We start from the raw sequence: 61,073 nt of genomic DNA, 5'->3' as shown, positions 1-61,073 counted from the left end.
GTGAGTCTAAATATGAGTCTCTCTTTAACCAACAGAAACTAGCTTTCTCATCGATGAGCTCTTACGCCAGCTGGGTTTGTAAGGTTAAAGAAAAATCTCACTGACATATTATCTTGCTGTGGCATCTTAATTGCCCTCAAGACCTCTCAGCATGAGGATGGAACGGGGTCATTGCTCTTGTCCCTAAGCTTTTTCTGCTTTAGGGTTGAACATTATATAAATTATACCGTATCCAATAGTTAGCGTGAAAATTAATAGATGTTTTAAAAAAGTATATTAGTTGATGAAACAATTTAGCAGTAAGCTTACTACCCATTCTAAAACATGCATGGGTATGTTTTAGAGCAAAAAAAACCAAAAAAACTGAATGTGTGATCTTGGTGTTAGGCCTGCTTTCAGCAGATTTAAAAAGTACTTCCTGACAGTGTTTCTTGAAATGTGAACACAACACAATGCTTGTTGCTTTGTTAATAATTTTCCAAACTAAGCATGACACAAAAGGCAAACCCAGGAAAAGGAAGAGACCGATAGATTTGACTGCATAAAATTCAAGATCCTTGTACAGAAAAATATACCTTAAAAGGTATATCAAAGTAGGGAATATTTGCAACAGCTCTTACAATTCAATAAGAAAAAGATGAATACTCCAAAGGAAAATGGGGCAAAGTGTAGATTACATGATTGTCCAAATGGACAAAAAAAAAGATGTAAAAAAACTTCAGCCTGTTTAATAATCAAAGAAACACAATGAGAACTTCCCTGGTGGCGCAGTGGTTAAGAATCCGCCTGCCAATGCAGGGGACACGGGTTCGAGTACTGGTCCGGGAAGATCCCACATGCTGCGGAGCAACTAAGCCCATGCGCCACAACTACTGAGGCTGCACTCTAGAGCCCGTGAGCCATATCTACTGAAGCCCGCGTGCCTAGAGCCCATGCTCCGCAACAAGAGAAGCCACCGCAGTGAGAAGCCCACGCACCACAACAGAGTAGCCCCGGCTTGCCGCAACTAGAGAAGAGCCCACGCACAGAAACGAAGACCCAATGCAGCCAAAAATAAATAAATAAATAAATTTATGGAAAAAAAAAAAGAAAGAAACACAATGAGATACTGTTTATCACTTTGCCAAACTGGACTCAGAAGCCCAAAAAACAAAAAAGATGTTAAAAAAAAAATTCAACCTCGTTAATAAGCAAAGAAATACAACAAGATACCATTTATCACCTCCCAAATTGGCAAAGAATGAAAAAAATGATAAACCTGGTGTGCTGAGGAAGGAAGAGGGGCAGAGAAAAGATACAAATCCATACACAGCGCTGATCAGAGTATAAAGAGAAAAACAGCAGAACGAAGGCCCAAGATAAGTGCCAGGGAAAGAGAATTAAGCGTGGGGAGAGATGGACCAAAGGCTGCTCTTTTCCTGTCATCCTAATAGTAGTATTAACCTCTATATCTCTAAATAGCATATTTAAATAGCATCCCTTGAATTTGTCACTTTGAGACACTGTCTATCAAGTCATCTCTTTCATATCATCTCTCACTCTTTTCCCACCTCCTAGCTTCTCCCTCCCAAACTTCCCCCAACTCATCACTTTTAGATATTATCTACTGCTGTTTATCACACCATGGCAGCTTTCTTACACCTGCCTTTCCTGCATCCTGTTCTCATAATTGTATCCCATTTGCGAGCTAAATCTATATTCAGTATTTTCATTTTTATAATAATGTATGTTTTTTTAACTGCAGATCAAGTAATAGCCTCCGATTCCACATCCTTTCCTTTTTTAAAAATTTATTTATTTACTTATTTATTTTTGGCTGCGTTGGGTCTTCGTTGCTGTGCACAGGCTTTCTCTAGTTGCGGTGAGCGGGGGCTACTCTTCGTTGTGGTGCGCCGGCTTCTCATTGCGGTGGCTTCTCTTGTTGCGGAGCACGGGCTTAGTTGCTCATTGCTTAGTTGTTTCAGTAGTTGTGGCACGCGGGCTCAGTAGTTGTGGCTCGTAGGCTCTAGAGTGCAGGCTCTAGTTGTGGTGCATGGGCTTAGTTGCTCTGCAGCATGTGGGATCTTCCTGGACCAGGGCTCAAACCCGTGTCCCCTGCATTGGCAGGCGGGTTCTTAACCACTGCGCCACCAGGGAAGTCCTCCACGTCCTTTCTAATACAACTTTGTGTTTTTCTGTAATTTACAAATTGCTTCAGTTTTTCATTTGCTTGGTTTTCTTAAAAGTCTGACCAAGTCTTCTAACATTCTTCAATAGCTCTGTGATCTCCTTTTAATACAATCGCCCCCAGGTTCAAATCCATCAGGTATTTTACCAGTTTTATCATTTTCCCTGGGCCCTGGGGAGATCTCTCCTGGCCTCCTCTCCTCTCTAGTCTACACTGGTTGCTCCCCAGCCCTGTAGCACAGCTATCATCCTGGGGCTTCCCTTCTTCACCACCATTTTTAGAATTCCCCTGTTTGTCTCCTGTGTTGGACTCTGTTTCCCAGATCCCTTCCTCTTTCTTGACTTACTCTCTCATCTTAGTGGAGCACGATTTTCCATAGCTTTCTGAATTTTTTGAGTGTTTGTAGGTCTGCACATGTCTTTATTCCACCCTTGCACTTGACTGATAGTCTGGCTGGATGTATCAGTCAGGATGGGCTATGTTATGCTGAGGTAACAAACATCTCCAAAAATCTCAGTGTCTTAAAACAATAAAGCGTTTTTTTTTAAATAGCAGCTTTACTAAGATATAATTCACATACCATAAATTCAGTCTTTTAAACAGTACTGTTCAGGTTTTTAGTATATTCACAAGGCTGTGCAACTGTCATCACTATCTAATTCCAGAACATTTCATCACCCTGAAAAGAAACCTCATATTCATTAGCAGTCTCTTCCCATTTCCCCCTTCCCATAGCCCCTGGAAACCATGAATCCACTTTGTCTCTATAGATTTGCTATTCTGACATTTCATATGAATGGAATCATATAATATGTGGCCTTTGTGTCTGGCTTCTTTCACTTAGCATAATGTTTTCAAAGTTCATCCATTTTGTAACATGTATCAGTACAGTTGGCTGCCCCAAATCCATGGGTTCCACACCATGGACTCAACCAACTGCAGATGGAAAATATTAAAAAACAAAAATTCCATAAAGTTCCCAGAAGCAAAACTTGAATTTTCTGTGCATCAGCAACTATTTACATAACATTTACCTTGTATTAGGAATTATAAGTAATCTAGAGATGATTTAAAGTATTTGGGAAGATGTGCGTAGGTTATATGCAAATACTACACTGTTTTATATAAGGGACTTGAGCATCTGTGGATTTTGGTATCCAAGGGGGGTCCTGGAACCAATCTGGATACCAACTGACAACTGTACATCATTCCCTTTTATGGGCTGATAAATCCATTGTATGGATATACCACATTTTATTTATCCATTCATCAGTTGATGGACATTTAGGTTGTTAACATTTTTGGGTTATTATGAATAATGCTGCTGTGAACATTTGTGTACTTGTTATGTGTACATATGTTTTCAATTCTCTTGAGTATATATGTAGGAGTGGAATTGCTGGGTCATATGGTAACTCTATGCTTAACATTCTGAGGAGCTGCCAGACTGTTTTCCAAAGAGGTCGCACCATCTTACCATCCAATCAGCGATGTACAAGGGTTTCAATTTCTCCATGTACTTGCCAACACTTTTATCACATTGTTTGTTGTCACCATTGATTTTTTAGACATCCTAGTGGGTGTGAAGTGGTAAAGATTTATTTTTCTTCTTGAACCATGTTTCTTGCCTTGGTGTCCCACTGTCAGTCAGTCAACCAACTGATTGGTCATCAATCAGTCAACACAGGATCCATTCCCTATATCCTGGCTATGTTCTCTGAAGGATACAAAGAAGGTTAACATCCCCCACTTTAGGATCTACTCTCTCTTTACAAAACACAGAGGAAAGTTAACTCAAAGCAATCTATGGTCAGTATCAGAATTCTTACTGGGGCATCTGGGGCCTTTTAGGGTCTGAGTTATGTCTGCCTCTCCAACCTCGTCTCTCTCCATGTATTGACCACTGCTTCCTAGCTACACTGTTCTTGCCACATTTTTTTTTTTTAATTTTTTTTATTCTAAAGCTGTTTTCTGCCCCAGAGCCTTTGTCTTTGCTGTTCCTTCTCCTGGAGAGCTTCTCACCCAGCATCTACCATGTTACCGTATTCTCTTCCTTTGGTTTCAGCTTTAAGGTCACCTTCACAGGGACACCCACCCCATCACCCAAGCCACGGCTGGCTCGCTGTTCTATGTGCTCAGATCACCATCCACTTTTCCTTATTGCAGTAGGCATGGTGGGGAGTGGAGCTGTGAGGAAGTTCTGAAGCCAGGCTGCCTGGTTCCAGTTCTGCCTTTGATACTTACTAGCTGTGTAACCTTAGGCAAAATACTTGACTTCTATGGATATGACTATAATAGAATCTAGCATATAAAGTCACTGAGAGGATTAAATGAAGTAGGTTATTTACGTTACTTAGAACTTGATTAGCATTCTCTAAATACTAGCCCTTATTATCACAATTATAAATTAAACAGTTTTTTTTAATTGAAGTATAGTTGATTTACAATGCTGTGTTTGTTTCTGGTGTACAGCCAAGTGATTCAGTTATATACACACACACACATATATGTATATATGTTCTTTTTCATATTCTTTTCCATTATAGTTTATTGAAAGATATTGAGTACAGTTCCCTGTGCTATACAGTAGGACCTTACTGTTTACCTATTTTATATATAGCAGTTTGTATCTGCTAATCCCAAACTCCTAATTTATCCCTCTCCCCGCTTTCCCCTCTGGTAACCATGAGTTTGTTTTCTACGTCTGTAAGTCTGTTTCTTAAACAGTTATTTACATAGATTTGAAAAGAAGGCAACTATACTCCAATAAAAATTAATTAAAGAAAAGAAGTATGCCAGCCACCCGGCAAAGCAACAATGGGGGGAAGCGAGAACAGGAGCTGCAGGAGTCAGCCTCCTCCCTCGCCCTAGTTTTCCCTGCTGAAGATGCAAGAGGCCCGAACTCCGGACTCTACGCTGTCTTGCCTGCGAGACCCGCTCGGGTTCTGGGCTCTTCTCTTCCCCCGCAGCTATATCCGTTCCGGGTTTTGCGGCTCACCGCCCCTCCCTTCCCAGGCTGTAATCCACTTCCGTGTTTTGTTCGGTGCCCGGGGCGCAGGGGCGTGGAGGCGGTAATGCGCAAGCGCACAGGAATCCGGCCCGGGCGGAGCGCGCGGCCGGAAGGTTGCGGGTGAGGGAAGGGTCGGCCCCGGCGGGGGTGGCGGGCCCGGGGCGGGGGGCGGGGGGTTGAGGCCCGGGTCGGAGTGGACGGGGGTCTCGGTGAGGACTTCCGGGCTCCCAGGGCGCGCGGGGACCGGGCGGCCTGGGTCGGACGGCCGTGTGGGGCCGGGGGCGGACTCGGGCCGCCGTGACGCGGGCGCTGAGCGGGGCCGGGGCGGGCGGGAGGCGGCTCCTCCTCGTCGCGAACTCTCGGTGACCTTGGTTGGCTAAGTCACTCCATCCCCCTGAACCGGCGCCTCCGTCTGTAAAGTGCGAATCACAAGCCCTGGCTACCAGCTGGGGCGGTTTTGAAGCTCGGTGGCTGGACCCCCGGAGGGTACCTGGAGTAGAGGGCGGTTCCCCAGGGACCACCCCGGCCTCGGTGAGGGAGAGGGGTCTTCCTCGCATAGCATTGTTACAGATTTTGGGGAGGAGCTCTCACCTGTATATTTTTAAAACTCCAGAGCATTATGAAGTCGTTGCAAAACTTTTGTTTAACACAAACAAGAGACGTCAAGGGCTTCCTTGAGGCCCACGTTAAGCAACTGTTCCTGGGGTGCTCACGCTTCTGCTGGAGACGGCTCTGGGAAGCTTTCGAGAATGGTGTGCAGCCGTAGAGACCCTTAGCTTCAGAATTATTACTATTTGTAATTCCTCTTGTTTGCCAAAACCCATCCCGCCCACGTGGGAAATTGGGGCGCTGGCCAAGCAAGTTTAGTATCCGCCTTGGTGAACATTGGAGTCCCTCGGCTTTGCAATGGACCAAATTGTAGAGATTCAGGATGGAGGTAGTGCCATACCCTTTTTTGGTGGTGGAGTGGGATCTCAGGAACCCTCCCTACGTGGGCAAGGGTCTGTAGTGTGATGGATACTCAATGACGAATGCTAGAAGGGCACAAAAGTAAGAAGCCTGTTAGATGTTCTAGGTTGGAAGAAATTCCGAGCATTTGAATTGACTTAAACTGGAACTTTTCACTGCAGGTGACTAGCATGCAGATACCCGTTCTCTGACCTGCTGCCCCTCTTCTGACATGGCCCACCGCGGTGGGGAGAGGGACTTCCAGACGTCAGCGCGCCGCATGGGCACCTCGCTGCTCTTCCAGCTTTCGGTGCATGAGCGGGAGCTGGACCTGGTGTTTCTGGATCACAGCTATGCCAAGCCGTGGAGTGCCCACCCAGATGCCAGTAGTGCCCGCCCCACCCGCATGCTCTTTGTTACTCCCCGGAGGCAGCACGAAAGTACCATGTGAGTTTGGGCTCCTCTCCTAAGGGCGGCCATTGCCCTAACTGGGCAGTGATCAGATGGTTGGAGATTAGAGCGGATTTTACTGTGGGAGATTGTAAAGGGGGGTGGGGCTTGGATGTTTAATTCAGGCGTCACTGTTAAACATCGTGAGGTTATCAGGCCTATATGTGGACATCTGCATTCAAGACATCTAATGAGTTAGGAAAGCAAGATGTTCAAAGGAAAGCAAACAACCTGTTGCACTTAGATAACAGGACTTGTGTGGGAAGAGGAATTGAAGAGGATTACTTCAACTGTGAAGAAAAAGACTGAAGAGTTGACTTTTAAAAATTGCCACCTAGGATTAGACTCATTCCTTTAGTCCAGTGGTCTGGCTCCAACACTGGCAGCAATAACCTTTTTGTGGTAATTTGATTTGCTTTTCCTGGCTTCACCTGCAAAGTTGAGGAGCATATGCCCAAGACCTTGCTTTCTCTCTTAGCTTGTTACAGAACTGTCACCATGGGTTGATCTTAACCCTTCCTAGTTCTGGTTACATATTCAGCCCGTCTACATTATAGGGTAAGGACTTTTTAATAAACTTACCATGTAATATGTGATACAATTACATTTGGCCTAAATAAACTCATTTAGCAGTTCTTTTGAGCTTTAAGGTGTTCTGATTACTGGTGTTTCAAGATTTGTTGATATATTCTATTTTGATGCTTAAATCATGCCCTTAATAATTTTATAAACTTTTATTGGGAAGAGGTTTTTTTGTTTGTTTGTTTTAATCTGACCTGATGTTTAATCTTTCCTCTGGCACAGGTTTTAGGTTTGTTGGAGAATAGAGATCTTGTGTTTTGCTTTTTTAGATCCCCCAGTGAACCTTAATGAGCTAGAAGTACCATGACGTGTGTGTTCAACACGTGTAGAATAGTGGTTTTTATTTCTTTTCCCAGTGAGGGCAGCATTTTGTTGGCCTACTTTGAATGTACAGGGCATGGGATCTGTGAATTTAGGGAGTAATCCAGCATAATCCTGATGCTTCTGGCCTAGGGCATAACTGAAGAGCTCTTTTGAATAGAATTTGAAGTCTTTCTCTTAGTTATGTAATAGCTTCTTGATATTGAGAGTCCTGTGTTCATATCTCATGATATTTTCTTAAAGTGAGATTTTGTGGATTTGGTCATTTCAGTACTCAGAAAATTATTTCCTTTTATAGACTGGCTCCATATATTGGCCCTGAAAGTGGGAGTTTGGCATGTTTTAGGAACTCTTTTTAGGCCATTGGGTCCGGAATGTGGTTGCAATGGGGGTGTAAGTGGGAGCTAAGGGAGAAGTTGGCAGAGGCTACCTCATGTAGGAATTTGATTCTAAGAGTTGGTAAGAAGTCATTGAAGGATTTTAAGCTAGAGATTGGATTTTTATTTGAAAAGATCACTCTGAATTTTTGTTGAATAGATTATAGTGCAGGAGTGGAATAGAGAAGACCTGCTAGGAGACCATTGCAGTGGTTGGGGCCAGAGATCACGAGCCTGATGGGGCAGGAATAGTACAGGTGGAGAAAAACGGTTGGCCTTGAGGTGTATTTTGTAGGTCGATCCAACATGCCCTGCTATAGTGAATTGCAAAGAGTGGCCAGGGTTAAGGGGAAAGGCGAAATTAAGATGACTCTTAGATTTCTGGCTTGAGCAGCTGGGTGGTGCCATGAGTTGGGGAAGGCTTGGGGAAGATATGGTTGGAATAGTGAAATCAGGAGTTCTATTTTAGGAATACAAGTCTAAGTATCTTGTCCAGTGTCTGGTCTACAGAAGATAATCAGCTCTTTCACCCACCACCAAATCTAGCTGCACATTATTTCACTTCATTTCATAATGATGTAATTATTCCAGCCATTGGGAATGGATACAATAACATCATTGAGGTCAAAAAGTTAAAGTGATGTTAGGTGGATAGCCAGTAGACCATTTTGATTGACATCGTATTTTGGGTGACAAAGTTGGTGCAGTGAAGGACCCTCATGGCACTAAGATTTCTTTAACATTTTAAAATATGAAAGATCCTTTAGGTATCCACTTGTGTTTGTTTCTGTTGTAGGCTCCTTACAGAGTGAGTAAGCTAAGGCGTCTGCATTCCAGGTGATCTGTCTTAGACAATCATAGGCTTTTATAGCATATCATTAACTACCAGTTGACTTGCTAAGGAAAGGGCGAGTTTGTATGAATTTATTTAAAACTCTAGACCAACACCACCCAACAGAACTCTGTAGTGATAGAAATGTTCTACATCTGTTCTGTCCAACATGGTAGCCTTAGGCAGATATGTCTGTTGAGCACTTGAAATGTGGCTTGTGTGACTGAGGAACTGAATTTTTAATTCTGTTTATTTATTTATTTAGGCCACGCTGCACAGCTTGCAGGATCTTAGTTCCCCAACCAGAGACTGAACCCAGGCCCTCGGCAGTGAAAGCGCAGAGTCCTAACCACTGGACCACCAGGGAATTCCCTCTAATTTTTATTAATTTAAATAGTTCCACGTGGCTTATAGCTACTGTACTGGAAAGCACGTTTAGGCAATCAACTATATGCTTAGGGAATATATTTGTCCTTTTTAAAAAAATGGCTCTTTGTCATTTTTGCATAGGTTCATTTTAAAACGACTTTGTGTTCCCCCAGCGCATACCAGCATGTCAGAGGGCAGAGATCTAGACAAGTGTGGGAAAGATGACTTTGGATCATAATTTTCTTGTGGATATAATATGCTTATGCATACTTTAATGCTGAATAGGGACTTCCCTGGCGGTCTAGTTGTTAAGACTCCCCGCTTCCAATGCAGGAGGCACAGGTTCGATCCCTGGTCGGGGAACTAAGATCCCACATGCCGCACGGTGCAGCCAAAACAAATAAATAAAAGCTGATTATATTAAAGAGACATTTTTGGCAACCAGATGATCATTAAATACCTGTGTTGTGTGAAGTACATGTGGCTGGTCCTATTTCCTCACTTCTTTACAGCGAGTCAGACGTCCCAATAGATGTGGAGACAGTCACATCAACCCCTGTGCCGCTTTATGACAATCAGAAGGCACGCAGCGTGATGAATGAGTGTGAACGGCATGTCATCTTCGCCAGGACCGATGCGGATGCACCTCCCCCTCCAGAGGACTGGGAGGAGCATGTCAACAGGTAGGCTGCTTCTAAGAGGACTGGGCATTACAGGGTTAATAGTCACCGCACTGTAAATATTTTGTATCATTTTCATTGAAGCATATTTATTAGGAGCTTATTTCATTTGTAGCCACATGAGTCAGAATGTTCTCCTGTCTCTGCATGATAACTCTCAGCTCACTGTGCAGTGAGCTTCTTGGGAGGAGAGCTTGTGTCTCAGCCATCTTTCCATCCCTGACACCTAGGACATTGCCTGGCACATAGTAGGCATATAGTAAATGTTGATTGAATAAATAAATGAGTTAAATTTGATAGGTATGACTTGCTCTCTGGTGTATATAGTACATGTTATGTTATGTACTAACGTACGTGTATGTCTGAGTTACCCAGACTACTAGAAAAAAACCCTGTTAAATAAATGTCCATTTGTTTGACACTGTATTTACATTGTCTGTAATTAGGGTAGTGAAAATGTTCTGGAGTCGTACGAAAAGCTAACAGATGTTTGATTTGAGTGGCTTTTAAAAATAGATTTGTAGTCTGTGGTTTTGGGGGAACACTTCACCCCATTTTCATGAGTTTGCTGCCTAGTTTTATTCTCTTACAGCCTACTCACTGTGGGGACTCAACACTCCTCTTTAGGTCATTTGTTGTTTTTCATTTGGCAAACATTTGTTTATCTTTTATTTATTACATAAAACTTTATGAAGATAAAATTTACATACCATACAATTCACCTATTTAATGTGTACAATCAGTGGTTTTTAGTGTATTCATCACTACAGTCAATTTGATGAACATTTTCCTTAACCCCAAAAGAAACTCCATACCCATTCGCAGTCACTTCCCATTTCCTCCCAACCCCTCCAGCGCCTAGCAACCACCAGTCTACTTTCTGTCTCTCTAAATTTGCCTTTTCTGAACATTTTATATAGATGGAATCATACAGAATGTGGTCTTTTGTGACTGGATTCTTTCACTTAGCATAATGTTTTCAAGATTCATCCATGTTGACGCATGTGTCAATATTTCATTCCCTTTTAATGCTGAATGATATTCTATGGTATGGATGGACCACATTTTGTTTATCCATTCATCTGTTGATGGATATTTGGGGTGCTAACACTTTTTGGCTATTATGAATGTCACTATGAATATTCATATACTTGTTTTTTTAAAAATAAATTTATTTATTTTTATTTATTTACTTTTGGCTGCGTTGGGTCTTCGTTGCTGCTGCGGGCTTTCTCTAGTTGTGGCGAGCAGGGGCTACTCTTCGTTGCGGTGCGCGGGCTTCTCATTGTGGTGGCTTCTCTTGTTGTGGAGCACGGGCTCTAGGCAAACGGGCTTCAGTAGTTTTGGCATGTGGGCTCAGTAGTTGTGGCTCAAGGGCTCTAGAGCTCAGGCTCAGTAGTTGTGGTGCACCGGCTTAGTTGCTCTGCAGCATGTGGGATCTTCCTGGACCAGGGCTCGAACCCGTGTCCCCTGCATTGACAGATGGATTCTTAACCACTGGGCCACCAGGGAAGTCCCCATATACTTGTTTTTGTGTGGACATATGTTTTCATTTCTCTTGCATATATACCTAGGAGTGGAATTACTGGGTCATATGATTACTCTGTCTAACTTGTGAGGAATTTTCAGATTGTTCTCCAAAAGGGCTGCATCATTTTAAATTCCCACCAGCGGTGTATGAGAGTTCCAGTTTTTCCACATCTTTGGCAACACTTGTTTTTAGTCTGTCTTTTTCTTATTATGACCATTCTAGTGGGTATGAAGTGACATCTCGTTGTGGTTTTAATTTACATTTCCCTCATGGCTCTCTCTATATGTATTTACCTACTAAGGGAATGTTAAGATCTTTATATCAGGGGTTGGTAAGTGGTAAACTTGCCATAATGCTGGAGAGCTCTCACTTTATAATAATGGAAGAAAAAGAAGTAATTTGGTAGGAGGAAGGGTAGGAAAGTTTGAGGCTAATTGGCATGGTTTATGAGTTTGGCTGGAAGCAGGGAATGAGACTGAGCTGGTGTGCTTATGTGATCAGGATAGTAGCTGTTGAAGGAGGAGCAGCTCTGCACCTTGGCTGAAGAGCTTTTGAAGAAGTTGTTCGGGGTCTTGAATTGGAATTAACATTGTGCCCTAAGAAGGGGAAATGCTCTCTAGAGCTTCAGATAAAGAGGAAAACTGCTGTGAATGAAGATCAACTACTAGAATATTACCGGAGTCAATGAATGCAGCAAAATAGTTTATCACCATTGTTACAGTTAATAATACTAAAAATACTGACAATGGTAGTAACAAAAAAGAACTACCATTTGTTGAGTGCTTTCTAGGTGCCAGGCATTGTGCCAAGCGCTTCATATGCATTATCTCTTTTAAATCTCACAACTCTCCTAGGCATATCCCTTCTTCATCTCTGTTTTACAAATGAAGAAACCGAGCTCAGGGAGTTGAAGAAACCTTAGGAAGTAGTGGAGCAGGGATTTGTTTAAAGCGAGCAGTCTGACTCTGGAGCCCAGTGTTCTCAACTACTATACCTTCTCATTAAGGGTAGTAAAAAGACAGACCAGTTAGTTATGGCTGAACAAGGTGGCCTCACACTTACGTGTCCTTTATGGTGTTGGTTGCCTTGTCCTCAGTTTGCAGTTTCAGAAACTGCATGGGAGAATTGCATGAATTTTTCGGTCAGTTCGCCCATGGTCATGATCAAAAGGTTTTGGGGGACTCTTCATGCTTACCAAAGTCATCAGAGACTTAATAATACATATGAATACCAGTTTCTTAATTTATAAGGAGGGATACAACTGCAAGGCAGATGAGACACTGGGGTGGCCTGGCCCAGAGCATTGATTCTCAGTGGGAGAGTCTGGGAAGCTATTCTGTTCCAGCAGTGGATGGCGAGTGGACAGCCTGCACAGGAGGCGCCCTCCTTCAACAAGGTAGCTGGATGCACCCATCTTTCCTCAAAGCAAGACGGGCCCACAGAGTTAGGCCAGGGCACACCTCCACCTGCCCAGTCCTGCAGAGAAACACGGACAGATTCTAATCTTCGGCTTGTCTTTCTCCATGTGGACCTCCATCCCTGTGTTATGACATTGCCACAGATTGATATGATTAATTAGCGCTCAGTTTATCTCAGATTATTTGTCTTTTAGTGTCTGATGAGATTTTGGAGGCGTCCTTCTCCCATTAGCAACAGGCTTACAAACCATCTCTTCAGGTAGGTTACTTTTGCACACAGCTAATTTCATTATTTGATGGTACTTACTGGCTTCAATTTCAGAGGTCACCACTTTATGACCTTGTCCCCAAGTTCTGGATCTGTAGCCTGTTTGGAGGTTGCAGTTCTCTCTGCTTGATTATAATCATCTTGTTGCCATTCTTTCCCTTGATTTGATTGTTAAATTGCTGCTTCTTTTCTTCCTGTATAAAATCATGTAAAATTACAGTTTCCCACATTAAGAACTCATGGACTATATAGGACAGCTCCCTAGAAATCTGTTTTTCCTCAGAGAGATTACTGACCTCTCTTATCAGTGGATTCAGAAACTTAATTTTCTTTTTTAGTGCCCTATTTCGCCCTCTTGAATTATTTTAGTAGCAACTGCCTTCAGATAACTTTCTATGTTTAGAAAATGAAGGCCCCCCACCCAGCCCCAACTGACTCTGAGTTTCTCTAGTAATGCCTGATATTTCATGAAACAGTTTAATATCCCTCTCTTCTTGATTTAATTGTCTAGATCAGGGGTTGGCAAACTATGGCCTATGCGCCAAATCCGGCCCATTGCTTATTTTTGTATGGCCCATGAGCTAAGAATGGTTTTTACATTTTTAAGTGGTTGAAAAAAAATTTTAAAAAGACACAAGAAATTCAAATTTAAGTGTCCATAAATACAGTTTTATTGGAACACAGTCATGCCCACTCATTTAGGTATTGTCTGTAGCTGCTTTTGCACTACAGCTGCGGAGTTGCATAGCTGTGACGGAAACCATATGGCACACAAACTCTAAAATATTTACTATCCAGTCCGTTATAGAAGAAGTTTGCTGACCTCTGGTCTAGATTGCGTTCCTGTGTCTGCATGCCAAAATCGTGTGACCTGGAGAACCTTTGAAAATGTTATACATTTGCTGGTGTAGTAATGTTGTCCCCAAGAAGTTGGACCAGCTTTTTCCCTCAGATGTTTGTCAAATGCCAAGTTTAATTAGATGCACAGCTTTTCAAAGACATTTAACAAAATACTCCTGACATATGATACTTCGGGACATTGCTCTCAAATAGATTTTAAGATGTTGTCACCACTTCAGTAAAAGAATCTAGTGTCCTAAAGCAGGTTGTCTTATCTTAGAAATCAGAACTTCTGAATTCAATTGAAAAAAATTCTCCTTTTCTAAATTTGCTCTAATTATCTCTCTCAATATTATATGTATCTATTATATGTTACTCTCAGATGGATGTTTGAAATTTTGAGTTCAAGATCTTTGAGTTGTTTATTTTCCCTCCCTCTCCCTTCCTCTCTCCCTCCCTCTCTCTGTCCCTGTCATTCCTCTCTTCCTTTTTCCTGGTGTTTAAGCAAAGAATTTTATAATCTGAAAAAGTAAGTGTGACCTTTTTCTTCTCTCTGATGTTCTTTCTCTCTCTCTGCTTGCCTTCTGGTTTAAAAAAAAATCCTTTAGACATTTTAATATTGAATTAGTATCAGAGAAAGAATTACCTTTGAAAATATCAGGTTCTGGGACTGATGTGACTTTTTGGCTGCTTTGGATAAGAGGAGCCAGAAGTCAGAATGTCATTCGGGTTCAGTGGGAGCGTGGAGAACATGATTGTCTGATCTCATCTAAGCAATGGAGAGAAGGCATTTTTGCACTCATGAAAATTGAATAGGTTTAGGTGGGGGGAGCGTGTTGACTCACCACAGTTCCCATCAGCTATTTGACTGTTTAGACTTGTATTTAAAATTCTGTCTCCTGTTTTTAAATTTTGCCTTAATTATATCTTTTGCATGCTCTTAATCTTGGGTTAGATCATTTTTTTCTGCCCACTTAATTTTCCAGCTTCCCACGAAACTGGCAAAATATAGAGAACATGTTTCAGTTCTTGGAATCACTTTGTTATATATCCAGCAACAATCCTAAGAACTTTTTCTGGGGATTTTAGGCTCTCAACATTGTGGTTTTTCAGTTTAATTTCAGCTGTCATTGGTGTATGGTCGTAATTTCTAAATAGCTTGTAGTCCCCCTCCCATTTTGTTTCCTTGCTCCTGTCATTTCGGGTTTCAGAATAAATATAGAGTAAGAAAAACAAATAGAGAAAACATCCTGTTGTATAATAAAGAACAGGATAATTTTGGAAACACTGTCGGTATCTCATAAATAAAAATTATACCTCATTCTCTGTCCTTGGGATTAAGGTTTGCAACATGATCAGTAGGCTTTGAGAAAGGTCAAGAGATTGTTGAACATGAAGAAATTGTATTCATTGTTTAACCTGTTTGATGATCACTGAGCATTGTTGCTGGGGGTAAGGCTGCGGTATAATACTGCTTTCAAGATGTCGCAGGTTCTTTATACGTATTATTTTCACAGAACTGAAATTCTAAAATTTTAACACAGATCTTTCATTTCTACTTCAAGAGAGTTATCCTTCAGAGATACTTGCACAACCATGTAAAGATATAGATAGAACAGATGTGTGTTTGAGTGTATTGGGGAGAGGAGGGATGGTCACTGTGACTGTTTATAATAACAATAAAAGGGACACAACCTGAGTGCCCACCAATAGGGTAGAACCAGCCATTAAAAGCAAAGAAGTTTTTAAAATGGAAATATCCATGTATCGCCAGAGAGCTTTTTTTTTTTTTTTTAACATCTTTATTGGAGTATAATTGCTTTACAATGGTGTGTTAGTTTCTGCTTTATAACAAAGTGAATCAGTTATACATATACATATGTTCCCGTATCTCTTCCCTCTTGCGTATCCCTCCCTCCCTCCCACCCTCCCTATCCCACCCCTCTAGGTGATCACAAAGCACCGAGCTGATCTCCCTGTGCTATGCGGCTGCTTCCCACTAGCTATCTGTTTTACATTTGGTAGTGTATATATGTCCATGTCCAGAGAGCTTTTTATAACCACCTGTGGACGTCCTCTGTCTCCTCCCACCACCACCAAATCCCCAAGCCCATCCAAGAATTACTATACATATGAGAGATGCTGTTCATGTTAGTGTGTTGTACATTTAAATAATGTGAAGGAAAATGAGATTATGAACCAATGGGCTGGAATATGCTGGTTCCCACAAACCTTCCTGGTCCCAAAGTATCCTGAGTCCCAACTTTGAGTAAAAGCTTCTACTCCCCCATCTCCCAAATCCAGAATCTCTGAATATCAAGCCACAACAAAAACTGACTAGATCCTAATGAAGTAGCAGAAATTAAGCCAAGAGAGCTATGGGAAAATAAGAAAAAGGACAATTCCAAGAAACCTAAGACTGCTTCTAGTATGCCACAAGGGGTTATAAAAGGATGAGAGGCTTTGGAGGTTAAGGCAGATTTAGCTGTGGCAACAAAAGCTACTAAAGATAGAGGGTACTCCTGAAGAATTCTGTGATCGTGGACTTCAGCTACTCTCATAGAACTTTTGTTCCCATCCGTAGTCATAGCTACCTGAGCTTTTTATTGTTAGAAGGAACCGTAAAGATCATCCAGTCCATCTCTTTTACCGTCAAGGAGACTGAGGGCACACAGCCAGCTCCTGGCTCATAGCTAGTGTTCTCCTGGACTGTGTAACTGTGGTAAGTTGTCAAACTGGAGACGTGGTAGGTGGAGATTTTATTTTACAGAAGGAAAGCATAGTGGGATAACTGTGCAATGTGCATAACAAAGGGTAATTTGCCTTCCATCTGCATGTTTACTGGGCCATGTTGTTGGTGTTAGAGAGATGACCTGTAGAAAAGAGAGTGTCTGGTTGGTGGGTTATGATGGGAAGGATGCTAGTCGGTCATAAAGTAAGAGAAATGGAGATTGCTGAAGTTGTTTGCGGCAACTTCCTTGCGGTGCAGGCACCCTGCTCTAGTGAAGGTCTCCGTTCACAGTTGGCCCACATGGTGTGTCCGGGTTCCTCTGCTGCTCAGCACCCAGGCGCTTCTGTGGCAGGGAGTGAGAGGGTTTGAATTTGTACTCCACTATTTACAGGATTTAGAACGTAGTATGCATGCAGTTCATTTGTTTCTTTATTCAGCAGATGTTCAAGTCCCTACTCTGTGTCAGACACTGCTTTATGTGTTGGGGATATAGCACTTAAAATGGATAAAAATCTCTGCCATCTTGGCCTTTACATTCTAGCAGAGGAAGACAAACCAAACAAATAAATAAAATGGGTAGAATGTGAGGTGGTGGTATGGCTGGAAGGGGGGATAGGGAATCCCAGGGTGGGAGTGAGGTGTCGGCAGTTTTAAGTACAGGTGAGTCAGGGAAAGCCTCAGTAGGTGACATTTGAGCAAGGACCTGGAGATTGGAGAGGCAGCCATTGTTTCAGGTAAGGGGAATGGATGGCTAGGGCCCCGTCTGTGCTGTGGGAGCATGCAGGGTGTGCATGGGGGAAATAAGGGGAGGGGGCAGTGTGGGGAAGCACAGTAAGCTGGGGACAGTCACATGGATGAGGTTGGAGAGGCAGGGGGGTTCCAGACAGCCCATTGCAAGGACTTTGGCTTTCAGCTGATTGAAATGGGGCCATTGAAGGGTTTGAGCAGAGTGACATGATCTGATTTAGGTTTTTGCTTAATTTTTTTCCAAAATTGGTTTTCCAAAAGGTGGTACTAATTTATATTTCCATCAACAAAGTTTGGAGGGATCTATTTTCTTAAACCCTCACAACAGAGTACTACTGAACTTCTTTTTTTTTTTTTTTTTTTTGGGCTTATTAAACTCTGAGTTTTTTTTTTTTTTTTTTTTAAACATCTTTATTGAAGTATAATTGCTTTACAATGGTGTGCTAGCTTCTGCTTTACAACAAAGTGAATCAGTTACACATATACATATGTTGCCATATCTCTTCCCTCTTGCATCTCCCTCCCTCCCACCCTCCCTATCCCACCCCTCTAGGTGGTCACAAAGCACCGAGCTGATCTCCCTGTGCTATGCGGCTGCTTCCCACTAGTTATCTATTTTACATTTGGTAGTGTATATATGTCCATGACACTCTCTCACCCTGTCACATCTCACCCCTCCCCCTCCCCATATCCTCAAGTCCATTCTCTAGTAGGTCTGTGTCTTTATTCCCATCTTGCCACTAGGTTCTTCATGACCTCTTTTTTTTTTTTTTTTTTTTCCCTTAGATTCCATATATATGTGTTAGCATACTGTATTTGTTTTTCTCTTTCTGACTTACTTCACTCTGTATGACAGACTCTAACTCCATCCACCTCATTACAAACACCTCCATTTCATTTCTTTTTATGGCTGAGTAATATTCCATTGTATATATGTGCCACATCTTCTTTATCCATTCATCCGATGATGGACACCTAGGTTGCTTCCATGTCCTGGCTATTGTAAACAGAGCTGCAATGAATATTTTGGTACATGACTCTTTCTGAATTATGGTTTTCTCAGGGTATATGCCCAGTAGTGGGATTGCTGGGTCATATGGTAGTTCTATTTTTAGTTTTTTAAGGAACCTCCATACTGTTCTCCATAGTGGCTGTATCACTTTACATTCCCACCAACAGTGCAAGAGTGTTCCCTTTTCTCCACACCCTCTCCAGCATTTATTGTTTCTAGATTTTTTGATGATGGCCATTCTGACCGGTGTGAGATGATACCTCATTGTAGTTTTGATTTGCATTTCTCTAATGATTAATGATGTTGAGCATTCTTTCATGTGTCTGTTGGCAATCTGTATCTCTTCTTTGGAGAAATGTCTATTTAGGTCTTCTGCCCATTTTTGGATTGGGTTGTTTGTTTTTTTGTTATTGAGCTGCATGAGCTGCTTGTAAATCTTGGAGATTAATCCTTTGTCCGTTGCTTCATTTGCAAATATTTTCTCCCATTCTGAGGGTTGTCTTTTGGTCTTGTTTATGGTTTCCTTTGCTGTGCAAAAGCTTTTAAGTTTCATTAGGTCCCATTTGTTTATTTGTGTTTTTATTTCCATTTCTCTAGGACCTGGGTCAAAAAGGATCTTGCTGTGACTTATGTCATACAGTGTTCTGCCTATGTTTTCCTCTAAGAGTTTGATAGTGTCTGGCCTTACACTTAGGTCTTTAATCCATTTTGAGTTTATTTTTGTGTATGGTGTTAGGGAGTGTTCTAATTTCATACTTTTACATGTACCTGTCCAATTTTCCCAGCACCACTTACTGAAGAGGCTGTCTTTTCTCCACTGTATATGCTTGCCTCCTTTATCAAAGATAAGGTGACCATATGTGCGTGGGCTTATCTCTGGGCTTTCTATCCTGTTCCATTGATCTATATTTCTGTTTTTGTGCCAGTACCAAACTGTCTTGATTACTGTAGCTTTGTAATATAGTCTGAAGTCAGGGAGCCTGATTCCTCCAGCTCCATTTTTCGTTCTCAAGATTGCTTTGGCTATTCGGGGTCTTTTGTGTTTCCATACAAATTGTGAAATTTTTTGTTCTAGTTCTGTGAAAAATGCCAGTGGTAGTTTGATAGGGATTGCATTGAATCTGTAGATTGCTTTGGGTAGCAGAGTCATTTTCACAATGTTGATTCTTCCAATCCAAGAACATGGTATATCTCTCCATCTATTTGTATCATCTTTAATTTCTTTCATCAGTGTCCTATAATTTTCTGCATACAGGTCTTTTGTCTCCTTAGGTAGGTTTATTCCTAGGTATTTTATTCTTTTTGTTGCAATGGTAAACGGGAGTGTTTTCTTAATTTCACTTTCAGATTTTTCATCATTAGTATACAGGAATGCAAGAGATTTCTGTGCATTAATTTTGTATCCTGCTACTTTACCAAATTCATTGATTAGCTCTAGTAGTTTTCTGGTAGCATCTTTTGGATTCTCTATGTATAGTATCATGTCATCTGCAAACAGTGACAGCTTTACTTCTTCTTTTCTGATTTGGATTCCTTTTATTTCTTTTTCGTCTCTGATTGCTGTGGCTAACACTTCCAAAACTATGTTGAATAATAGTGGTGAGAGTGGGCAACCTTGTCTTGTTCCTGATCTTAGTGGAAATGGTTTCAGTTTTTCACCATTGAGGACAATGTTGGCTGTGGGTTTGTCATATACGGCCTTTATTATGTTGAGGAAAGTTCCCTCTATGCCTACTTTCTGCAGGACTTTTATCATAAATGGGTGTTGAATTTTGTCGAAAGCTTTCTCTGCATCTATTGAGATGATCATATGGTTTTTCTCCTTCAATTTGTTAATATGATGTATCACGTTGATTGATTTGCGTATATTGAAGAATCCTTGCATTCCTGGAATAAACCCCACTTGATCATGGTGTATGATCCTTTTAATGTGCTGTTGGATTCTGTTTGCTAGTATTTTGTTGAGGATTTTTGCATCTATGTTCATCAGTGATATTGGCCTGTAGTTTTCTTTCTTTGTGACATCTTTGCCTGGTTTTGGTATCAGGGTGATGGTGGCCTTGTAGAATGAGTTGGGGAGTGTTCCTCCCTCTGCAATATTTTGGAAGAGTTTGAGAAGGATAGGTGTTAGCTCTTCTCTAAATGTTTGATAGAATTCGCCTGTGAAGCCATCTGGTCCTGGGCTTTTGTGTGTTGGAAGATTTTTAATCACAGTTTCAATTTCAGTGCTTGTGATTGGTCTGTTCATATTTTCTATTTCTTCCTGGTTCAGTCTCGGCAGGTTGTGCATTTCTAAGAATCTGTCCATTTCTTCCAGGTTGTCCATTTTATTAGCATAGAGTTGCTTGTAGTAATCTCTTATGATCGTTTGTATTTCTGCAGTGTCAGTGGTTACTTCTCCTTTTTCATTTCTAATTCTATTAATTTGAGTCTTCTCCTTTTTTCTCTTGATGAGTCTGGCTAATGGTTTATCAATTTTGTTTATCTTCTCAAAGAACCAGCTTTTAGTTTCATTGATTTTTGCTATTGTTTCCTTCATTTCTTTTTCATTTATTTCTGATCTGATCTTTATGATTTCTTTCCTTCTGCTAGCTTTGGGGTTTTTTTGTTCTTCTTTCTCTAATTGCTTTAGGTGCAAGGTTAGGTTGTTTATTCGAGATGTTTCCTGTTTCTTGATGTAGGCTTGTATTGCTATAAACTTCCCTCTTAGAACTGCTTTTGCTGCATCCCATAGGTTTTGGATCGTCGTGTCTCCATTGTCATTTGTTTCTAGGTATTTTTTGATTTCCCCTTTGATTTCTTCAGTGATCACTTCGTTATTAAGTAGTGTATTGTGTAGCCTCCATGTGTTTGTATTTTTTACAGATCTTTTCCTGTAATTGATATCTAGTCTCATAGCGTTGTGGTCGGAAAAGATACTTGATACGATTTCAGTTTTTTTAAATTTACCAAGGCTTGATTTGTGACCCAAGATATGATCTATCCTGGAGAATGTTCCATGAGCACTTGAGAAAAATGTGTATTCTGTTGTTTTTGGGTGGAATGTCCTATAAATATCGATTAAGTCCATCTTGTTTAATGTATCATTTAAAGCTTGTGTTTCCTTATTTATTTTCATTTTGGATGATCTGTCCATTGGTGAAAGTGGGGTGTTAAAGTCCCCTACTATGATTGTGTTACTGTCGATTTCCCCTTTTATGGCTGTTAGTATTTGCCTTATGTATTGAGGTGCTCCTATGTTGGGTGCATAAATATTTACAATTGTTATACCTTCCTCTTGGATCAATCCCTTGATCATTATATAGTGTCCGTCTTTGTCTCTTGTAATTGTCTTTATTTTAAAGTCTATTTTGTCTGATATGAGAATTGCTACTCCAGCTTTCTTTTGATTTCCATTTGCATGGAATATCTTTTTCCATCCCCTCACTTTCAGTCTGTATGTGTCTCTAGGTCTGAAGTGGGTCTCTTGTAGACAGCATATATATGGGTCTTGTTTTTGTATCCATTCAGCCAGTCTGTGTCTTTTGGTGGGAGCATTTAGTCCATTTACATTTAAGGTAATTATCGATACGTATGTTCCTATTCCCATTTTCTTAAATGTTTTGGGTTTGTTATTGTAGGTGTTTTCCTTCTCTTGTGTTTCTTGCCTAGAGAAGTTCCTTTAGCATTTGTTGTAAAGCTGGTTTGGTGGTGCTGAACTCTCTCAGCTTTTGCTTGTCTGTAAAGGTTTTAATTTCTCCATCAAATCTGAATGAGATCCTTGCTGGGTAGAGTAATCTTGGTTGTAGGTTTTTCTCCTTCATCACTTTAAGTATATCCTGCCACTCCCTTCTGGCTTGCAGCGTTTCTGCTGAAAGATCAGCTGTTAACCTTATGGGGATGCCCTTGTGTGTTATCTGTTGTTTTTCCCTTGCTGCTTTTAATATGTTTTCTTTATATTTAATTTTTGATAGTTTGATTAATATGTGTCTTGGTGTGTTTCTCCTTGGATTTATCCTGTATGGGACTCTCTGTGCTTCCAGGACTTGATTAACTATTTCCTTTCCCATATTAGGGAAGTTTTCAACTATAATCTCTTCAAATATTTTCTCAGTCCCTTTCTTTTTCTCTTCTTCTTCTGGGACCCCTATAATTCGAATGTTGGTGCGTTTAATGTTGTCCCAGAGGTCTCTGAGACTGTCCTCAGTTCTTTTCATTCTTTTTTCTTTATTCTGCTCTGCAGTAGTTATTTCCACCATTTTATCTTCCAGGTCACTTATCCGTTCTTCTGCCTCAGTTATTCTGCTATTGATCCCATCTAGAGTATTTTTAATTTCATTTATTGTGCTTGTCATCGTTTCTTGGTTCCTCTTTAGTTCTTCTACGTCCTTGTTAAATGTTTCTTGCATTTTGTCTATTCTATTTCCAAGACTTTGGATCATCCTTACTATCATTATTCTGAATTCTTTTTCAGGTAGACTACCTATTTCCTCTTCATTTGTTAGGTCTGGTGTGTTTTGACCCTGCTCCTTCATCTGCTGTGTGTTTTTCTGTCTTCTCATTTTGCTTATCTTACTGTGTTTGGGGTCTCCTTTTCACAGGCTGCAGGTTCGTAGTTCCCGTTGTTTTTGGTATCTGTCCCCAGTGGCTAAGGTTGGTTCAGTGGGTTGTGTAGGTTTCCTGGTGGAGGGAACTAGTGCCTGTGTTCTGGTGGATGAGGCTGGATGTTGTCTTTCTGGTGGGTTCGTCCACGTCTGGTGGTGTGTTTTGGGGTGTCTGTGGCCTTATTATGATTTTAGGCAGCCTCTCTGTTAATGGATGGGGCTGTGTTCCTCTCTTGCTAGTTGTTTGGCATAGGGTGTCCAGCACTGTAGCTTGCTGGTCGTTGAGTGAAGCTGGGTCTTGATGTTGAGATGGAGATCTGTGAGAGATTTTCGCCGTTTGGTATTACGTGGAGCTGGGAGGTCTCTTGTGGACCAGTGTCCTGAAGTTGGCTCTCCCACCTCAGAGGCACAGCCCTGATGCCTGGCTGGAGCACCAAGAGCCTTTCATCCACACGGCTCAGAATAAAAGGGAGAAAAAATGGAAAGAAAGAAAAAAAGAGGATAAAATAAAATAAAATAAAGCAATTATAATAAAAAATAAGAAAAAAAATTATTAAGAGTAAATTTATTAAGAAAAAAAATTTTTTTTAATTTTTAAAAATAGATTTATTAATTTTTTATACTAAAAATAAGAAAAAAAATTATTTAGAAAAAATTTATTAAGAAAAAAAATTTTTTTAAATAAAAAATATGAAAAAACTTATTAAAAATTTTTTTAAAGATAGAAAATAAGGAAAAAATTATTAAGAAAACATTTATTAGGGAAAAAAAATTTTTTAAGCCAAAAAAAAAAAAAAAAAAAAAAAAAAACGGACGGACCTAACCCTAGGACTAACGGTGAGAGCAAAGCTATACAGACAAAATCTCACCCAGAAGCATACACATCTACACTCACAAAAAAAAGGAAAAGGGGAAAAGTTAATATATCCTGCTCCCAAAGTCCATCTCCTAAATTTGGGATGATTCGTTGTCTATTCAGGTATTCAACAGATGCAGGCACATCAAGTTGTTTGTGGAGCTTTAATCCGCTGCTTCTGAGGCTGCTGGGAGAGATTTCCCTTTCTCTTCTTTGTTCGTACAGCTCCCGGGGTTCAGCTTTGGATTTGGACTCGCCTCTGCATGTAGGTCCCCTGAGGGCGTCTGTTCCCCGCCCAGACAGAACGGGGTTAAAGGAGCAGCTGCTTCGGGGGCTCTGGCTCAGTCAGGCCGGGGGGAGGGAGCGGTACGGAGGAGGCGGGGCGAGCCTGCGGCGGCAGAAGCCGGCGTGACGTTGCAGCAGCCTGAGGCGCGCTGCGCTCTCCCGGGGAAGTTGTCCCCGGATTACGGGAGCCTGGCCGTGGCGGGCTGCACAGGCTCCCGGGAGGGGCGGTGTGGAGAATGACCTGTGCTCGCCCACAGGCTGTTTGGTGGCGGCAGCAGCAGCCTTAGCGTCTGATGCCCGTCTCTGGGGTCCGCACTGATAGCCGCGGCTCGCGCCCGTCTCTGGAGTTCGTTTAAGTGGCGCTCTGAATCCCCTCTCCTTGCACGCCGCGAAACAAAGAGGCAAGAAAAAGTCTCCTGCCTCTTCGGCAGCTGCAGACTTTTTCTCGTGCACCCTCCCGGCTAGTTGTGGTGCGCTAGGCCCTTCAGGCTGTGTTCACGCAGCCAACCCCAGTCCTCTCCCTGGGATCCGACCGAAGCCCGCGCCTCAGCTCCCAGCCCCCGCCCGCCCCGGCGGGTGAGCAGACAAGCCTCTCGGGCTGGTGAGTGCTGCTCGGCGCCGAGCCTCTGTGCGGGAATCTCTCCGTTTTTCCCTCTGCGTCCCTGTTGCTGTGGGATCCGCGCTGATAGCCGCGGCTCGCGCCCGTCTCTGGAGCTCGTTTAGGCGGCGCTCTGAATCCCCTCTCCTTGCGCGCCGCGAAACAAAGAGGCAAGAAAAATTCTCTTGCCTCTTTGGCAGCTGCAGTCTTTTTCCCGGACTCCCTCCCGGCTAGCACCGAAGCCCGAGCCCCAGCTCCCAGGCCCCGCCCGCCCCGGCGGCTGAGCAGACAAGCCTCTCGGGCTGGTGAGTGCTGGTCGGCACCGCTCCTCTGTGCGGGAATCTCCGCTTTGCCCTCCGCACCACTGTGGCTGCGCTCTCCTCCGTGGCTCCGAAGCTTCCCCCCTCTGCTACCCGCAGTCTCTGCCCACGAAGGGGCTTCCTAGTGTGTGGAAACCTTTCCTCCTTCACAGCTCCCTCCCACTGGTGCAGGTCCCGTCCCTATTCTTTTGTCTCTGTTATTTCTTTTTTCTTTTGCCCTACCCAAGTACGTGGGGATTTTCTTGCCTTTTGGGAGGTCTGACGTCTTCTGCCAGCGTTCAGTGGGTGTTCTGTAGGAGCAGTTCCACGTGTAGATGTATTTCTCATGTATCTCTGAACTTCTTATGACTACATTTTTTTTTAAATTAATTTATTTTATTTTTGGCTGCATTGGGTCTTCGCTGCTACACGTGGGCTTTCTCTAGTTGCGGCGAGTGGGGACAACTCTTCCTTGGGTGCCTGGGCTTCTCATTGCAGTGGCTTCTCTTTGTTGCAGAGCACGGGCTCTAGGTGTGCGGGCTTCAGTAGTTGTGGTGCATGGGCCTAGTTGCTCCGCGGCATATGGGATCTTCCCAGACCAGGGCTTGAACCCGTGTCCCCTGCATTGGCAGGCGGATTCTTAACCACTGTGCCACCAGGGAAGTCCCTACATTTATTTATTTTTAAATATTTATTTATTTATTTATTTGGCATCGGGTCTTAGTTGCAGCACCAGGTTCTTCGTTGTGGTGTGTGGGCTTCCCTCTAGTTGTGGCACACAGGCTCTAGAGCACGTGGGCTCAGTAGTTGCAACGTGCGGGTTCTGTAGTTGGTGGCGCGCAGGCTCTAGAGCACAGGCTTAGTTGCCCCATGGCATGTGGGATCTTATTTCCCCGACCAGGGATCGAACCCACATCCCCTGCATTGGAAGGTGGATTCTTAACCACTGGACCACCAGGGAAGGCCCAAGGGGGTTGACTGCCTTTTCATGAACTGCGTTTTCATGTTCTTTGCCCATTGTTTTTGTTTTGAGTGTTTTGTCTTTTTCTTAATAGTTTTCTAGAGGCTTTTTCTATTTTAATGAAACGGTAGTTATTTTTTCATTGTGTTTTGACTTCATTTATGATACTTTATTTTTTCCTTTACAGAAATTTGAAATTTTTATGTAGTTACATTTATCTTTCTTCTTTTTATGGCTTCTAGGTTTTAGGTCATACTTAGAAAGTTTTACTCATTCTAAGATATAGATTAGATAGGTAGATAGATTTTTATTTATTTATTTATTTATTTATATTTTTGGCTGTGTTGGGTCTTCGTTTCTGTGCGAGGGCTTTCTCTAGTTGCAGCAAGCGGGGGCCACTCTTCATCGCGGTGCGCGGGCCTCTCACTATCGCGGCCTCTCGTTGCGGAGCACAGGCTCCAGACGCGCAGGCTCAGTAGTTGTGGCTCACGGGCCTAGTTGCTCCGCGGCATGCGGGATCTTCTCAGACCAGGGCTCGAACCCGTGTCCCCTGCATTGGCAGGCAGATTCTCAACCACTGCGCCACCAGGGAAGCCCGATAGATTTTTTAAATTACTGTTTTTCCCTAGTACTTTGGTCATTTTATTTTTATTTAACTTTTTATTCCACTTGAAATTTATTTTGGTGTAAAGAATGATGTGTAGGAATCCAGATTTTCTTTTTCCAATTGGCTAGTGGTTGTCACAGCCCTATTTACTTTATCCCTACTGATTTGGAGTGCTACCTTGATCTCATTCCAGGTTCTCATTTGGGTCTGGCATCCACCTAAAATTTTTTAAAGGAGATTTAATCACCAGTTTATTTTTATGGCAGGGAGAGTTGGTAAACAATTGGGCATCTTCTGTTACCTTTCTCTTAGTATCTTTAGGAAGATTATTGGCCAGAGTTGGAGTATCAGAGTAATTAAGATTGCCAGGAGTGGGGTGGAGGGGGGCTTTAGTCAGCTCCACACTGCTGTGCTGTGTGTCATTAGGTGGGGACAGGAGCAGTAGGACAGGTTTCTAATTGCAGGGAGTTTACAGCTGAGCTGGAGGAGGAACCATAAAGCCTTCCATAAGCAAGGTAAAAGTGTGTCTGCCAGGGTCATACGCAGGGATGATAACAGAGTTAACTTATATGGAACAGACCATTAAAAAGTAAATTTGTTAATTGTGTGATATACAGGGAAAAAATTGGAAAAGGGAGAAAGGTTAGTGAGGGGTGAATTATTAAGGAGTGGGAGAATAGCCACTTCATTTGTTATATTTTTGTTCCTAAAGCTCATTTAAATAGGCCTCTTATCTTAGTCTGAGGTTTTAGTACATTAAAATGCTTTCTCATCCTGTCTCCCTTTTTGTGTGAAATATTAAACTTGTGAAATTCAAATATGTCCGTGCAATGGTGCCATGCTTTTGTTTACTAATGGATTATATTAGCCACTAGGTAATTAATTACCTTTGCTAGCACCAAAAAGACTCTGTTTGTGACTGGTTTTGACTTGTAGTGTGTATGTTAATACAAGTATATGTTGAGGTGATTCATTGGCAGGATTGGGACCAGAGTCTGGGTGTTGTGCTTTAGCTTCGTTCTAAGCTACTTTGAGTTATACTGCTTCATAGTGGGAACAAAAAACATGACATAATCTTCTTTGTACAGTGTACATGCATGACAAGCATCCCCAGGGTTTGACTTTAATTCCTCAGAGTTTCTCTTATAGGACTGGCTGGACAATGGCCCAGAACAAGCTATTCAACAAGATCCTCAAAGCCCTGCAGTCTGATCGGCTTGCCCGCTTGGCCAACGAAGGGGTAAGACTCTAGAAGCCTGCCCACCGTGGGCTCCCCCTAGTTCGGGCCTCACGGGCTAGCTGACCTCACCCCGCTCCCCCCCCCCACCCCATGTTGCTAACGAGGTGGCCCTCATACTTTGTCCCCCCACTTACACCTTTCAGGCTTGTAACGAGCCAGTGCTGCGCCGTGTTGCCGTGGACAAATGTGCGAGGAGAGTGCGGCAAGCTCTGGCGAGTGTGAGCTGGGACACCAAGCTGGTCCAGTGGCTGCACACCACCCTGGTGGAGACCTTGAGTCTGCCCATGCTGGCCGCCTACCTGGATGCTTTGCAGACACTGAAAGGGAAGGTGAGGCTGTGATTGGCGTCTGCCCTGTCCTGGGGTAGCCAGCCTCCGCTGTGGGTTCAAGAAGTGGGGCTGGGCGAGGTCATTGCCTGGTCAGCCTGGAGGGCATGACTGAAGCTAACGGGTTTGTTATCAAAAATAGGAGACATGGTATCATTTTGTGTTTTCACCCGGCGTAAATGTCTCTAGCCCTCCTGTCTCCAAACCAGAGAACATGTTTAGCCTCTACAGCCCTGCAGCTTGTGGTTTGAGGTGAGGTGAGAAAGGAGAAGGTGAGGGGTTTACCAGGGAGGGGTGTTGAGAGGGGGTCAGGGAGCAGACCCGTGGTGCTGAGAGTGTGGGGGTGGGCGTGGGGAGGTGTTCCGGAGCAGGGAGCGCCGTGATGTGATGCCTCGGTCTCTCCTCATCATGATGAGCCTTCGGTAGCAACACTTTCACTTTAATCACTCTTTATAAAACGTATCATTAGCTTTCCCTGCTTTCTTACCTAGACAGTACTGCACAAAGTTAAACTGTTTTTCTTCATGATTGCAGTTTATTTTGGTTGCGGTTATTGCACTGGCCTGTGTTCAGTGTCATTGGAGTACAGGTTCTGGGGGCAGACTGCCTGGCTGACCTCAGCTTGATTACTAATTAGCTGTGTAATCTTGGATTAGTGTCTCAATTTCCTTATCTCTAAAAAAATGGCTGATACTAATACCTATGTAGGATTTTTGTGAAAATTCATTAATCGAGATAGAATGCTTGGCACAAAATTTGGCACATAGGAAACCCACAGTAACTGTTAATGATTTATAAGTGGTACCATCATTTTTAGAGTGTTTTGCTCCAATACAGAATGGCTTCAGGCAACTTGGATTAATTCAGTTCTTGACTTTTTTTTTTTAAGTGGTTTTCTTCTCCTTTGCAGGAAGCTGGCCTGTTTTGTTGCTATAATTTACCTGGCCAACAGCTTTCCCCAGCCATATTCCCCCAATTTCCAGACTTATTGTTTCCTACCTGTTTGTTACTTGAAGGTTGCTGAGTTTGTTTGAAAGCAAAAGAAGACTGGTTTAGTGTGGAAATAAAACAAAACTCAGGACCAGATGCGTTAATGAAATGCATGGTAGGAAATTTGACATTAAATTATACATTCAACTATTTTGTGCCTATAATGTGCCAGGCGCTGGGATGAGCAAGACAGAAATGCTGTCTACTCTGATGGAGCTTATTTTCTAGTGGAGAAAGAGACAAGAGAAAAGATTGTCCCAGACTTCCCCCTGTGCTGCTCCTCTGCAGTGGAGACCCTGGCCCAGGAGGTGAATAGGGGGCAGGCCTGGGCACGGGGTGGGTGTGGAGCCAAGACAGGCCCCTGGCCGAGAACAGTGGCTTGTGAGTATTTCAGGCATTTTGAATGTTCTCCACAGCATTCTACCTATGGGAGGATTACAGCATTGGTGAATATCCCCTAGGGGATGAGTATTAGTAGTGCCCAGAGAAGTGTACACTTCTCTGCCTTACATTGCATGGCCAGTATGCCTTGGAGGTCATTTCCCTCGTAAAGAAGTTGGCCCTGCTCCCCCACTGAAGTGACTGTCTGGATGTTGCCAAGTGAATGAAGTGGTGTAAGTGGTGTTCAGGTTCACTGAGCATGACGGACCACTGGCGGACTCCACAGGTGTGCCCAGTGCATGCTGCCCGGCCCTGCTTCTAGGTCATGGTGTGGGCTGGCTGGAATGGCAGAGGACACACAGTCGGCAGGGTCCCAGACTGTGAGCCGCTGTCCGCTTGAGGCTCTGCTCTCCGTGGTTCCTCTCCCTTCAGGCTCTTATTTTCCCACGACTCTCAGATTCACGACAAATACTTAGGTTGTTTCCCACAACTTCTAATGTTCCTGCTGGATGAGAATGCAGGTGGATGGGATCATGCTCTTGGCCCAGCTACTTTCACCATCAGACCTATTGTAAGGGGAGCAGAGAAGGTATAGACCCTATGTCTGCTGAGAGAGATGCAGTGCTGGAGAGACCAGGGATGCTTGGTCTGCCTGGCTCCAAGCAGAGAAGTTGGTTATTGATTAATTATTTCTAAGTATTCTTATTTACAGAAAGTGAGTTTCAAGGCTTTGTCATTTGAGAGATGTACTCTTATTACTGCCAGCTAAAAGCTTTTAAAGTCTAATTCAGTCAGATCCTCTAACCTCAAGGTGTTGAGTGGCTCACAGTGACAAAGTAAGTTACAAGAAATGGCCAGTTTAGGGTGAAGATCCTTTGCAGTTGGGCCCTAGCCTTTGCTACTAGCCTTACGTCCTCCTACTTCCTTACTCGAATTCTCAACTTCAGGCCATCTGTGCCTAGAATGAGCCCTGTTCTTTCTTGCTTATATCTGGTGTCTCTGATTAGAAAGCTTTTCCCCGTCTTCTGTCAGAATTCTTCAGAGTGCATCTCACTTCACATGCATCTTCAGATGAAAATTGCCCACTCGCTTCCCTCTTCTCTGTTAGATGGTTTGAATCATAGTGTGAGGCTTATTTTTCTTTATGGCACTTACCAGCCCCATCTCTTTTGTTGATTCTGTGCTTGTCTTCATTAACCCTTGTAGATTAAATTCCTTTGCAGTAAGCACTAGGCTGGTGTCTTGTAACAGCAGTGTTGTGTAAACATTTGTTTCCTGAATTAAACTGAGAAAGTCTCATGGTTATATTCCCCTCATTTCTTTTTTTTTAAAATTAATTAATTAATTTATTTTTGGCTGCGTTGGGTCTTCGTTGCTGCGTGGGCTTTCTCTAGTTGCAGCGAGCAGGAACTACTCTTCCTTGCGGTGCGTGGGCTTCTCATTGCGGTGGCTTCTCTTGTTGTGGAGCATGGGCTCTAGGCATGCGGGCTTCAGTAGTTGTGGTGCACGGGCTTAGTTGCTCCATGGCATGTGGGATCTTCCCGGACCAGGGCTCGAACCCGAGTCCCCTGCATTGGCAGGCGGATTCTTAAGCACTGCGCCACCAGGGAAGTCCCTCCCCTCATTTCTTGTACAGAAATCTTTTTAGTCTTGCTCTTTCAAAATTAGGATCACTGTCCTTGCTTATCATTGCCGGGAACAGCTTATCTTTTTGTCCTATCTTTGCATTTTTTATTTTAATTGAAGTATAATTGACATATAGCATTATATTAGTTTCAAGTATACAGTATAATGATTTGATATTTGTATGTATTGCTATATGATCACCACAATAAGTCTAGTTAGCATATGTCACCACACATAGTTACAATCATTTTTTTTTCTTGCAATGAGAATTTTTAAGATCTACTCTCTTAGCAACTTTCAAATCTGGAATACAGTATTATTAACTGTAGTCACCATGCTGTACGTTACATTCCATGGCTTTATTTATTTTGTACTTTTTGATCCCTTTTACCCATTTCACTATCCTCCACCCCCTCCCTCTGGCAACCACCAGTCTGTTCTTTATATCTGTGAGTTTGGTTTTCTGTTTTGTTTGTTTTGTTTTTCTTTAGATTCCACATACAAGTGAGATCATATGATATTTATGTTTCCCTGTCTGACTTAACTTCACTTAGCACAGTGCCCTCAGGATCCATCCACGTTTTCGCAAATGGCAAGATTTCCTTCTTTTTTATGGCTGAATAATATTCGTGTGTGTGTGTGTGTGTGTGTGTGTGTGTGTGTGTGTAGAAAACGTGGCATATATATTTATATATGCCACATTTTCTTTATCCATTCATCCATCAGTGGACACTTAGGTTATTTCCATATCTTGCCTGTTGTACATAATGCTGCAGTGAGCATGGGGATACATATATCTTTTTGAGTTAGTGTTGTTTTCTTCAGATAAATACACGGAAGTAGGATTGCTGGATCATACGATAGTTCTATTTTTAATTTTTTGAGGAACATCCTTACTGTTTTTTGTAGTAGCTGCACCAATTTACATTCTCACCAACGAGCACAGGGGTTCCCTTTTCTCCACATCCTTGCCAAAGTTTGTTAATGCTTGTCTTTTTGATAATAGCCATTGTAACAGGTGTGAGATGATATCTTATTTTGGTTTTGACTTGTATTTCCCTTATGATTAATAATGTTGAGCATCTTTTCGTGTACCTGTTGGTCATCTGTGTATCTTTGAAAAATGTCTATTCAGATCTGCCCATTTTTTAATCAGATTGTTTATTTTGTTGATGTTGCGTTGCATGAGTTCTTCATATGTTTTGAGTATTAACCCCTTATCAGATACATGATTTGCAAATATTTTCTCCCATTCAGTAGGTTGCTTTTTCATTTTGTTGATGTTTTCCTTTGCTATGCAGAAGCTTTTTAGTTTGTAGTCCCACGTGTTTATTTTTGCTTTTGCTGCCTTTACTTTTGGTGTCAGATCCAAAAAATCATTGCCAAGACTAATGTCAAAGAGCTTACTGCCTATGTTTTCTTCTAGGAGTTTTATGGTTTCAGATCTTCATTCAAGTCTTTAATCCTTTCTGAGTTAATTTTTGTGTATGATGTCATATAGTAGTCCAGTTTCATTCTTTTGCATGTAGCTGTCCAGTTTTCCCAACACCATTTATTGAAGAGACTGTCCTTTCCCCACTGTATGTTCTTGGCTCCTTTGTTGTAAATTAATTGACCATATATGCATGGGTTTATTTCTAGGCTCTCTATTCTGGTCCATTCATCTGTGATTCTGTTTTTATGCCAATGCCGTGCTGTTTTGATTACTATAACTTTGTAGAATAGTTTGAAATCAAGAAGCATAATGCCTCCAGCCTCGTTCTTTGTTCTCAAGATTGCTTTGGCTATTCAGGGTCTTTTGTGCTTCCATACAGATTTTAGGATTGTTTGTTCTATTTCTGTGAAAAATGCCACTGGAATTTTGATAGGGATTGCATTGAATTTGTACAGTAGATTGCTTTGGGTGGTATGGACATTTTAACAATATTACTTTTTCCAGTCTGTGAGCACAGAATATCTTTCCATTTATTTGTGTCTTAGTTTCTTTCATTAATGTCTTATAGTTTTCAGTGTACAGGTCTTTCACCTCCTTGGTTAAATTTAATCCTAGGTATTTTACTCTTTTTGATGCAGTTGTAAACGAGAAAGTTTTCTTGATTTCTCTATTAGTGTATAGAAATGCAGCAGATTTTTGTATATTGATTTTGTATCCTGCAGCTTCACTGAATTCGTTTATTCTAATGGTTGTTTTTGGTGGAGTCTAGGGTTTGCTCTATATAATATGATGTCATCTGCAAATAGTGACAGTTTTACTCCTTTCTAATTCGGATGCCTTTCCTTTCTTTTTCTTGCCTAATCGTTCTAGCTTGGACTTCCAATACTATGCTGAATACACGTGGTGCGAGTGGGCATCCTTGTCTTGTTCCTGATCTTAGAGGAAAAGCTTCCAGTTTTTCACTGTTGAGTACGATGTTAGCTATGGACTGAACTTTTACAGCCTGCATCACTGTAGTAGTTTTTATTCTCCAGTTTCTCATAAAAAGTTTATTTTTCTGAAAACTACCTCTAACAGTTAAAAATCTTTCCTTTCCCCTAGGTCATTTTGACCTCTTCTGGGTAATATGGGATTCACACAGATAATTCTTCTCAGTGTAAGCACCAGCATGTCTGAAACCTATATTTACACATCTGTGAGGTCACATTTTTGGTGAATTGTAATGGTGTAATGTGGAACCACTGATATGGAGGGCCAACTGTAAAGTTATACACAGATTTTCGACTGCATGGGGGGTTGGCACCCAACCCCGTGTTGTTCAAGGGTCAAGTGTATACACAGTATAGTAGGATATATTATTTGGGGCACAATAACATATTTTTTTAACACTCCACAGTTTGAAGGCAGTATTCTAGAAGTAAGTGCAGAGTTTTGTTTTTAATTTATAAAATCAACTAGTGTTCACTGAGGAAATTTAGAAAATACAGATGTCTAAAGAAAAAAATTCGTAACTCCATAAAGTTCATTATTAACCTTTTGGCATATTTTCTTGTAGTATTTTTTCTGAGTAGAGATAATTTTTATATTTTCTGTTTACCTTTAACATTTTAGCAAATTATTTCCCTATGTTATTACAAATTGTTTTAAATATTTAAAATTAATCCATAATATCTAATTATGTAGATAGTTTCTTAACCACTTCCTTGTATATGCCTTTATGTTGTGTCCACTTTTTGACTATTATTGAGAGTGAATTTGTCTTTTGCTTACCCCCCACCCCCCTCGTGTGTGTGTGTGTGTGTGTGTGTGTGTGTGTGTATTTCTGATACAGGTTGTTAAGAAAGGGATAAGAATAAGTTTAAGTCTCTTGATGCGTGTCACCAGATTGGTTTCCAGAGGATTGTATCCACTTATCTTTAACATGATGGGAGGCATATTTTTCAGCCATGCACTTATTTGTACTTTTCTCGTGAGGAAAGTTTGAGAGGCGTAGTTGAAATCTTTCCTTGGCTCATAGTGGGGCTGTGTCCTTCCACCTGATCCTGTTGGTGGGGTCTCCGACTTCATGCTGGAAGCATCTTTGCTCTCCCTTGCTTCTAGATCCCTACCTTGATTGACCGGATGCTCGTGTCGTCCAACACGAAGACCGGGGCTGCTGGAGCTGAGGCCTTGTCCCTCCTACTGAAGAGGCCCTGGGACCCTGCTGTGGGAGTGCTCTCTCATAACAAACCAGTAAGTTGGACTTAACTGTGGCCCATGAAATTGTTTTTAGAATCCGGTCTTAGAACTTTGGCAAGAGGATAACGGCTTGTGTAACTTGCTTTCATTAATAACTGGCTGGGTGTAGTGCTGAACGTAGTTTCCTGAGCAAATTAGCATTGGTTGGGATAAGAAAGGTACTGGGGTTCCATGGAGGAGCACCTCTCACTCACTGGCTCTCTGGTGGGGTCTTTCTCCTTAGAGCAAACTCCCCGGCTCTCCTCTCATTCTCATTGCCCCCTCCGGGCCCTCCAGCTCCGTGTTCCCCACCTCGCGCCGCCACCGCTTCTGGCAGTCTCAGCTGTCCTGCTTAGGCAAGGTATGTACTGGGCAGGAGGAACTCCTCCTGGGGAGGATCGAGCAGACAGAAAGGAAGAGGGGGTCAAAACGGATGAACTTAAATGTGGAGCATCCCCCGAGTCTCTTTTTGTCTAGAATGCCTATGGTGCTTATCCCAGGTTGAAGGGATTTAGGTAGGTTAAGCAGACTCGAGAGGAGATTTGAAACTTAGCTCTGCTGTCATGGCTGCCACTCTCTTTCCGTTAGGTCATCCCTGTTGCCACCCATCTGCTGAACAGTGGCAGTGGAGTAGGAGTTCTGCAGTGTCTGGAGCACATGATTGGGGCAGTGCGAAGCAAAGTGCTGGAGGTGAGAATGTCCCTATTTCAGTTCACTGTGGCACGCCCAACATTCTGCACCGATCTGTGGCCTCCCGTCTTACTGTCTTCTTTCTCTTCCCACAAAGATTCACAGCCATTTCCCCCACAAACCCATTATCTTGATTGGCTGGAATACAGGAGCTTTGGTGGCCTGTCACGTAAGTAATCCCCATCTTATTTGGAGGTTGTCCTGAGATAGACTGCTGCTGCTACTAGTGATAGTGACTGTTGAGCGCTTTTTAATGTTCCAGAGCACTGTGCTGGGTGCTTTGCCTACAAACTTTACTTTTTAACTTTATTGTGGAAAATTTTAAGCAGAAATTGAAAGGGAGGATAGACTAGTATAATAAACCCCTTGGGCCCCTCACCCAGCTTTGCCAGTGATCAGCTCATGGCCAAGCTTTTTTCATCTTACCTCTGCCTACTTTCAGTCTCCTCCAATTATTTTGAAGAAAATCTCAAATATCATATCATTGTGTTTATATATATATATTTCAGCATGTATCTCTGAAAAAATTTTTTTCTTTCTCCCCCTAGACATAAGTACTATTCTCCCACCTAAACAAAACAAAACAAAACAATAATTGTAGCCAGCAGAAATTTTAATAGCTCTGTAATTTGATGTTGTGTTCCTGTTCTTTCCCTTTCCGAGGCATCAAAGAACCTTTTCTTTATTATTTTACATACACTTGCATGTATATTAGTTTGTATAAGTGCCTCCGACCTGTCCAAAGCCCCAGTTCTCAAGTGGATCAAGTAAGCAAAGTCTGTGCTGCTTCATGTAGTGTAAGTGACATCTAGGGGCGTGAGAGGAAGAAGGCTATCTCCCGGTACTCCCTGGTCCCAAGGATGGCAGTACCCTGTCAGCGACTGCTCTAAGAAATTTGGGGTGTCTGGGAGCTATCTATTAAGTTCAAAAGGGAGAGATTTTCTTCACTTAAGGGAAAAGAGCAACATTTGTGTTCTCCTGATTGCATTTGCTATTAGTGGAGGGAAAAGGGAGGACTCTAGCTTCGCAAATTGCCAAGATGGAAGTATTAAACTTCCCATCCTATGGTTCAGCCCTCTTCTGGGGTCCACTGAGGGCCCCAGTTCTCTAGGTGGTGGCTTCTGGTAGACCAGCACATCTTGTGTTCTTTGCTCTTACTGCTGCAACTATGGCTGGTGCACCTAGGGGTTGTGTCCTAACCTAGTTACGTACACCTAGGGGTTATGTCATGACAGCGGGGGAGGAGGTGGGACTGGCTGGTGGGTCTGGACCACCCCTGGATTCTGGATAGGATGTAGCTGCAGTGAAGTCATTTGACCTTGAGACAAACCGTGCCATTATTTCCAGGTGTCGGTGATGGAATACGTCACTGCAGTTGTCTGCCTTGGGTTTCCTCTGCTTACCGTGGATGGCCCCAGAGGGGTAAGCGCAGGGTGTGGCTGATTTTTGGGTCACTGGCAGGTGAGAGTACGGGAGTGTGTGCCTCGCCCAAGCTGCTGTTCAGTGACTGCAGTTGCCCAGCTGACTCTCTTGAGCGTACTTGCCAGGGCAGTACTCAGTGAATATGCACTGGCTGACTGTAAAACCTGGATCTGTTTTAGGATGTGGATGATCCCCTCTTGGATATGAAGACTCCAGTCCTCTTTGTCATTGGTCAGAATTCCCTGCAGTGTCACCCTGAAGCCATGGAGGACTTCCGGGAGAAGATTCGGGCTGAGAACAGCTTGGTGGTGGTTGGGGGAGCTGATGATAATCTCAGGTGGGTAGGTTCCCCCAGAGCTGCAAGAGTGCCATGTTGGAGAGATGCTTATCAGGTGGTGATGTAATTATAGCTAACCTGGTTCAGTGAAAAGAGGGCATTAAAAAACTTAAAAAAAATTTTTTTTAACTATTTCAGATTTCTAAAAAGTTGCAAAATTAGTACCAAGAAATTCCCTATACTATTTACCCAGATTTCCCAAATGTTAACATCTTACATAACCAAAGTGTAATTATCGAAGTCAGGAAATTAACATGGATATGATACTGTTATCTAATCTACAGACTCAGATTTCATCAGTTATCTCACTAATGTTCTTTTCTGGTCCAGGAACAAATCCAGATCACACATTGCTGTTGGTTGCCTGTCTTCTCAGTCTCCTTAATTTGGTACTGTTCCTTAGTCTGTCTTTGCCTTTCATGACCTCGACACTTTTGAAGACTTCTATTTTGTAGATGGTCCCTCAGTTTAGGTTTTTGACATTATCTTATGATTAGGCTGAGGGTGCACATTTTTGGCAGGAATGCTATGGAGCTGATGTGCCCTCAGTGCACCCCTCAGGGGCTACATGGTGTTGATATGTCTTATTACTGGTGATGTTAACTTTGATCAAGGAAGCATCTGCCAGGTTTCTCTACTGTAAAGTTACTATTTTTCTCTTTGTAGTTAGTAGTCATCTTGTGGGGAGAAAATACTTTGAGATGTTGTAATTATAGTCTTGGCCATTGTGCTTTCACTGGGGTAGGCATTTCTTCACATTTTGTTCCTTACTGAGGATGAATGTGAACATAGATTTTATTTGTGTTAAGCATCCTTTTATATATTTTGGAGTATAAACAGCCAAAGTTTGGAGAGGATTTTAAATTTATTTATTTTTAAATTTATTTTATTTTTGGCTGCGTTGGGTCTTCGTTGCTGCACGCGGGCTTTCTCTAGTTGTGGCAAGCAGGGGCTACTCTTCGTTGAGGTGCGCGGGCTTCTCATTCTAGTGGCTTCTCTTGTTGCAGAGCACGGGCTCTAGGCGCGCGGGCTCAGTAGTTGTGGCTCGCGGGCTCTAGAACACAGGCTCAGTAGTTGTGGCGCAGGGGCTTAGTTGCTCCGCAGCATGTGAAATCTTCCTGGACCAGGACTCAAACTCATGTCCCCTGCATTGGCAGGTGGATTCTTAACCACTGTGCCACCAGGGAAGCCCTGGAGAGGATTTCAGGAGGGCATCTTTAGTCACTGAGATGGCCATTCTCTTAGAAGTCTGGCTGCCTGTAGGGCCTTTAGTTATGTTTTTATGAAAGGTACTGAAAAAGAGGTTGTATCCTTTACTGGTCTCCTTTTTTATATGCTCAGTCTTAGATATTAACTTCATTTGTGTGCTTTAACTGGAGAGCTTAAAGCGAGTACCTATTCCCACCTCTCTTGTCAGTTTCTTACCCAGAGATGCTTTGGAGAAGTCCTCCTGGCCTTTATCATTTGATAGCTTCTTGTGGACCTAGAATCTAATCCTTTGATGCTCAAGGCAATGTTTGCTTGTAAATACATTATCTTTCTTGCTAATTCAGACATTCTTATCTATAGGAGAATAGACTGTGTGTTGAGTCGTGGTGAGGGAGCGGGAGAAATGGAAATAACCCTTAGTGAGAGTTACGTTGTGAGGCTGCTTATGAGACATATTTGCATGGTGCCAAGAGCATTGGACTGAGAACTGGGAGACCTCAATTTAGTCTTGGCTCCCTTGCTAAGAAGCTTGTGTAGAATACTTAACTTCTGGGACTCTGTCCTCATCCATAAAATGAGCATTGTTACACAAGGTCAGAGGCCTACAACCAGTGAATTGGGGTCTCAGAATTTGGAGGCTCAGAATGTTGTTCTTCATCCTGTCACTTGGTGCCCTGTTTCTCTCTCTGCTGAGACCCCCAGTCAGAAGCCAGGGGGTTTAAGGCTGGCTTTCAAAGAGGAGAATGCAGCCAGCTGTGGTCAGTTTCTGTCATCCCTTTAGAACTAACCTGTGGCCACCTTGCCTTCCCTCCTGCTAATCGCATTTCAGTAGCACCCAGTAATCTCAGGGTTTGGGTCTGTGTTGGGGTGCCTCGAGATGAGGTCTTAGCAATCAGATAGAGTTTACCTGTGAAGCCATAGGTATAGGACTTCTGAAGTGTACCATCCCGGGTACTTTCCATGTATTCTTTGGTTCTTTACATATGTTGTTTTGTGTCATCCCCATTAACTCCATGAGTGAGGTGTTATGGTTCCCCATTTTGCAGATGTGGAAACTGAGGTTCAGAGAGGTTGCAGACCTGCCTGAGAGCTAACATAGTCTTCCTTCTTGGGTCTAGAGAATAACCAACACAGAAGAGAAATGGTGCTGTGGAATGTTTGGAAAGTAAACATTTCCTCTTTTTTGTCTCTTAGAATAAGCAAAGCAAAGAAGAAATCGGAAGGGTTGACTCAGAGCATGGTGGACAGATGTATTCAGGTACACAGTAGCTTTATGTGGTTTTCTCAGCTAGGCTTGCCTTTCTGTAACCTTTTAGGCTCGGTCTTGTTGGCAGCAGCCTGTTGACTAAGGAGGATGGGTATCCACTGCGGCCTCTGTTAGGCCTAAATCATAAGCAAAGAAAAGGGGGAAAAAGAGAGGGGGAAAGGAGAGTAACGATCTAAGACATGAGCAGAGCATGAGGGGAGGAAGGGTTCATTGGAGGAGTGGTAAAGCGTGACCACCCCAGAGTACTGCCTCACGGGTGCAGGGCGCAGGGCGCAGGCTCCTGCTGGTCCTTGGCTGAGGCTGGGGTTTGTGCCAGGCTTTGTGTGGTAGGAGGGACTGGCACACTGACATCAGAGCTGAGGTGAATCGATTTTAGTCGGGACTATCGGGGAGGTTCCTGTTCTCCACACATGGACTCAGAGGCCTTGGCCCCTCTTTACACTAGGATGAGATTGTGGACTTCCTGACTGGAGTGCTCACTCGCGCGGAGGGGCACGTGGGCTCTGAGCCTCGGGATCAGGACGCTGAGAAGAAGAAGAAGCCCCGGGACGTGGCCCGCAGAGACCTGGCCTTTGAGGTCTCTGAGCGGGGCAGTCGACCTGCGTCACCAGCTGCCAAGCTACCTGCCTCACCCTCAGGCTCGGAGGTAATGCGGAAAGGGAGGGAGTGCTTTTGCTGGGGAATGGGGACTGAAGAGTTGGTTCCTTCGCTTCCTGGGGATGCCTGTTGGCCTTGGTGGGCCTGTGAGTTCCTACGAGGGGAATTCCAGGGGGACTTGATGATTGACAGTCAATCTGGACGACATTGGCTTGGCCCTTGTCCTTCTTAATCTACTCAGGATCTCTCCAGTGTGTCCAGCAGCCCCACCTCCAGTCCCAAGACCAAAGTGACCACAGTGGCCTCTGCCCAGAAGTCCAGTCAGATCGGAAGCACTCAGCTGCTGAAGAGACATGTGCAGCGGACAGAGGCTGTGCTCACCCACAAACAAGCTCAAGGTATAGCTGCCTGGCCCGGTGGCCTCTCTTGGGTTCTGTCTTCTGCAGTTGACGCCATGTGGCAGTTGGGAAGTATTGGCATCTGCAGCTTTTTCCCGCCATTTCTGTCCAGGCAAAATTAGGTTGAAATAAATACCGAGGGCTGTTTTCAAGGGTAAAATATCACAAAAGGTGATATTAGTGTGACTGTATAGTTCCACTAATTATAGCTTTGGCTTGGTGTTTGGGGAAGTTAGGCTTTATGAGCTGACTACACGTATATTGGCCTCAAATTTTTTACCAACTCCGGGCCCTGCCCAGCCTCTCCTGCAGTCAGGGAGCTCTTCGGGTCCCGCAGACAAGGGGATTGGCCGTGCTCATCAGATTCTAGGGCAACTGCACTGGTGTCATGCCCGCCCTTTGTTTTGCCCTTGAAGAGTTAAGATTCCCACACTGGGACTTCCAGTGAAGTTTTTCAGGAGTCTCTGCAGATAGGTTTTCGATTAGGCTGGGAAACATTTGTTTGGTTGAAATTAGAGTTTGGAGAACAGTCAGCACAATGTAGGAAGCTGTGGAAAAGGCGTGTCCGGTGGGTGGGGAGGGGAGCAGCAGCGGCTCTACCCCTGGCCCACTTGGATCCAGTTGGGCAGCCCTGAGATGAGGTCTCTTGGGCATTGGTGTTTGGTGATGTATCCAGGAGCGTGTATCATCTGAGGGTCTCAGGTGCCTGGGAAGAGGCAGCAGCCAGAGCTGGCTGTCAAGTAGAGAGACGCACAGGAGACAGGAGGCTCCTCTGCTCTCTTCCCCTGTGTTTCTTTTAGTGGAGCCAAAGGATCAGGACTTAGCCCCAGGCCTCTTACGAGGTTGCCCATATGGTGGTGCTAACAAGGAGCAGAAGTGTGAGTGGCTCGGTGAAGACGAAAAAGAGGCCGGGCCCCTAGGGTCCACGTGTGACCTGCATCTTCTTCAGTGGTGGCCAGAGCCAAGTTCCAAGTGGGCGTTGTCTTCTTGGGCTTTTGATGAAGAGAGAGCCAGCAGTTTGCCAATAATTAGTGGAGACTGTATGGAGTTCTAGAAGGCTGACTGGTGCGCCGGGTTCAAAATGGGACCCAGAGCATCATGGAGGAGAGCCGCAGCACAGCAGCCTGGTTTCGCAGAGCTCGTAGGTGGGGCAGCAAGAACAGCTAATGGTTATGGGCCCTCACTGCGTGCCTCGCCCTCTTCTTGGCACTTGGCTTGCTGTTGCTCGTGGAGTGTGGGCAGTGGCCCCATGAGGCAGGTACATTTATTACCTTCAGTTTATGGATGATTCCATGGTGCTGCTAAACGGCAGAGTCAGGTTTCAAACCCATGCAGTAATTCCAGAAAAAGCCCCTGTTGACCATTTTCCAGAACATTTTCATACCTTTTTCTTACTCCTTCTCTTTTTCTCCTTTCTCTGGCTGGCTGTGATTCTGTAATTCTTTCTGATTCATTCCAGCGCAGTTTGCTGCTTTTCTGACACAAAACATGCTGGTGAGGAAAGCTCTTCCTCCCGGCACCTCCTCCTGTCTCTTTGGTGAGTATTGCTCTTTCCTCACCTTTTCACTCTCTGCTCTCTGCCTCTCTCCCCTTCTCCCTCTTATTTCTTTCCCATCCCTGCCTCTCATTTGTCTCTGTTTGGTTTCCCCCTGTTCTTTTCTCTGCATTTTTCTATCTTCTGTTTTTTTTTCTTTGCTGATCCTTTTGCTTATTACTCCATAGTCTTTGCTTTTTCCCCATTCTTTCTGTTTGCCTCTCATGGTGTTTTTCTCCTTTTGTCTCTTATTGTGGCTCTTGGCTCGGCTTCTTCTGTGTGTGCCTATAGGCCAGTGCCTGTGAGCCTGAATTTCCCTGTGTTTTTCTCCCTGCCTCTGGTTTCCTGCTTCCATCCTGGCCTCTGCAAGCACTTATCAAGCATAAACCTGTAACTCCTTTCCCTTTTTCCCTCCTTCCTATTCTGATTTTAGTCGATGCAGTCCTTCCTTTCAGCTGGTTGTGGCCTGACTGTGGTCTGGAGTAGCTCCCTGTGGCCCCATGGCAGCCCCCCCGCCTCCCATTTCTTGTGTGACTCCTGCCTTTCCGCCCCTGATTGCCTGCGCTAAGAAGAAGGACTGGGGCGGGCTTCTAGGTTTAAAGAGGAGGGGATCCATGAGGAAACCTGAAGGATAACTTAAGAGTCTGGGAGGCTTGGCCATGTGCAGGATGAGTCTGTGTGATGCAGTGGAGGGGGAAGCCCATGTGTGAACAGGTGGCCTTTCTCTGTACTAGTACAAATGACCTGGCGACTAGCTTGTGACATGGGCCACTGTTGCCCTCTTACGTCTGGGCAGGAACTGTAAAGTTGTCTCGGCTGAGATAACCTGCCTAGGAGTTACTGAAAGCCAGCCCGAAGACCTGGTCATGATCCTTCCCATTGTCCCCATTCGGCAAGCAAACCCTCAACCTTGGGCTCTGAGGGCAGGGGGGGACTCAGAGCTTGGAGGAAGTCTCCCTTGTAGGGAGGACTGGATAGCCTGCTCCTCTGTTGCTTCTCCAGAAACTTTGCTGCCCTCCAGCTGTGTGATGTGGGGAGGGCATGACAATTGCCACATTCTTTGAGTCTGGGAAGCCCTGCTGAGGTCCACTGTGGTGAGTCCTCTATTGTTTGATTGGCCTTTGCCAGGCAGGGTCAGGATGTCTTCTCCTTTCTTTTTGTTTCCACCAACTCAGAGCCCCTTCCTTCCAACTCCAGGGCAGGGTAAGGGAAGGGGATGGAGCCGTCTTCTGAGAGGGCCAAGGTGGAGTTGCACCGTAGGTGGGCCCGAGTGAGGCAGGACTGAAGCATTGACATTCTCCTTGCACGTGTTGGGATGGTTCTTCCTGGTGTTCCCACACAGCCATGCCAGTGCTGGTACTGGCTGTCAGTACCTGTCGGGCTTTTTTGGATTGTGGAGAACTTCACCGCAGCTCCATTTCTTAGTTCCTGTTTCATCAGAACAAACGGAGGAAGCCGAGAAAGAGGATCTCCGGGTCCAGCTGAAGCGGCACCATCCCTCCAGTCCTCTTCCTGGCAGTAAGACCTCCAAGCGACCGAAGATCAAGGTGTCCCTTATCTCCCAAGGGGACACAGCTGGAGGGCCTTGTACTCCTTCCCAAGGAGGAGCTCCAGAAGGTGAGTTTCTCTTGGCCTCCTTAAATAAACACTGACAGAACTGTCCCAGGCACACAGTATTGCCCTCTTGGTGGCTACTTGCTGGGCGGCTCAGCCTCGCCTTCAGCACAACAGGCGCCCGGAGAAGACAGCAAAGGTTGCACGTGGGGGGAAAGAGGGCAGCAACCTCATCTGAACTAGGATCAGGGAGGCCGAACGAGGATCCGAGGAAGCTGTGGGGTCATTCAAAGCATCATACGTTTTGTTCTTCTTTGGTTTTAATTAAAGATAATAAAATATTCCAGAAGGTTTAGAAAGTAGAAGGAAAAAATAACCCCAACTCTTCCTATTCTAATGTAGTTATCCTTCATTTTTCATCTTCCAGGCTTTTCCATAATATCTTGGATTTAGCCTGGCCTCTGGAACCCTGAAAGGTGAGGACCAAACAGGACTGACCAGTGGCCTTGGGGTTTTCTGTTTTGCAGCCGCAGGAGGGAAGCCCATCACCATGACACTGGGGCAAGCTTCCGCAGGGGCCAAGGAGCTCACAGGGCTTCTCACCACAACCAAGTGAGTCTGTCTGTTCCCTTCTTTCTCTTCACATTTTCGCTGGTCCATTGAGTGCTTACTTAAAATTTACAAAGAGTCCTGTAGCCCTTGCTTCAAGGCCTGAAGTCTCTCCTTGAGGCCTGACTTTTTTAGAAAGACTAGAGGCTGGATTCAGAAAGTGGGATGAAGAAACCGAAGTTCTAGCCTTGTGTCCATTGCTGAAAGCCTTGCTGGGCCCCATTCTGGGCCTTCCCTGTGTTGGCAGGGACCTTTAGATAATGGAGCTCTTACCTTTGTCTCCAGGTCAAGTGCTGCTGAAGGGGGAGTCTCAGCCAGCCCAGCGTCCTCAGTGGTCTCTAGCAGCACTGCTCCCAGTGCCTTGCACACACTCCAGAGCCGCCTGGTGGCCACCTCTCCTGGCAGCTCCCTCCCAGGTATCTGGTAGCTCAACGTTCCCTGCCTCCCAGCGAAGTCTGTTTGGGCTGCTGCTGGAGGGTGGTCCTGGGAAAGGCTTGTGGAGCTAGATCTGGAGGAGGATGCTCTGGGTCTCAGGCTTGTTGTAGAAGCTTGGCATGGAGCTGGCATTAACTTTGAGGTAGGGGAGTTTGGGGCCTTCATATCTGCAGTGAGTAAATGTCCCAATCTGCAGGTAATGCCTCCTGTACTGCAAGGAGAAATAGCTGGTGGGAAATGTATGTACTGGTTTCATTTTGGTGTTTTTAAACACATCTGGTTGAATAAAACTGGAAATGGTGCTGTACTGGGCATTAGCAAAATGAGACATTTTTCTGCCTATGCTTGTCTCCTCACTTTCTCTGCCCTCACCCTACACTGAAAGGCTAGTTGCCTGAGCCCAGCAGGGCCAAGGCACTGCAGATGCCCTGATCCTTCAAGAGGACCTTCCTCTTTGCTTTGAGGCCACTGGACTGTGTGTAAAGTGAAGTGTAAGTCAGGTGTTCGGGATTCTTCTGGCTTAAAAAGTCCTTCCTCTTCCCTGGGAAGGTGGGATAGATTTCTGAAAAGTGGGATTCGTGTTCTCCTTGGTTTTCCTAAAACTGTCCAAAATTTAGGACAGGTGGTTTGGAGCAGGTGGGGTGTGCAGAATGAATCCAAGGCAGTGTGTCAGGAATGGTACCTTTCCTCATGTGGGCGTCCAGCGTGTGTGTTTGGGGAGCCCATCTGGCATCTTTCTGAGAGCACTGGGAATGTCCGAGGGAAAGAGCGTTGGTGTTTCAGTTGATTGTTGAGGGTGGAGAGGCACAACTGCTCGTGGGGAAGTGACTGAGCCTGTGCTGATGTCTGCTGTATCCTCTCCTAGGGGCCGCATCAGCCAGCAGCCTCCTCCAAGGCCTCAGCTTCAGCTTGCAGGATATCAGCAACAAGACCTCTGGCCTCCCAGCAAACCCCTCTCCCGGGCCAGCCCCACAGGTGCACATCTGCCTTCCACTGGGCTGGGCAGGTGTGGGAGGAGGCCTCCTCAGCTTAGTTGGTTTTGGCAGGGACGCTGGGTCAAGGACAAATAGGCTTCTGGCTTCACGGCTGGGAACTACCAAAGGTTAAGGCTCCACCACTTACTAAGTGACCTTGGGCAAGTTTCTTGATCTCTCTGTATCTTTTGTTTTCTTGTTTGTAAAATGAGGATAATGATAGTATCTCCCTCACAGAGCTGTTTTGAGGATTAAAGAAGGTAATATATGGAAAATACCTGGCAGAGTACCTTGCATGTAGTAGGCACTGAATACATGGTAGCCATTAACAGTATGGGCCCTCCACACTCGACCGTTGCTGTTGGCAACAACTTCTGATCACCTGGGCTTGTGTGTCCCACAGGCCACCAGTGTGAAGTTGCCCACCCCCATGCAGAGCCTGGGTGCCATCACCACGGGCACCAGCACCATTGTCCGTACCATTCCTGTGGCCACCACTCTCTCCTCCTTGGGTGCCACTCCTGGTGGGAAGCCCACAGCCATCCACCAGCTGCTGACCAATGGGGGCCTCGCCAAGTTGGCAAGCAGCCTCCCTGGCCTGGCTCAGATCTCTAACCAAGCCTCAGGTGAGTCTCTCATGAGAACCGTGGGGACTCCCAGATATGGGATCTTCCCCCAAGACCTTTCCGTCTCTCATGGTCAAGGTATGATGTTGAACTCAACCCCACAGGGTCCTGGCCTTGACCCTCAGGGATTCAGCTGTGTGGGTCCATCCCCCAGAGAGGTTGAGAGAACACAGGCTGTTCCTGTTGCCTTTCAGACTGACTGATAGGGCATAGATGACCCAGCTGGGGAGGAGGAAGCCGAGGCGGGAGGCTGATGGGGGTGTGTTACATGGGGAGGAAACTCTCCAGGAAAGGGAAGTGGAGGCTGTGACAAAAAAGCCTACTCCTCTGTCTGTCTGTCTCTCTCTCTCTCTCAGGCTTGAAGGTCCCCACCACCATCACTCTGACACTACGTGGCCAGCCCAGCCGAATCACCACACTGAGCCCCATGGGCTCAGGAGCAGCCCCATCAGAAGAGCCCACCTCCCAGGCGCTGCCCTCCAGCTCACAGGTGAGTCTGCCTGGGAAGACCGAGGACACAGCCTCCAATATTGGGAAGCTTGGGGCCGGCTGGCCGATTGGAGGAGCTGGACTTGTAGGCAGACCAGATGCACATCCACATTCAGAGTTTGTAGCTTTGTTGTTGTTGGGTTTTTGTTTTTGTTTTTTAATTGAAGTATAGTTGATTTACAATGTTGTGTTAGTTTCAGGTGTACACAACACAGTGATTCAGTTATATATATTCTTTTTTGGATTCTTTTGCCTCATAGGTTGTTATAAAATATTGTGTGTAGTTCCCTGTGCTATACAGTAGGTCCTTGTTGGTTGGAGTTCATAGCTTTGTGACTGAGCAAGTCATGGACCTCTTTGAGTCTCCTTTTCTGTAACGCTCCCTGGATTTTTGTGAGGATTAAATATGTAAATATGTTCAGTGCCTATTTAATGTTTCTGTTTTCTTCCCCTCTCCATCGTTTTCTCCTCTCATTCTTGGTTTCGTCATTCAGAGGTTGGGTAGAGGCTAATTGGCTAATACTCCTTCTTTGACCAACAACTTTCCAGCATTGTGCCATTTCAGATCTTTGCGTTCATTGCTGTCTTTTCAGGGCACAGTTAGGTTTTTAGAGCTCTTACCCGGGAAGTAAGTCACCATTGATTTTTCTTAACTGATCTAATTTCCATTATGACCTTTTCAAGTAAAATGTTTCTAATCTTAAATGGTGATCTGAGAGCCACCCAAAGATCAGAGGTTAAAGAAAAAAATAGTTTGAGTCCAGTAGTGCATGCCCTTTCCTTCAGTGTCCACTTTTCAGCTGAGGCCGCCTGCACGGGGCCTGGTGCTGTGCAGGCTGCCCTGACTGAGGGCCTGGCCCTGTCCCCTCACTCCCACCACACCAGCCCTGCCCGGGAGCTGGGCACCTGTCCCTTCCCAACTGTTTCAGGAGCTCTTCTGCCTCTTCCTCTGTAGGGGAAGATACTGCACAGAGGTTGTTCCCTGGCAATCATGGGAATCATAGCTACCGTTCTCTGCCTTTGTGCAGAGAGGCGGAGGTGTTTTTATTTACTTTATCCCCTATTTTTTAAATTACAAAAGTAATCACTTATTTTAAATAATGCAAACATTACAGAAATAATATAATTTAGAAAATGAAAATTTCCCACGATACCACTCCCAGAGACGATATCCCCCTGTTGGTAGCTTGATATGCATTCTTCTAGATTCTTCTTTCTATACAAAGTACTTTATGTTATTTTTTTGACAAATATTGGATCACAGAGTATGGCTGTTTCGTAACTAGCCTTTTTTTACAGAACATGTTTCCCTGTTCATTACATAGAGACCTATCTATTGCTTGTCAGTAGCTGCCTAGTATTTCACTGGGTGGATGTACAAAAATGTATTTCATCAGCTCCCGTTAGAGGGTTGGGTTATATTTTGGTTTTTGATATCGTAAGTAATGGTACAGTGAATACCCTTGTTCATGATTTTTGTGTACCTCTGGGAGATTTCTACAGGTTAGAGACCAGTAAGTGGAGGGTCTGTGCATCTAACATCTGGCTAGCTGCTGACTAATTGCCCTTCAAAAGGTTTGCTCATTTACAATTCAAGCCACAGTGATGAGAGTAGCTGTTTTCCTATGCCTTTGTCAGTTGTGGAAATCAGTATTTTTAATTTTATTAATTTGATAGGTGAAAAATGAAATTGTTTTAACGTGTATTTTCTTGATTACTTATGAGGCTGTGTGTCTTCTTTTATGAATTGCTTGTCATATCCTGTATCTGTTTAATTCATAGCAGCTTTATATATGCAGGTGTTAATCCTTTATTTATTATACAAATTGCGTATATTTTATTCCAGTTAATTGCTTATATTTTTTTTCCTCTCTGTTGAAGTATTAAGTGCTTGTCTTTTAATTTTTGTTTCTGGATCTTTTATCAAACAGGCATTAAAATTTTTTATGTAGTAAAACCTTCATATTCTTCCCTTTATGGCTCCAAAGTTTTGTGTCTTAAGAAAGTTCTTCCCATTGCAAGAATATAATCTTATTGTGTTTTTAAAAATTTTTATTTTTAAAACTGTGGTAAAATTTACTTACATACAATTTACCATTTTACCCTTTTCTAGGCTTACAGTTCAGTGGCATTAAATGTATTCACATTGTTGTGCAGCCATCACCACCATGCACCTCCAGAACTTTCCCATCATCCCATACTGAAACTCTGTTTTTGTGTTTTCTTATATTGCTTTTGTTCATCTGCTTACCTTTAGTTGTTCAGTCCACTTGGAATTTACTTTTTTATGCTAAGTGAGGTAAGGATCTAACTTTATTGATGAGTCCATTCATCCTTCCTCTATTCATTTGAAATCAGCTGCTCTCACATTCCGGATTACTGTACACACAGGGCCTGTTCTGTACCCTTGACCTGTCTGTTTCTACACAAGCTTATTATTGTTTGATAATGCAGGTTCTCAAGTTAAGGAAGTATATCAATTATGTTTCTAGTTTGCTAAGATAATCTTTATTCTCTTCCTTTCTCTTGATAATGGGTTTTAAATTTTGTTCATTGCCCTTTTGGAATCAAATGAGCTGAATGAGTATAAACATTTCCTTTCAATCAGTTAAAATGATGCATTACTTTCAAAGATTTCCTAATATCGAACTGTCTAAAATTCAGATTCAGTACTTGTTCAGTATGTCCTATTCTGTTTGTTTTGCACATACCTAAATTTATTCTGCATGTATAGGAAACAAAACTCCATCAAAGGAGAACAAAACAAAAAAAGAAAGAAGCTAAGTGCTTCAGAGGAAAAAAGCATGTCTAGTCTTGATTTGCTTTTATTTTACTTAGGATTTTGACCTCTATGTTTATTAGTAAGATTAGCCTATAGTTGTCTTCCTCTCCACCCTTGCTTTTTTGTGTGTATCCTTTCCTTGTCCAGTTGTAGAAAAGAGATAATTCTATCCTTATAGAATGAGATGGGAAACATTTTTTTTCTCATATTCCAAAACATTTATATAGCACAGAAATTATCAGTTTCTTGATGGTTTGACGGAAATGACCTATAAAGCTATTTGGGCCTATTTTCAGGCAGTCTTATCCTTTGCTGGTGCCACATTTGAGGCACAGCTAGAACACAGATCCCCACCATGAGTTTCTTCCTCCTCTCTTAGGTGGTCCTCTTCAGCTTGCTCTGGCCTGGGGGAGCTAGTTAGAGTTGAGAAGAGTAGAGGTCATTGAGAATCCTTTTCCATGGCTAAATTGAAGTACAGAATAAAGAGCAAAATCTGACTTCTACCTGATGGTATTAACTTGAGAGCTCAGTTTTTATCTCAGTAAAATGGGTGTATAAAATTAGTAGGAGGGTTCTAGTGGTGATTGTGTTCTTTTAGACAAAGGAGGTATTACTAGATTAAGATTTGCTGACTCTAAAGCGTCTAACAGTTACCTCAGTGTTCAGACTGCCAGACAGTGTGATATCAGGGAAAGCATAGGCCCTCTGTCTTCAGCTAGCTGTGTGATCCTGGGCAAATCACCTGACTTCTGGGCATTTTCTCATCTAGTCTAGTGAGGTAGTTGGCATAAGTCAGTGATTGTTGTGGTGGTGGGATAGTAGGGGCTGTCTCAGAATGTCCTCAGGTGCTGGGAATATGCATTTTTAAAGGTTGAGAAACAAACCACCCATTTTTGATGTTTATAAGACACCTGGAAATTTGAACACTGACTGGATAATTGTTGATATTAAGGAATAGTTAACCTTTTTAATGTGTGATAATGGTTGTAAGTTTGAAAAATAACCTTTTTTTAATTTTTGGGTTATATACTGTAATATTTATGGAGAGAATGAATTTAAAATGAAAAAAGGTTGTAAACACTGGCTAGACTTCTCTAAGGTCTTTGCAACCACTTAATTATGTGTTTTGTTTCTGGCGGTGATGAATATTTACCGTGTGTTTCCTTTATGGAACTGGACCATTACGTACACCCTACAGCTGAGAAGCTGCAGGAGGAAGGGGAGAGACAGAGACTGTGTCGTGCCCTGCAGCGGGGTCCTGGGAATGGACTCCTTGACTGTGATCACAAGGTTTTTCTCCTGTCTGGCCACACGGTGCCCTTGTCAGGCTGGCAGGCAGCCTCTAGCTGCTCCTGCAGCAGCCCCGGGCGAGCGGGCTCACTCTGGAGACCTCCTGGTCAGGATGGAGTGCTCATGTGTGCACAGCCCACCTTTGGGCAGCGTGAGCAGATGGGAGGCGGATTCTTTCCAGTTTTGATTGTCAAACCCTTCTTCATTCCTCCTCTCCTGTGTCTTCCTTCTTCCCCCCTTTATTGTATCCTCAGAGACCTCTTAGGAGTTTTCCAAAGGTGAAATCTAGAGAGGTGGGGAAAACCTTTGTGAAGAAAGGCCAACTCTCTCTACCTTGCTTCCTTCTTCCTAAGCTGCAGGGCTCAACAATTCATGGCATCTTCCACAGCACTTAAAAAATGGACAAGACCTGAAACAATGATATTGTCAGTACAGTCATGGAAAACTTCACTTCAACTCTATCACCCTTAACGATTCACCTATTTCCTTTTTCCTGCATTCTTTTCTTGTTCTTATACATAATAATAAGAGCTAATGTTTGTGGTTGAACACAGACTGTAGGTGCTTTATGCAAATTGTCTCATTTAATCTCACAACAACCCCGGGGTGGAGGTGCTGTCTTCTCTGTCTCACAGAGGGGGGAAAGGAGGCTCAGAGAATGTAAGTCACTTGCCCTAAAAAGTGGTAGAGGTGGGTCTCTACCTCCAGAGTCCACGTTCTATTCATCACTTGGCTGCTAGAACACATATCCTTGTGCATCCAGCTTTTTCCCTATTGAGCATCATTTCTTCGGAATAAATTCTCAGGAGTGGGATATTGGGTCAGAGGGTCTGTATGTGTTAACCTGGCAAACTTCTGACCCTTGTTCCCTACCTCTCCTGCCACAGCGCCTGCCTCCAGCGCCCTGAAGATGCCATGCGATATGTCCTCCTTTACCAGGTTGGTGACGGCTGCTGCACGGTGAGGCCTGGCACGTGTGCTGTCCTGCTGAGCTGTACACTTGTCTGAAGACCTCTTTAAGACAGTCATTTTTGCCTCTCTGCCAACTGTCTTCAGGGTTGGGCCTCTGGGTCTTATGTAACCATTAGACAAGGTGATATGGCGCCGGCAAGGGGGGCCTTGTCCTTTAGCATCTGCAGGTCTGGTTCCCAGAATCTCCAGGTCCTCAGCAGATCTGGCCGTGTATGGATTGGAGGCACTTCTTCCCCAGCATTAGCTGTAACTTGACCCAAGTAGCAGTGTTGGACTGCTCACTGCGTTTTAATAAAGGAGCTCCTCTTCGAAGTCTGTACTGCCCCGTGCCAAGTTGGGAGGAGACGTCCATGTGGTCTGGGGCTGCAGGAGTTGGGACTGAGAGCCCTATGCTGAGGACCGGGATCATCCTGGCCCACTGGCCAGTGGTTCAGTGCCAGAAGGGCTTGTTTTGTACATCACTGTTGCCTTCACCAAGCAGCCATGGGAGAGTGCTCCCCGTGCAGCTCCCTCCTTAGGAGCCACATTGGATACTGAGTACCTGCTGAACTCCTCATTTCAAACCCACGATAGGGCACAGAGAACTGGGCTGTCATCTTTCAGTCCCTTTGGCCACCTATAGATGTTGGGACCAGCAGTCGCCAGGAGGTGAAAGCTGGCTTCTTTCTTTTTTCCATCATGCTTTGGGCAGCTCTTGTATCCAGAAAGCCTGCAGGTCCAGAAAGGCTGAAGAAGAGGAAGGGAACAGCAGATGAAGTGGCTTGAAGGACATGTCAGTGGTGAAAACGATTTGGGCTTGAGGCTTTGCATCTGGTACCTAAGGAGCTGTTGATTCAACTGGAGATGAGGAGAATTTGCCAAGCTAGAGGAGAGAAACCCCAGCCCCTGAAATTTCTGTCTCCAGTGCTTGGAAGTGGAACAGGGATAACTGCTAAGTTAACATCTTGGCCGTCCCATGAAGCTCAGGCATCAGGATGACGAAGGCCATGCTTCAGTGTTTCTGTTTCAGCTCTGTGCAACTTTTTGTCTTCCTGCTTAGAAGTGAGAAAATTACTGGTATTGACTCTGCTGTGCAGGGCTCTTGGTACCAGCCTGAGCCCTGGAGGTGGAGGTCCCTGGAGAAGTGATCACTGAAGATGGAGCTCTGAGCCCCTCCTTACCTCCTCACAATATTTGTGTGCAAAAGTATTTTAGATTTGGCTGACAACCTATCCTCCAGAGCAGGCTCCTTTCCCTTCCCTACTCTAGAATGTTTCCAGCCAAGGCGATAAATAAGGCAACCCAGATATAACTCTTCAGTATCTGTACTGAAGGCAGGGAGGGCCCACAACGTGCCGTGGCTGGACTTGTGGTCCAGGGTCCTGACCCGTAGTGCATCGTATATCCAAACCAGGCCACCTGCATTCAATCCAGGAGCCTCATCTCTAGTATGAGTGGCAGCCAGGAGGGAGTACACAGCGTGCAGGAGTCTCAGACAAGGCAGTTTGGGGTGGTACAGGCAGGGCCAGGGGAGTGTATATGATAGGAGTGGAGTGGGCAGATTATACACCATACCCTTCCTCCCCGACCTCCTGCAGAGCTGGCCTCAGCAGTGATTCACACAGAATTAGGCTGTGTCCCTGTACTAGCTGGCAGGTAACTGCTTTCTGAAATTCAGGAGGCATTTAGTAAGTTTGAGGAAGATACGAAATCTGAAAGAGACATCCAGTGTCAGGGGTTTAATAACTTTACAGGTAGGATAGTAACACACCAATAGGAATTGAGGACAGTGAAACTGAGAGACTATATGAAGTTTTAAGAATCATTCAGGACAGAGGTTCCTGAACAACCCATTCATGACTTAGAGTGCCGTCTAGACAGCACTGGAGGGGCTGCTCCTGAAAGATGCTGGCCCTGTGTGTGCTGGGGCCAAAGGAGAAACTAACGCATCATCCTGCATTTGTGTAAATCCTAGTATGCTTCCCATGGATGATTTCCTGAGGCTTGGGTTGTACACCTTAAAGAATGCCAAAACGAGAAGGGAAGTTGTAAGAACATTGATTCTTCTGCACCGTGGATGGACAGGCTAAAGGAGGAAGTGGTTGAAGTCTATACAGTCATGTTCCCCAATTCCATACTTCTCCAACCACACTTCTTGAAGTGTAAAAGGAAGCTTTCTTCTGCCTATCATGTAGCAAACCTGGAGTCCATAACCTCAGAAGGTGATACTACTGGCCAAAAGTGTAGAAGGATCAAGAGGGCTTTAGTTGATTTCTTGGATGACAGATGCATGTTGATGCTCTATGGAAGATGTCCTTGTTTTGAGAAGAGGTCACTGATGGAGGAAGACCTGTCTGTCCTTGGCTCTACCACTAGAACAATCTTGGGCTGGATGGGTTATAGAGCTGAGCTGCTGTGATGGTTCTGTTCTTCCATTAGCCAAAACAATAAAAAATAAAAATAAAAGCAAATTTGGATTGCTTCAATGTGTTTTCAGTTGACTTCTTATGTTTATTCTGGTAACCACCCAATTGAGTGGCACAGAAAATAAAAGCTAAGATATTGTGGTAATTCCAGTGATCATCTTACTGTTGCCTGGAGCCATGAGGTGGGTACTGTAATTCCCTTTAAGGTAATTCACTTGTAAGGTGAGGAAACTGAGGCACAGAGAAGTCACACAGCAGGAAGTGGCAGAAGCAGGACTGAACCCAGGCAATCTGATACCAGTGTCTGTTTGTCTACTCTGCACTGTGCTGGGGTTCTGAGATGGGAGACCAGAAGTGGAGATGAGCACAGGAGGTGAGGAGATGATGGCTTGGCCTTCATGTGACCCCTTTCAGTTTACCTCCCACCAAGCCTAGAGTGATTATTGCTGCCCTGGTGGGCTCTTGGCTATGCCTGAGTCAGTAGGTGGGGTCCCTCACCTTTGGTCTTGAGAGATTGAAATCCCTATACCTCTTTGCCCTCCAATAAATAAATAATGACTTAGAGATGAATGAATGAATGAATGAATTCCAACCTCCACATTATTTGTAAACTTGTATCCAAGAGGACCTTCCTTCTTATCCTTAAATTCCAGGTCTCTGCATTAAGCATTGGAACCCTCTATGGGTGGAAACTGTAGTTCTGATATACTGGTTGGAGGGTCTAGTATGCATGAGCTCTTCTTGTTTCCATCCTTAATGGAGACCTGATCTTTCCCTCACTTTCAACTCTGGTCTCACTGACTTGGGTGGGTCAGATGAAGTGAGAGATGAGGATCAGATTGTTTAAATGATAGCTGTCTTAAACTTTAGCAGTATAGGGACAGGGCCATAGCAAATTACGGCAGAAGAAATTTTGTTACCTTTTTAATCTTCCCCTTCTACAGTATATGTTTTAGTCAGGGTTGATGGTTGCAAGAAGCAGGAACTATTCACCACCCATATTAGTTCTAAAAGGGAATATTCTCTCAATTGACATTTTCTCTTGACAGGCAGTCTGACAGTTTGTGCTTCTTGCCGCATGACGTCAACTGACTTGGAATGGCCAGGGACCAGTTTTGATCCGTTTTCACAGGATTTTTTTCATCCCTTTGCGAATGGCCAGTTTTCTGTCTTTCAATTCAAATTCTGAACACAGTGAACCTGATTGGCTCAGTCCCACTTACGAGTTGGTACTTCTTATCCTCTCTTACCCCAGTCTAATAATAGCATCCAGAGGATGAAGTCATATGGTTCATATTACTGCCTTTCTAAGAGAGAAGGGATTTCAAACAAACTTGGGCTATTTAGATGTGTGTGTGTGTGTAACTTACAGTGATTGTGTGTGTGTGTGTGTGTGTGTGTGTTTAACTTACAGTGATAGCATAGGGAGGTCCCATGTTCACTTCATCCAGTTTCCCCCAGTACTTAAAGCTCACATAAGTATAGTACAATATCAAAACCAAAAATTAACATTGGTACAATATGTGTGTCTAGTTCTATGTCATTTTATCCCAGTAACCATAATCAAGATATAGAACAAATTCCATCCCCACAAAGATCTCCCCCATGCTACTCCTTTATAGTCATATCCATCCCCTTCCCCTCAGCATTCCTAACCTGTAGCAACCACTAATCTTCTCTCATCTCACAGAATTGTATAAATAGAATCCTACAGTACATGACCTTTTGAGATTGGCTTTGTTTCTACTCAGCATAATTCCCTTGGTGTCCATCCAAGATGATGTGTGTTTCAGTAGTTCATTTCTTTTTACTGCTGAATATGAATGTTCCATGGAATGGATGTACCATAGTTTCTGTAACCATTCACCTATTGAGGGGCATCTTGATTGTTTCCAATTTGGGCCTATTGCAAATAAAGCTGCTATGAGCATTTATAAGCAGGTTTTTGTATGAACATTAGTTTTCATTTCTCTAGAATAAATGCCCAGGAGTGTGATTACTGGGTCATGTAGTAAGTTTTTATTTTTTAAAGAAACCGTCAAACTGTTTTCCTAAGTAGCTGTGCCATTTTATATTCCCACCAGTGATGTAGGAGAGATCCAGTTTTCAGCATTTGATACTATCTCTTTTTTTGTTTTAGCCATTCTCATAGGTGTGTTGTGATACCTTATTACGGTCTTTAAAATTTTGTTGAGGTTTGTAATACGGTCCACGATCTGATGGTCTATCTTGGTATTTTCTGTAGGTGCTTGAAAAGGTATTCTGTTGGGTGGAGTTTTTTGTAAATGTTGATAAAATTCTGTCAGTTGATGGTTTTACTGAGTTCTTACACCCTTGCTGATTTTCTGTCAAGTTGTTCTATTGGTGGTTGAGAGAGGTGAAATTTCCAGCTATAATTGTGGAGTTGTCTGTGTGTGTTTCCAGTTTTTGCTTCATGTATTTTGCAGTTCTGTTATCTGGTGCATACCATTTAGGACTTCTGTGTCTTTTTGGTGGATTGACCCTTTTATCATTATGTAATGTCTCTCTGTACCTGGTAATTTTTTTTGCCCTGAAGTTTATCTGACATTCACATGTCACATCTGATGTCAATCTCTTGTTTTTTAATTGGTGTTTTTTAAAGACTTTTTACTTAATGTAATTGTAGATATGTTAGGACTTAAGTCAGCCATTTTTAGTTTTTGTTTTCTGTTCTGTTTTTTGTTTTTGTGTTTCTTTTTCCTGCCTTCAGGTGATTTACTTGAACTTTTTTTTTTAGAATATTGTTTTGATTTATCTCTAGTGTTTTTGAATGTATCTCCTTGAATAGCTTTTTCAGTGGTTTCTCTAAATGTTGCATTACATATACACATAAGTTATTACAGTCTACTTGTATCCACATTTTACCAGTTTGAGTGAAGTGTAGAAGCCTATCCTCCCTTTTTGTCCCTTTACCTTCTCCCACTTCTAATACAATTGTATATATGTTGAGAACCATGTTAGACAATGTTCTAAAGTTTTGCTTCAAACATAATTTGGAAAACTCAAAAGAAGGAAAATCTATTGTATTTACATATTTTTATTCTTTCCATTTCTCCTTCTTCCTTCCTGATGTTCCAAGGCTCCTAATTTTACCATTTCCTTTCTGTTTAGAGAACTTCCTTTAGCCGTCCTTTTCAAGAAGTTCAGCTGGCAACAAAAGTTTTTAATTTTCCTTCATCTGGCAGTGTCTTATTACTGAAGGATATTTTCTCTGGATATAAAATTCTGAGTTGGCCATTCTTGTCTTTCAGCCCTTCAGAAATATTAAGCCAGTTCCTTGCTTTCTGATGAGAAATCTGCTATCATTCAAATTGTCTTTTCGTCCTATAGGTAAGGTGTTGTTTCCCTCTTTGTGCTTTCAATATTTTTTTTTTCTTTAATTCTCAGACTTGACTATGATATGTCTTGGCATGAATTCCTTTGGGCTTATCTTGTTAGGGTTCACTCAGCTTCTTGAATCTGTAGGCTTATGTCTTTTTGCCAAATTTGGGGAATTTTTAGCCATTATTTTTCAACCCCACCCTCTTTTTCCACTTCTCTAGACGCCAATGACATGAATGTTAGATCTTTAACGTTCCCACGGGGCCATGAGACGCTTCCTTTTTTTGCCCCCGCTCTATTTTCCCTCTCTTCAGATTGTGTAATTTCTATTGTCTGTCTTTAAGTTCACTAATTATTTCCCCTGTCCCCTCTATTCTGCTATCGAGCCCATCAAGTTTTTCACTTAGGTGATTATATTTTTCAGTTCTAAAATTTCTATTTTATTCTTTATATCTTCTATTTCTTTGCTAAGAATTTTTTTTTTCCATTTGTCTCAGGTGTGTTTGCAATTGCTCACTGAAGCATTTTTATGATCACTACGTTAAAATTCTTGTTCGACAGTTCTAATATCTACGGCATCACAATGTTTACCATCTGTTGATTGTCTTTTCTCATTTAAGCTGAGATTTTGCTTGTTCTTGGTATGTTTGTTAAGTGATTTTTATTGAAATGTGATGTCTTGTGTATTATCTGTGAAACTCTAGATCTTATTTAAATCATCTGTTTTAGCAGGCCTTGTTTGAGACTGCTCTGGTAGGATAAAGAGGGAGCTACTTTGATACTGCTAGGTGAGATGGAAGTCTCGAATCCCCACTCAGCTTTCATTGACACTGGGGTTGGGGTGGGAGGCGAGCTTCCCTTTACTGCTGTGTGGAGGTGAGAATTTCAGCTCCCCACTTAGCCTCTGCTGATGCTAATCCAGCTGGAGAGGGGGTACCTCGTTACTCTTCCTCACATGGCCTTGGTTTACACCAGCAGGGGTTATGTGTCATTACTCCTGGGCAGTGGCGAATATTCTGACTCTCCTGTAGGCCTTTGCTGATGCCACTCCAGTTGGGAAGGGAGCGTGACTTGTTACCTCGAGGTGGGGTGCTTGTCCAGCCCAACCATATAATCTCCCATAACACAGTAGGGATAGAGGTTGGAGGCCTCATCCCATTCATTGGAACAAAAGTTTTGGTTCCCCACTTGGCCTTCTTTGACACCAACCCCTAAATATCTAGACAGTTGAAGAGACAATCACCTTATAAAAAGGCAGCATGCTGGACAACATATGCCTTCTGAAGAAGATTATTGGAAGAGATGGACAAAGAAGTTAATATATGATGAATATATGTGGAGTTAAGGTTAGAAATTATCCAGATGGAACAACAATAAGAAAACATAAAAAAAGAACCAGATAGAAATATTAGTTATGGGAAATATAATATATAGAATTTGGAAAAAATAGATAAAATTAGAACAAGATAATAATGGGATAAAAAGTAGGAGGAATATGGCTAAAGAATGTATTAATGGCTTGGAAGGCTACAATTAGGAACATTTCCAGGAAGCATCAAGTAAAGCCAAGAAATAGAGAGAGTAGAAGTAGAAATAGTACAACACAAGAGTCTTGGAGAGAAAAATGAAAATAAAACTAAGGAAATAATTTTTAAAAGAATGGAGAATTTTCAGGAATTAAGAGAAAATAGGCCTCAGTTTGAAAGGGTTCACATGGAGTCCCAAAAGGAGCAATAAGGAAAACCCACATCTATACATATTATAGTCAAAGACAGAAAATCTTAAAGGCTTCCATGGAGAAAGTGCAGATGCACCACAAGGTTTGAACCAAAATCAGACTGCTGTGACACATCTCAACATGACTCTTGGATTCGAGTCACTCATTAATACTTTTTATGCATTCAAGGAAAAGAGCATAGAATTTAAATGTAAGGACATGATAAAAATGTTCTCAGGCATACAAGGCTTCAAAAGTATGCCACATAAAGACTCACATTGAAAGAAATATTTAAAAGTACTCAGAAACAGAGATATCAAGGTGGTGGAGTAGGAAGACACAAAGCTCACCTCCCCCAATGAACACATAAAAAATACATCTACACGTGGAGCAATTCTCACTGAAAACAAACTGGAGACTGGCAGAAAAACTCACACAACTAACTGCAAGAAAGATCCACATGGAATTGGGTAGGAAGGAAAGAGAAGCAGTTGGGTTGGGATCTGTACCCCTGGGAGGGGACACAAGAGGAGGAGGATTACATGGGCTTAGAGATCCTCCCTGGGGAGTGTGCGGTTCAGACTACACATTAGGTGCCCCTGGTGTCCAACACTGTGAGGGCAAGTCTCCTTAGCTGGTTTGAAAGCCAGTGGCACTGACAGCAAGGCTGTAAGAAACCAAGACTCCACTCGTGAAGAGTGTGCACATGCTTGCTTACTCCCAAAACAAGGTGGAGGAGGCAGATCGAAACTGCCTGGGGCTCTGGCTGGTTTCCTGCAACTGCCCAAGCACACGCCCCAGTCTGAGCTGAGTGCCCATTACAGCCCTGCTTATTCCGCAGTACAGCTCTCTACTAGGGTGAAAGCTGCCAGGGCTGAGGACATTGTGCAGCTGTGGGGGATGGAATTGGCTCAGACCTAACAGGGCATCTGAACAAGGCAATGGCAGCCATTACTGGTGCTTGCAGAGGCAGCAGATCAAGAGTAGTCCAGAACTCTGACTGCTAGGACCACCCCAGCCTATGCCCTGACCCCTGCCAAGGGCCTGCTCCAGCCCCTCTCGCTCCAGCATTGCTTCTCTCTGGGGTAGAGGTGCCAATGCTGGGGTGAGGGAGAGCACACACTTAGAGGGGACAGAGCCAGCTTGGACCTGACCCTCAGGGCTTCTGCTTCAGCAACTTGGAACCTGCCCCCACCACCAGTAGGGTGATGTTGGCCACTGATCAGAGGAGAAGCCCTGGCTCAGACTTGGCTCTGGCTCTAGCCCCTTCATCTCCAGCCCCACCTCCTACCAAGGTGATTGCTGCCAACACACCCTGAGGGAAGATGTGACTCCTGCTCACGTCGGATCCAGCTCTCCCACCAAAGCAACTGGGCACATGCAAACTGTATAGGGACACACCCACATAAGGACACCCTTTCAAGACTGTGATAGGTAACTTTTACCTAATTTCATAGAGACAGAGAAAGTTAAGCAAAATGAGAAGACAGGAATTTCGTTTCAAATGAAAGAAGAAGAAATAAACAAGAAACCAAAGAACAACTAATGAAATATAATCTGCCAGATAAGAGTTCAAAGCATTAGTAATAAGAATGCTAACTGAATTAGGGGAAAGAATAGATGAGCGCAGTGAAAATTTTAACAAGGAACAAGAAAATTTAAAAAAGAACCAATCAGCACTGAAGAATACAATAACAAATGAAAAACACACTAGAAGGAATGAACATCAGACTAGGT

General features: G+C 43.5%; 1 protein-coding gene across 7 annotated transcripts; it reads left to right on the top strand.

Annotated features, from left to right (window-relative positions):
- Window positions 1–5,255: 5,255 nt before the first annotated feature.
- On the top strand, window positions 5,256–58,157 carry KANSL3 (KAT8 regulatory NSL complex subunit 3). 7 transcript variants are annotated; one of them, XM_061210454.1, is made up of 22 exons: window positions 5,256–5,297; window positions 6,308–6,572; window positions 9,569–9,739; window positions 27,622–27,712; window positions 27,856–28,041; window positions 34,571–34,702; window positions 34,932–35,048; window positions 35,276–35,377; window positions 35,475–35,546; window positions 36,725–36,799; window positions 36,979–37,136; window positions 39,540–39,603; window positions 40,058–40,258; window positions 40,451–40,607; window positions 43,582–43,758; window positions 44,223–44,307; window positions 44,590–44,720; window positions 45,605–45,714; window positions 46,117–46,339; window positions 46,696–46,829; window positions 57,550–57,628; window positions 58,117–58,157. In XM_061210454.1, the coding sequence occupies exons 2-22, from the start codon at window positions 6,358–6,360 to the stop codon at window positions 58,137–58,139; spliced, it is 2,703 nt and encodes a 900-aa protein (XP_061066437.1). In that variant the 5' UTR covers window positions 5,256–5,297; window positions 6,308–6,357; the 3' UTR covers window positions 58,140–58,157. The 7 variants fall into 7 exon arrangements, with proteins under 7 accessions (XP_061066437.1, XP_061066436.1, XP_061066442.1 ...); XM_061210453.1 differs by having other exon boundaries at window positions 43,567–43,758; XM_061210459.1 differs by lacking the exons at window positions 57,550–57,628; window positions 58,117–58,157 and adding exons at window positions 42,067–42,144; window positions 51,788–54,322 and having other exon boundaries at window positions 43,567–43,758.
- The last annotated feature ends 2,916 nt before the right edge of the window (window positions 58,158–61,073 follow it).

This window comes from Eubalaena glacialis, chromosome 14 (assembly GCF_028564815.1).
Source record: "Eubalaena glacialis isolate mEubGla1 chromosome 14, mEubGla1.1.hap2.+ XY, whole genome shotgun sequence".
NCBI classification, from domain to species: Eukaryota; Metazoa; Chordata; class Mammalia; order Artiodactyla; family Balaenidae; genus Eubalaena; species Eubalaena glacialis.
The sequence above is the reverse complement of the archived record's forward strand: the minus strand, read 5'-3'. Positions and strand labels throughout refer to the sequence as shown.

Excerpts from the sequence above, each read along its gene's own strand:
- KANSL3 (XM_061210453.1), top strand. The coding sequence starts at position 6,358 with ATGGCCCACCGCGGTGGGGAGAGGGACTTCCAGACGTCAGCGCGCCGC. Across the intron at positions 40,259-40,450 it reads CCTCACCCTCAGGCTCGGAG|GATCTCTCCAGTGTGTCCAG; the intron begins GTAATGCGGAAA and ends TAATCTACTCAG. Across the intron at positions 46,830-57,549 it reads CGCTGCCCTCCAGCTCACAG|CCCTTCAGAAATATTAAGCC; the intron begins GTGAGTCTGCCT and ends CTTGTCTTTCAG.